Source organism: Triticum aestivum, chromosome 2A (assembly GCF_018294505.1).
Source record: "Triticum aestivum cultivar Chinese Spring chromosome 2A, IWGSC CS RefSeq v2.1, whole genome shotgun sequence".
NCBI classification, from domain to species: Eukaryota; Viridiplantae; Streptophyta; class Magnoliopsida; order Poales; family Poaceae; genus Triticum; species Triticum aestivum.
In genome coordinates this window covers 47,789,766-47,861,854 of record NC_057797.1, presented here as the reverse complement: position 1 = coordinate 47,861,854, position 72,089 = coordinate 47,789,766, and the positions used below count along the sequence as shown (strand labels likewise).

The 72,089-nt window shown below is 45.3% G+C and overlaps 3 protein-coding genes across 3 annotated transcripts; 1 reads left to right on the top strand and 2 right to left on the bottom strand.

Moving 5' to 3' along the window:
* The first annotated feature begins 1,503 nt into the window (after positions 1–1,503).
* On the top strand, positions 1,504–2,294 carry LOC123184637 (zinc finger protein 36-like). The gene has a single exon (XM_044596728.1). It carries the CDS (start codon positions 1,557–1,559, stop codon positions 2,145–2,147), a length of 591 nt encoding a protein of 196 aa, XP_044452663.1. The 5' UTR covers positions 1,504–1,556; the 3' UTR covers positions 2,148–2,294.
* Positions 2,295–28,027: 25,733 nt separating this feature from the next.
* Positions 28,028–37,056, bottom strand: LOC123191467 (leucine-rich repeat receptor-like protein kinase PEPR2). Its single transcript, XM_044604193.1, has 3 exons — positions 34,933–37,056; positions 28,664–29,979; positions 28,028–28,547 (listed from the first exon to the last, which is right to left on the bottom strand). The coding sequence occupies exons 1-3, from the start codon at positions 36,690–36,692 to the stop codon at positions 28,186–28,188; spliced, it is 3,438 nt and encodes a 1,145-aa protein (XP_044460128.1). The 5' UTR covers positions 36,693–37,056; the 3' UTR covers positions 28,028–28,185.
* Positions 37,057–44,868: 7,812 nt separating this feature from the next.
* LOC123187372 (26S proteasome regulatory subunit 4 homolog) lies at positions 44,869–48,542 on the bottom strand. The gene is made up of 5 exons (XM_044599222.1): positions 47,927–48,542; positions 46,449–46,694; positions 45,864–46,250; positions 45,639–45,779; positions 44,869–45,166 (listed from the first exon to the last, which is right to left on the bottom strand). The coding sequence occupies exons 1-5, from the start codon at positions 48,416–48,418 to the stop codon at positions 45,083–45,085; spliced, it is 1,350 nt and encodes a 449-aa protein (XP_044455157.1). The 5' UTR covers positions 48,419–48,542; the 3' UTR covers positions 44,869–45,082.
* Positions 48,543–72,089: the final 23,547 nt, after the last annotated feature.

Genomic DNA, 72,089 nt, shown 5'->3' with positions numbered 1-72,089 from the left:
TCTACATTTTCATTATCAAGTATTTATTGTTGGCATTTTTTGGTTTATTAAATAATCAATTGTTCCCATTATCCTTGAATAAACATGACCTAGCCCTTTTTAACACAGTACAGATGCAAGGGCTCATATACACGCGCATACACTCACCCCTATGAACACACACACGCACACCCTACCCCTAGGGGCATCTCTGAAAGACTGAGCCGACATAACATCTTGAAATTTACGAAGTCATTAATCCAAGAATAAATGCGAGCACCAGGATTCGAACACGGGTGGGCTGGGATCTGGGAATACCACGGTCCCTCTAACCATCCAACTGCAGGTTGGTTCGCATGACCTAGCCCATTTATGCATACATTAAGCCAAAAAGGATATGAATGCACATTATTGTTCTGCAAGAGATCATTTTGACTCGAATGCACACTACCGATCTGCAAGAAGAGATGATTTTGACGCGAATGGAATAATCACAGCGAATCAATCACAATGGAAGACAAATGTATGTAGAAAGTGATTATGCACACACGGAAAGTCCTTACTGGTCAAAGATTATTTATTTGTTCGTACATGACCAGTAATTAGTTATAACGGTACCAATCATCACAGTGAGCATTCCTCCTCTTTTTCTGCAAATATTGATTCTCGAGACAGAAGGACAACAAATTCACTTGTTTTTGTTGTTGATTGATGCCTACAAACTTTTGCTTTTATTTTCAAAATCCTGGTCAATCCAATCTAAATCAAGGAGGAAAACAAGAAAGACATTTTTAGCTCTCAAATTGACGGTTCGTTTGGTTGGGGACAACACAGACTTCTTCTTTTTTTTTAACAGAACTGCCCATCTGAACTTCTCTTTATTCAAGAGGAACACGTCCAACCTATCCGCGGCGACAATCAGAAATTCATCATGGATACTACTCCCTCCGTCCCAAAATATAAGAACGTTTTTTACATTAGCATAGTATCAAAAATGTTCTTATATTTTAGGACAGAGGTAGTACATCATACTCCCTCCGTTCCAAAATAGATGACTCAACTTTGTACTAAGTTTAGTATAACGTTGGGTCATCTATTTTGGAACGGAGGGAGTAGGTCATAGGTGCATGAATCAACAGCTAAAGCAAAGGCATTTTTATTTTCAGCACATTGGAGAGCCGCAACATTGGCCTTCCTCCGCCCGTAAATGAGTTTGAAACCCTGAAATTCAACGGTTCATGAATTGAATTGCACAGTAGATTCCATCCACTCGTGAATGAAGATAATAAAATACTGATATCCTTTCACGCACGCGCGCGCGCACGTGCGGAGAACTGGAAACCACTCCTCATGCATGCACGTACCCTTCCGCCCGCCCTCGTGCTCCTTTGAACCAACCAAACTCCTCTATCATCACCTTCTTAGATCCTTCGAATATGCATATAGAACGCACACTTGCACGCACCCAGGAGCATATATATAACACGCAGAGCTCCATCAGGACTCAGTAAACCAGATTCCTAATCCACTACATCAATCAGCTAGCGTTAGCCTCAGCTTGCACGCACGCCACGGCCATGATGAAGATGACGCACGACGACTACGTCCACCTCTGCCTCATGGCGCTCGCCTCCGTGGCGACCGGCGGCGGCCAAGCGGAAGCAGCGAAGGGGCAATGGTTACAGACTCTACCGGCGACAACAGCAGCGGCCTGCGAGCTCCGGTTCCGGTGCTCCGTCTGCGGCAAGGCGTTCCCGTCCCACCAGGCGCTCGGCGGGCACAAGGCCAGCCACAGGAAACGGGCGGCGCTCGTGCTGCCGCTACAAAGCGTGTCGCCGGCGGAGGAGACGGTGGCATCGTCGACGTCATCTGGCGTCGGCGGGCACAGGTGCTCCGTGTGCCACCGGAGCTTTGCGACGGGGCAGGCGCTCGGCGGGCACAAGCGGTGCCACTACTGGGACGGGCTGTCGGTGTCGCTGACGGCGTCGGCGTCGGGTTCCGGGTCATCCGCGAGGGATTTCGACCTCAACCTGACGCCGGTGACGGAGAAGGCCGCCGCCGGCATGCGAAGGTGGGGAGAGGAGGAAGAGGTGCAGAGCCCCTTGCCGTTCAAGAAGCGGCGGCTGTCAAGTCCTTCCTTGGAGCTTAATTTAATACTCCTTGATTAATTGTGCTATACCTGTCAGTCCCACCGTTCATTCTTGTTTATTTCCACTTTTGCTTTTGAGCCTATTGTTTATTTCCACTTGAGAGCTCCTGATTCATTTGTGACTTTTGGTCAACTGCTAACACATTTGATGCAATAAATTTGGCATAGGATGGTTGTTCAATAGACAAAACAGTGGCATGTGATGAGAGAGGATTTTCTACCATGCACGGGACCTTCCGTGCATGCATCCATCGCATTATTTATTATTGTGTGGGACCTTTTCTATAGTGTTTTTTCTCACCCAACATAGTACATTCACATGCTATTATGTACTGACTAAGTTTCATTCAAATAAAGAGATGCCTAATGCATGTCGAAATAAAAGTTTGATTTACATTTTTTTCCATAATTGTGTTTTTTCTGACAAGGTCTTTAAAACAAGACCAATATTTAATATATTTTCAGAAATTATTTTTTTGACAACTAAATCACAATGCTTCAAACTTTTTCCATACAAATTTATTAATTCCATGTGAAAAAATAATAATGCTTCATTGTGTTTTGCAAAAAAAAAATCTAATTGTTTTACTATGGCTCCCCATGTTCCGTTGCATTTCATAATGTTACATTGTGTGCTCGTGTGTATCAAACTGATTCTTAGTAATCTAAAAGTTAGTAAATATTAATAGATTTTATTGCAAAAAAACTTTGAACTTATCTAGAGTTTTAAAAAATATAGCATATTTATGTGTACTTTTATAGTGCTTCACCATGTTTCAGAATTTTAATTTTAAAATTTATTGAAATATATTCAAAAGTGGTCTCGTTTGAAAGGTCTCGTCGTCAAAAACACAAATATGAAAACGGATCATAAATTGTTCTTTTGGTTCAAAAGATAAAATAGATTTAAACTTGTGAATAAAATGAAAAAGCATGGGTGGAACAGAGTGCTTGCATGTGGTGAGAGAAAGATCGAACAAACTGCGAGCAGTATAAATGCATTGTGTCGGATCTCCAAGCAAAAATCAACGGCGCATGCATGCACGGTACCTCCCGTGCATGGGAGATTAGCTTTTCTCGGCATGTGATCCTTTATCGGAAATAGCATAAATGAGAGTATATATATATCCCAGTGATTCTTTCTGACTTTATGTAAGTTTGAGCAATGAAATGTGATCCTTAATCAGACAGCTTATTACCAATGCAACGAGGAGTTTCCTTCAACTCTAGTATCTTTGACGATCAGAGAAGCACTATTAAAGTAAAGATTCAACTCTAGTTAAGGTTAATTTCAAAAAACTTATGACGAAATCAAGTAAGCTTATCTCTCTTATGTTCTGCTCATGAAAGATTTCCCTGAACATTATGTCCAATGGATTAAGCATAATGTCCAGGGTGGTAATGTAACAATCATGGTCAATGGTCAATCAAGGCCCTATTTTAAAACACAGACATGATTGAGGTAGGGGGACGCCTTCTCACCTAATAGGTAAAACATAGTTGTAGACGTCTGTTACAGAAGCTAGTTCATAGACCAAATGATAGTGGTTTAATTAGTGGTGTAAGTGCCATGGATGTAGGGCTTAGCATGCTCCAATATGTTCATAACACAGTCTTTTGAATGGAAGCGGATTCAATTCATAAAGTGCAAACAATTTAAAAGATATCCTCTATTTATTAGAGAATTTGCCTTCTCTAAAGATTAATTTTAATAAAAGTGAATGTGATGCTTTGGAGAAGTTGGATCTGATTTAGACGTTTATATAGACACAATTTAACATGTTTGTTAGAGTTCTTCCTGTGAACCTTGGCATTCCCTCATTAAGCTAAATTAAGAAATGATGATTGGAATAAAGTAGAAGGTTCGGCAGGAACTTGGCAAGGCAAAATGATGTCCTATGGTGTCGTGGAATTGTCACGGCAGATGTCCTCTTGCAAGGACTTAGTCATGGAGCCATCGCAACTAGAAAGTTTAAAGGGGTTAATCGGGACAAGGGACACAGGAGATTATACTAGTTCGACCCCTTATGATGAAGGTAAGGCCTACGTCTAGTTGGGTTGGTATTGCTTGAGGTTTCGATGACCAAGGAGCAAGATATGCTATGCCCGGTTCTCGATGAGTTGTTTCTTGCCCTAAGCCGCCGGCGGGTCGTCCCCTTATATACACGGGTTGACGCCCTGCGGCCTACAGAGTCCCGGCCGGCTCATAGACAGTGTCCGGCTCGGTGACTAGTTAATTCTACCTTATGATACAAGTCACGCTATCATGGCGGTTTACCACCATGGGCCTTAAGTCGCCTATGGGCCTTAGACCCTTTATTGAACCGTCATCTTCATGCTTGGTCTTGGGCTTCTTCTGATGAGTCCCTCTTTGCGTAACCCGGCCCCTCCTGGGCGGCTTACACAAATAGTTATATCCCCAACATTAGGCCCCAGATTGATTTGAACCGGTTCATGTCAATCTTAAAATATTTGAAGAAATAAGTCTTCAGTCTTCTTCCTGTGCAAAGGTTTTAACCCGCCATGACGTCATCTTCTGGATCTGCGTTAACCCGCCGTGACATCATCTTCAATTAAATTTATATTTTATTCTGTCATATCCTCCAACGGATCTTTGCTTTTACTGACCCCTCCGAAAACCAAGGCGTCGGGGCCGCTGGATAATGATGTCTTGGTCTCCTTGTTTCTCGCACCGTCTCAGTCGGCCCTTCCTTATAAATAGGCTCGACTTGGGTCTTCTTCATCCCCCCCTCTTGGTCGTCTTCCTTCGCTCGCTATTTCCCTGTTGCTCGAGCTCCGCCGCCACCGCCGCCGAGCTTCTCTTCTTCACCAACTCCGGCCGCTGCATCAACCTGAGCCCGACCAGAAACACGACGACGGACCTCCGCAGCCAGTCTGCATCTGTGAGTTCCCTTTATTCTCTGTTTTAGATCTGCATCGAGGTTTCTTCAAGTTCATCGGCGTTCGTCTCCGACTGAGCCAAACCCTTGATAGTTTCCACCTCCAATGCCCTCTTTGATCTTCAGACAATATAGAACTACTGCGATGGCTATTTCGCACCCGTTTCCAAATGCAAATAGATCCCTTTCCGTTGCTCAGAAGCTTCACTTGAGCCTATGAACTTTATCTGTGCTAGATCTAGGGCTAGAAATTTTCTTTTTAGAACGACCATTTGATCCAAAATAATAGTCGCAACTTGTGAAACCTTTTTGTCCTATACTTAGTCAAAAACTGCATCTGTTCCATCTGTTTAGCCATGGTAGACTATGTAGCCGGTTTAAGACAACCCGGTTGTCAGTCTTGTTTGTTTCTGGCAACTTTACATAATTTGACTGCTTCTGAGATCCGTTGCGGCTTAAATGTAAAAAAATAGCATTAGCCATATGTCATTAGGCCCCATCTTAAGCCGCTATTTTGAATAGACTTAAAAATACTTTCCTTCTGGGTTAAAATTGAACCGGAGCTTCTTATTTGTCATAGGTTTCCACTTACGCCATGGCACCTAAGGCTCCCAAGGCTCCTGTGACCTATAATTGGGTCCAATCCATTGTCACAGAAAGCAAACTATCTGAATTTGTGAAGTCTGGCCACCTGCCCAAGAAGGAGGTCATGTTTTATCGTGCTCCTGACCCGTCCGAGGAGAAACCTCAACCCAAAGAGGGGGAGGTGATTGTTTTTATGGATCATATGAGCCGGGGCTTGCTCCACCCGGTTCAAAATTCTACAGAGATGTTTTGCATTTCTTTGACCTCAGACCTCAAGACATTGGACCCAACTCTGTGTCAAATATTTGCAACTTCCAAGTTTTCTGCGAAGTGTACCTGGGAGAAGAGCCCAACCTGCTTTTGTTCAGAGGGTTGTTCTATTTGAACCGGCAGAACGAACGTGCCAATGGGCCCAGTCTGGAACTCGATGGTATCTCAATTCAGCGATGGAGAGACTGCCTCTTTCCTTATGCCGAACTGCCCAGCCACCCAAAGGACTGGAACAAGGCGTGGTTTTATTGCCAGGACACTTCTCCGGCTGGTGAGAACCCTCTGCCCGGCTTCCGCGCTCTGCGCCTTGAATCCAATCACCCGCTGCCGGATAAATTAACCGATGTTGAATGTCTATCACTTGCCCCTACCATCAAGAAGATCAAAGCCCTCTTAGGCAATGGCTTGAGCGGCATTGATTTAGTGCGAGTCTGGATCTCCTGGCGGGTGATCCCGTTAAGCCGCCGCCCAGGCTTAATGTGCTCTTACTCTGGCGAGAAGGATGACCCGCCGCGCCATAGTTTGGATGACTTACCAGATGATATGGTTGAAGTTATGACCCAGACTTTGTTGAAAGAGGGCACGGTGACTAGTAATGCCTTTGCTTACTTCCCTTCTGCAAGAAGAACCTGGCCCCTGCAGTGAGTCATCAACCTCAGTAAATACTCTTTACTGTGGTATACCTTGCTTTTACTCATAACCCTTTATCATTTTTCACAGGCCAATGACAACTTCTGGAAGGTCAAGTATGACCATGAGGCGGCCAAACAAGCCAGAGCGGCCAAGAGAGCCGAAAGAAAAGCCGCCAAAACAGGAACATCAAGGAAGAGGAAGCCGAGTGCTTCAGATATGTTAAGACTTGAAGATTCTGATGACGATGAAGAAGAGGTAACTTTTAACCCCTTGACTCTTTTATCATCACTTCACTGACATTAACTCCTTTCAGGAAGACACGGGAAACAGCCAAGTCGTCGAGGAAGAGGTAACTATAATCTCCTCCGACTCCAAGCCCTTGCCGCGGCAGAAAATTCGAAGAGTGACCCGGAAAGTAAGATTTTCACATCCTTTGGCTTACCAAGATCCTCAATTTTTTTGAAGCAACAGCTATATGAAAGCCGGAGGCAGACCCAGACCAGCAAGGATGCAGAGCTCTCCTCCGGCTTACCTGACATAATCAGGAAGCGTCGGAATGAGGTTATCTCCAATTTACGTTCCGTTTTACCTTTGGCGGGTTTAATTCGTCAACCTCTCAATTCCTCTGACCCCAATTATCAGGATACCTCTCCTTCCTCCGGTGAGTCTATGCAATCCAACATGCCGGCTTTCAAAACCGCCCCCGGGTAATGTAAATTTACTTGTCTTATGCTTTACCTTACTCATGCTTTTGTACTTACTCTTCTACGTTGCCCACAGCGTGCAAGTGAAGCCCAGAAAGAAAGCGAAGAAGAATAAGCCGGCCCAAGACCCTGTCGTGACTGAACCGGAGCTTGGCACAGCTGCTCCTGACACTTCCACTCATCAGGCGCCGACTGAACCAGTTTATGACATTCCAGCGCCGACCACTGATCCGCCCGCTGAAGAAACTCTCGGCGGTTTTGATAAACTGGAAATTCCTGACCCGGCCAAGACAATTGATCCGGACGTTGAAATTCTCAAGACTCAGTTTGTTGAGCCGGGTCAGCCCACTGTTCTTGCCAAGTGCTCTGCCAAGGAGGAGCTTTTGGAGCGCCGAAAGGCAAAGTTAGACATGACTGACTACACTCACTTGAGTATTGGGGAGATCATCTCTGGTTACATCAGTCAAGTACATAGCAGTCGTGACCTGAAAATTTACATGGTGAAGCAGATACACCAAAAATCTGAGGTATGACTTTTCCTTAATCATACTTACTGTACCAGCCCTCAAGTCTATTGCTTATAAGTAAAATATGCTATAGACTTTAGAAAACTGCCTAGCACTGCTTGTCCGGCTTAGAAAGAAGATATTTAACCCGGCTGTAGTAGGATACCTTGAACTTGCGATACACATTAGCCCCCAAGTGTCAAGTATTTTTGCTTGCAAAAGTGCTTGGGACTTAATTTCCATGACCCGGCATAGTAAGTTAGAATTCTTCAGCACACATTAGCCCCCAAGTGTCAAGTACCTTTGCTTGTAAAGTGCTTGGGACTTAATGTTATCTTACAATGACTCTGACTATAACCCGGCATCAATGCAGGCCACCATAAGTCAATTTGAGTCGGAGATTGCTGACCTGAAGAGCCGCCTGGCAGCTCAAGAACTTGAAATTCAAAAGGCCAACTCCAAGTTTGAATTCAGCGTCTCTGAACAAGAGAAGTTGAAGAAGAACTTTGAGTCGGAGAAGAAAACCTGGGCTGATGAAAAGGCTTCTCTGGTGACCCGGGTCGAGACAGCAGAGGCATCGCTTGCAGAAGCAACGGCCGAGCTGTCCGGCTTAAAACGCCAAATCTCTCAAATGGTCTCAGCAATCTTTGGTAAGTTTACTCATACAAACTTTAAATATTGCAAACATTCTTTCAATGATCACTTCAATTATTACCTCCGGCTCACCTTATGTTTAATAGTGCAGGCCCCAAGAGCACAAACCTCAAGCAGAACATGTTGATCAAGCTGAAGGCGGTTTATACTCTGGTGGAACAGCTCTACACCGGGTCACAACGTGCTTTGGCCATTGTAGCTTTATCAAATGACGTTCCTCACCTCCTGCAAGACGTACTAAAGCGGCTTGCTGTGTTACCTCAGCGCGTCCAAGAACTAAGGCGGGCTTCCGCAAGAGCCGGGGCCATAGCCACGTTGAGCCGAGCTAAAGCATGGATTCCCGAACTAGACCCGGCCGACCTCACTCTTGGATACCCGAGTCTGAAGGAGGATGGAACCTTGTTTGATGAACAGGATTTCACCGCCTGTGTCAAAGATATACGCCCTGTGGCTACTCTTATCGGGAATGATACTGATCTTACCAAGTATCAGCCGGGTTATGACAGCGAGAATCGGAGAATCCCAACACCTCTCTATGATGACGTCAGCCTGATCCCTCCAATCCGTAAGCATAGCTTTGCCCCTGAAGTCGACCCAGCCGGTTCAATAGATGAAGAAGCTGAGTTTGAAGCTTTGAATGGCATTGACTGGGCATCGTCCACCTTCCAGGACAGGGCAGTCGACCGAGAGGCGGAGAAGGATAACCCGGAATCTTCAAGCCAACCAAAGGAGTGAACCGCCAGGCGCCATATGTTTATGTCTTTGTGAAAACAATGCTTCATTATTCAGACTCGGGGAGTCTTGTAATAGGGTAGAAAAACCTCTCGACTTTTGCCATGCCTTCGCACATGTTTATGGTGCTCAATACTTTCTTAAGCGCGCCATCGCTATACACTTCCAGCTTATATTGATCTTCTTTTCCTTTATGTTAAACAAAAAAATTGCTTGCCTTGTCCTGCATATAAAAACAAAATAGAATTCCCTTGGCGACTTATCGCATCGGGGGTCACATAAGGTACTGATAACCCAGAGTGTGAACCAAAACATCATACAAAGGCCGGGTTATGACTACATCTGTTAAACGTAATCACAACAACATACCTGTGATTCTTGTGGTGATCTCTCCAGCTTATAGACCCAACCCATGAGGGTAAATTTTAACTCTTGAAAGTTAGCACATATAATGTTCCCCTGGCACATAACAACCTGAGGCAACCAATATTAAACCGGTGGAACAAAATCCACTCCATAGTACTTTTAAGAGGGCCTCAAGATAGTCAAATAGTTACACTGACAAAGTATGATGAATAATAGACAAAATTTAAAGGTTTCTGATTCGAATACGATCAGTGAAACGTTCCAAAGGGGTTAAGCTAAGATTCGGATACGATCATATAGCCCCCAGTGGCTTTGGCGATGCCGATCAAGTGGGTATTGACAGCTATGTTCTCTTTGGTTCGAATATGACCTATGTTTGAACAGGAAGCCCCCAAGTGACCATAAGAGTTGTTTAATGACGCTGATTCGAATACGATCCACGTCAGACCCAAAGGGGTTAAGCTATGATTCAGATATGATCAGGAAGCCCCCAAGTGGGTTTGGCAGTATGCCGATCAAGAGGGTATCGACAGCTATGTTCTCTTCGGTTCGAATACGACCTATGTTTGAACAGGAAGCCCCCAAGTGATCATGGCTAGATTCAGATATGATCACAAGCCGGACCAAAGGGAAAGCCAGATTCAGATATGATCCGCTCCCTGTTGGTTGTTTCCACCACATAATAAGGAAGGCATGTAAACTTTGAGGGTGAAAAGGACAGAGGTCCTGCTTTATTGCTTTATATAATATATACATCGTCAAAATATATATACATCTTGAGAGCCGGTGGCTCAAGTATAGTAAGGCCGAAGATGAGCGATATTCCACGGCCGGCGGGTCTCCTCCTCCGACTTACGTGAGTCTTTGTGCTCTCGAACATCGATAAGGTAGTATGACCCGTTGTTCATATTCTTGCTGACCACAAAGGGTTCTTCCCAAGGAGGGGACAACTTGTGCATATCAGATTGATCCTGGATGAGCCGGAGCACTAAGTCGCCTTCCTGAAAGGTTCTGCTTCTAACCCGGCGGCTGTGATAGCGGCGCAGGTCTTGCTGGTAAATCGCCAAGCGGGCTATTGCCAAGTCTCGCTCCTCATCCAATAAGTCAAGTGCATCCTGATGAGCTTTTTCATTATCAGCCTCAACGTAAGCCGCCACGCGGGGTGAGTCATGCCGGATGTCACTTGGCAGGACCACCTCAGCTCCGTACACCATGAAGAAAGGTGTGTAACATGTAGATCTGTTAGGCGTAGTACTGATGCTCCAAAGTACAGAAGGTAACTCCTCCACCCAACAACCCGGCGTCCGCTGTAAGGGGACCAAGAGCCGGAGTTTGATACCCTTTAAGATCTCATGATTAGCTCTTTCTACTTGACCATTGGATTGAGGATGAGCAACAGCCGAAACGTCAAGCCGGATATGTTCTCGGTGACAGAACTCTTCCATGGCACCTTTGGAGAGATTAGTGCCATTATCAGTTATGATGCTGTGTGGAAAACCAAAATGAAAGATCACCTTTTTCATGAACTGAACCGCCGTGGCTGCATCACACTTACTGACCGGCTCTGCCTCAACCCACTTTGTAAACTTGTCTACTGCCACCAGAAGGTGCGTCTTTTTATCCTTAGACCTTTTGAAAGGCCCGACCATATCAAGCCTCCAGACTACGAACGACCAAGTAATTGGAATCATCCTCAGCTCTTGAGCTGGCACATGAGCTCGTCGTGAGAATTTCTGACATCCGTCACATTTACTGACTAGATCCTCCGCATCAGCATGAGCCGTCAGCCAATAGAAACCATGACGGAAAGCCTTGGCCACAAGAGATTTTGAACCGGCATGATGACCGCAATCCCCTTAATGGATTTCACGAAGTATCTCCTGACCCTCCGCAGGCGACACACAACGTTGAAATGCCCCAGTGACACTGCCATGATGTAACTCACCATGAAAAATTGTCATGGACTTGGACCGCCGGGTGATTTGTCTTGCCAAGGTCTCATCCTCAGGTAACTCTCCCCGGGTCATATAGGCCAAATATGGCACTGTCCAATCCGGGATGACGTGAAGAGCCGCCACCAGCTGTGCCTCCGGGTCTGGCACCGCTAGGTCTTCCTCTGTGGGTAATTTGACAGAAGGATTATGCAAAACATCAAGAAAGGTGTTAGGCGGCACCGGCTTACGCTGAGATCCTAGCCGGCTTAAGGCATCAGCCGCCTCATTCTTCCTTCGATCAATGTGCTCCACTTGATAACCTTTGAAGTGCCCAGCCACAGCATCAACTTCACGACGGTAAGCCGCCATAAGGGGATCCTTGGAGTCCCACTTGCCTGACACCTATTGAGCCACAAGGTCTGAGTCCCCCAAGCACCTTACCTGGCTTAAATTCATCTCTTTGGCCATCCGGAGACCATGGAGTAAGGCCTCGTACTCAGCTGCATTGTTAGTACAAGGAAACATAAGCCGGAGCACATAACAAAATTTTTCACCTCGAGGGGAAGTTAAAACAACTCCAGCCCCCGAGCCTTCTAGTTGCCTGGACCCATCAAAGTGAATAGTCCAATATGTGTTATCTGACTTCTCCTCAGGTGCCTGCAACTTTGTCCAATCATTGATAAAATCCACCAAGGCTTGAGACTTAATAGCAGTCCATGGCATGTACTTCAAACCATGAGGCCCAAGCTCAATGGCCCACTTGGCGACTCGTCCTGTGGCCTCTCTATTCTGGATGATGTCTCCCAAGGGAGCAGAACTTACCACAGTGATAGGGTGACCTTGGAAGTATTGCTTCAGCTTCCGGCTTGCCATAAACACCCCGTAAACAAGCTTCTGCCAATGCGGATACCTTTGTTTAGACTCGATGAGCACCTCACTGATGTAGTAAACCGGCCGTTGAACCGGATGCTCCTTGCCAGCCTCCTTGCGCTCCACCACGATCGCAACACTGACGGCTCGTAAGTTAGCAGCCACATATAACAGCAATGGCTCTCTATCAATGGGAGCCGCAAGGACAGGCAGCTCAGATAACTGCCTCTTTAAATCCTCAAAGGCAGTATTAGCAGCGTCACTCCAGACAAAAGTGTCTGTCTTCTTCATCATCTGATATAGCGGTAGGGCCTTCTCACCTAACCGGCTTATGAACCGGCTTAAAGCGGCAACACGACCCGCCAGTCGCTGAACTTCATTGATGCACGCCAGCTTGGCCAAAGAGGTGATTGCCTTGATCTTCTCCGAATTAGCTTCAATGCCCCTGTTTGAGACCAGAAATCCCAAAAGCTTGCCTGCAGGTACACCAAATACACACTTGGTCGGGTTAAGTATCATCTTATAAACCTGGAGATTGTCAAAGGTTTCTTTCAAATCAGATATCAAGGTTTCCTTCTCTCTGGATTTCACCACTATGTCATCCACATAAGCATGAACATTGCGCCCAATCTGATCATGGAGACAGTTCTGTACACACCGCTGGTAAGTTGCCTGGGCACTCTTGAGCCCAAATGGCATAGATACATAGCAGAAGGCTCCAAACGGAGTGATGAAAGCCATCTTCTCCTGGTCCTTAACTGCCATCTTGATCTGATGATAACCAGAGTAAGCATCAAAAAAGCTCAAACGCTCGCAACCCGCTGTAGCATCAATGATTTGATCAATACGGGGGAGAGCAAAGGGATTAGCCGGACAAGCCTTATTTAAGTTCGTGTAATCCACACACATCCGCCAGGTGCCGTTCTTCTTGAGCACGAGCACCGGGTTAGCCAACCACTCCGGGTGAAAAACTTCAACAATGAACCCAGCCGCTAAGAGTCGGGCGACCTCCTCTCCAATTGCTTTCCGTCTCTCCTCGTTGAAACACCGAAGAAACTGCCTGGCCGGCTTATACTTCGGATCAATATTGAGAGTGTGCTCAGCGAGTTCTCTCGGTACACCCGGCATGTCAGAAGGTTTCCATGCAAAGATGTCCCGGTTCTCACGGATGAACTCGATGAGCGCGCTTTCCTATTTAGGATCCAAATTGGCACTGATGCTAAACTGCTTAGATGAGTCGCCTGGAGTAAAATCATTAAGCTTGGTCTCAGCAGCTGACTTAAACTTCATCGCCGGGTCATGTTCCGTGGTTGGCTTCTTGAGGGAGGTCATATCCGCCGGGTCAATGTTATCTTGATAAAATTTCAGTTCCTCTGCTGCACAGACAGACTCGGCATAAGCCGCGTCGCGTTCTTCGCATTCCAGGGCTACCTTTCGACTCTCATGCATAGTGATGGTGCCCTTGTGACCCAGCATCTTGAGCTGCAAATAAACGTAACACGGCCGCGCCATGAACTTGGCATAAGCCGGCCGCCCAAATAGAGCATGATATGGACTCTTGATTTTGACCACCTCAAAAGTTAACTTCTCAGCCCTAGAATCGTACTCATCTCCAAAGGCCACCTCCAGTTCAATCTTACCGACAGGGTATGCCGACTTACCAGGCACCACTCCATGGAAAATGGTGTTGGATGTCTTTAAATTTTTGTCAGTCAAACCCATATGCCGAAAGGTCTCGTAATAGAGGATGTCGATGCTGCTGCCTCCATCCATGAGTACTTTAGTGAATTTATATCCACCGACCTGAGGTGCCACTACCAAGGCTAACTGACCCGGATTATCAACCCGGGGAGGGTGATCCTCTCTACTCCACACAATAGGCTGCTCTGACCACCTCAAATAACGGGGAACCGCTAGCTCAACAGAGTTCACGGCCCTTTTATGAATCTTCTGGTCACGTTTGCATAAGCTAGTAGTGAACATGTGATACTGTCCACTGTTCAGCTGCTTCGGATGGCTCTGGTAACCCGACTGCTGCTGCTGCTGACCTCCCTGACCAGACTGCTGCTGATTATATCCACCTTGATTTCCCTGAAAGCCAGAATTTGAACCGCCACCCGGGCCATGAAAACCGCCGGCTCCTGAGCCGCCGCCTGACCCATGATTGCCATCAAACGTGTTAGAATTCTTGAATGCCTTCATGATTGCGCAATCCTTCCATAAATGGGTGGCTGGTCGTTCCCGGGTGCCGTGTCTCGGGCAGGGCTCATTGAGTAACTACTCAAGAGATGGACCTGACCCGCCAGACCGAGGAGGCGGCCTCCCCTTGCGTCTCTGATTGTTACCCTATGCATTAGCATTAGCCACAAACTCTGGGTTGCCATCAGCCTTACGCTTATTGCCTCCTTGATTTGCAGGGTTATGCTGCTGACCCTTTCCATTGCTGTTCTTCTTTCCCTTCCCCGTCTTTTCCTCATCAAACGCGGGATCCTTGGTACTATCAGAATCGGCATACTTGACTAGAGCCGCCATCAGCTGACCCATATCATTACAATCACGCTTGAGCCGTTCCAGCTTCTGCCTTAGTGGTTCAAATCGGCAATTCTTCTCTAGCATGAGGACTGCAGAGCCGGCATCCATCTTATCAGATGAATGTATTATCTCCTTGACCCGGCGCACCCAATGAGTGGTAGACTCGCCCTCTTCTTGCTTACAATTAGTTAAGTCCACAATTGACATAGATTGCTTGCAAGTATCCTTGAAATTCTAAATGAACCGGGCCTTTAACTCCGCCCATGAGCTAATAGAATTGGGTGGTAAATCTTTCAGCCATGTCCGGGCCATTCCATCCAACATCATGGTGAAGTATTTAGCCATTGCTGCATCACTGACTTCCAATAGCTCCATGGCCATCTCATAGCTTTCAATCCATGTTCCAGGCTGTAAGTCGGCCGTATAATTTGGCACCTTTCGAGGCCCTTTGAAGTCCTTGGGTAAACGCACATTGCGTAAAGCCGGCACCAGACATGGAACGCCGCTGGTTCTGGTAGCTACTCCCGTCTCAAAAGAAGTCGTCGGATAATCCGGAAAGGCCCGATGAGCCGCTGGCTGAGCCGCTAGCTGAGCCGCCCGCTCATCCTCCTGACGTATCCGGTCCTGCACCAGGTTATAACCGTCGGGCTGGTTACGGCGCTGAGCGTTGCTTGACAAAGCTTCTGACTCCATGTGCCTGCTGTAACTCGGGCTCCGGTTTGGACGAGACGGAGCTAACCAGGGCGGATGAGTTGAATGAATCCTGTCTCGGCTGTAGGAATAGGTCTCTTGCTGAGCCAGAGCCGTCTGGACAAGTTCTCTGATCCTCCGGGTCTCCACCACCGTCGGATCATCACCGTCCACTGGGAGAGCCGCCAAATGCGCCGTTGCCGCGATTAAGTTCTCCATGGGGTTCGAAAAGTGACCCGGTGGTATTGGTACATAGCAGGGCGGGGCCATATTCCCATGAGGAGGTGCCATCTCCCGAGGCTGAGCCGGTCCTCCCGCTCCGGCTGTCATGAACTGATTTGCTTCAGGCGGGTTACTAGGACCGGCACCGGGTGTAGCAAAAAGGTTCCGAGGGTCATAAACCATGGGCAAACGGGATTGAGTTTTCTCGTGCCTCCTTCTCATCACCTCATTAGATGCGTTCAGGCTCATCATAAGCTGGAAAGCCTCTGACTGGAGCTGCTGCGCCCGTGCATCCAAAGCCGCCCGTTCTGTGGCCAATCTGGTGTCCTCAGCTGCTAAGGCCTCCTTGGCCCGAGCTATCTCCTCACGAACCTGTGCCACCTCTGTATTTTGCTCATCTTGATTCGCAGGGATAACTATGGCGGTTAACAGGGTCGTAAGCTTATCCATGAGATCCATCAGCACCTGAGCCGGCGGGCGCACGGGGCCTCCTGCCCCAGCTGCTCCTGACCCGGACGTTATTGCTGCTACGGCTGTAGAATTTTGGCCGGGTTGAGTACCAGCCATGAAGACTCCTGCCCAGTTTGGCGACTCAGAGCGGTCCGGTATACTGCTACCATCGAAACAGCCCCTAAGCCCGCCGTCTTGCAATGGGTACAATGAATCTGTCGAACCGGCGGACGAATCACCATCGAGAGGACGGCCGTCTCACCACCATCTATAGATCCTTCAGAAAGTTCCCCTCCGTGGATGCAACCCACGAAGGGTTGAGCCCAGGCGGGTCTCGCGCGCTGAGCCGTCTCGACGAAGTCGGTGCAGTTGTCCGGCTCAGGGCCCGGCTCACCAATCCGGCCGATGAAGACATGGACTCCGCCGAAGGGGACCCGGTATCCGTACTCAATTGAGCCGGCGTCGAGGCCCCAGCCTTCGTCTGTTGGGGAACGTTGCAGAAAACAAAAATTTTCCTACTCGTTTCACCAAGATCATCTAGGAGTTCATCTAGCAACGAGTGATTAGATGCATCTACATACCTTTGTAGATCGCGAGCGGAAGCGTTCAAAGGAACGGTGATGATGTAGTCGTACTCGACGTGATCCAAATCACCGATGACCAGCGCCGAACGGACGGCACCTCCGCGTTCAACACACGTACGGAACAGCCACGTCTCCTCTTCTTGATCCAGCAAGGGAGGGAGGAGAGGTTGAGGGAGATGGCACCAGCAGCAGCACGACGGCGTGGTGTTGATGGAGCTGCAGTACTCCGGCAGAGCTTCGCTAAGCACTATGGAGGTGGAGGAGGTGTTGGGGAGGGAGAAGGAGGCAACCAAAGGCCGAGGCGTTCAGGTATGAAGTCCCTCCTCTCCCCCACTATATATAGGGGTGCCAAGGGGGGGTGGCCGGCCCTAGGAGATCCAATCTCCTAGGGGGTGCGGCGGCCAAGGGGGGTTTCCCTCCCCCCAAGGCACCTAGGAGGTGCCTTACCCTCCTAGGACTCTTGCCCCCTTGAACCCTAGGCGCATGGGCCTATGTGGGGCTGGTGCCCTTGGCCCATTAGGCCAAGGCGCACCCCCTTGCAGCCCATGTGGCCCCCCGGGGCAGGTGGACCCACCCGGTGGACCCCCGGGACCCTTCCGGTGGTCCCGGTACAATACCGATAACCCGAAACTTGTCCCGATGCCCGAAACAGGACTTCCCATATATAAATCTTTACCTCCGGACCATTGCGGAACTCCTCGTGACGTCCGAGATCTCATCCGGGACTCCGAACAACATTCGGGTTACTGCATATACATATCCCTACAACCCTAGCGTAACCGAACCTTAAGTGTGTAGACCCTACGGGTTCGGGAGACAAGCAGACATGACCGAGACGACTCTCCGGTCAATAACCAACAGCGGGATCTGGATACCCATGTTGGCTCCCACATGCTCCACGATGATCTCATCGGATGAACCACGATGTCGAGGATTCTATCAACCCCGTACGCTATTCCCTTTGTCTATCGATATGTTACTTGCCCGAGATTCGATCGTCGGTATCCCAATACCTCGTTCAATCTCGTTACCGGCAAGTCACTTTACTCGTACCGTAATGCATGATCCCGTGACCAGACACTTGGTCACTCTGAGCTCATTATGATGATGCATTACCGAGTGGGCCCAGTGATACCTCTCCGTCATACGGAGTGACAAATCCCAGTCTTGATCCATGTCACCCAACAGACACTTTCGGAGATACCCGTAGTCTACCTTTATAGTCACCCAGTTACGTTGTGACGTTTGGCATACCCAAAGCACTCCTACAGTATCCGGGAGTTACACGATCTCATGGTCTAAGGAAAAGATACTTTGACATTGCAAAACTCTAGCAAACGAACTATACGATCTTGTGCTATGTTTAGGATTGGGTCTCGTCCATCACATCATTCTCCCAATGATGTGATCTCGTTATCAATGACATCCAGTGTCCATAGTCAGGAAACCATGACTATCTGTTGATCAACGAGCTAGTCAACTAGAGGCTCACTAGGGACATGTTGGTGTCTGTTATTCACACATGCATTATGATTTCCGGATAACACAATTATAGCATGAATAAAGACAATTATCATGAACAAGGAAATATAATAATAATGCTTTTATTATTGCCTCTAGGGCATATTTCCAACATCGTCGTCAATGTAGATCTTGCCGCGACGACTCTTGGTCATCCGGCCCATGGTGTATCCCTTGAGCCCTTCGAAGTTGCCCTTCAAAAACTCAAATCCACCGTGCGCTGGCCCCATGGTGGGCGCCAACTGTCGTGGAATTGTCACGACAGATGTCCTCTTGCAAGGACTTAGTCGTGGAGCCATCGCAACTAGAAAGCTTAAAGGGGTTAATCGGGACAAGGGACACAGGAGATTTATACTAGTTCGGCCCCTTATGGTGAAGGTAAGGCCTACGTCTAGTTGGGTTGGTATTGCTTGAGGTTTCGATGACCAGGGAGCAAGATATGCTATGCCCGGTTCTCGATGAGTTGTTTCTTGCCCTAAGCCGCCGGCAGGTCGTCCCCTTATATACAGGTTGACGCCCTGCGGCCTACAGAGTCCCGGCCAGCTCATAGACAGTGTTCGGCTCGGTGACTAGTTAATTCTACCTTATGATACAAGTCATGCTATCATGGAGGTTTACCACCATGGGCCTTAGACCCTTTATTGAACCGCCATCTTCATGCTTGGTCTTGGGCTTCTTCTTCTGATGAGTCCCTCTTTGCGTAACCCGGCCCCTCCTAGGCGACTTACACAAATAGTTATATCCCCAACATATGGTGCCAAATTAATTTTGTTACGATCTTGTCTCGGTAATATTCCATAGGGATTTTTATAATACTCCTTGATTAATTGTGCTAGACTTGTCTGTCCCACCGTTCATTCTTGTTTATTTCCACTTTTGTTTTTGAGCCAATTGTTTATTTCCACTTGAGAGCTCCTTTTGTGATTACCTCTTGATTTGTACAGTATCTCCTGATTCATTTGTGACTTTTGGTCAACTGCTAACACATTTGATGCAATAAATTTGGCATAGGATAGGATGGTTGTTCAATAGACAAAACAGTGGCATCTACTTATCGGAAGTAGCATACATGAGAGTATATATCCCAGTGTTTCTTTCCGACTTTATGTAAGTTTGAGCAATGAAATGTGATCCTTAATCAGAAAGCTTATTACCAACGAGGAGTTTCCTTCAACTCTAGTATCTTTGATGATCAAAGAAGCACAATAGAAGTACAACTCTAGTTAAGGTTAATTACAAAAAACTTATGAAAAATCAAGTGAGATTATCTCTCTTATGCTCTGCTCGTTAAAGATTTCCCTGAACATTGAGGTCTTTTACGGTGATTGGCGTAATACTGGGAGTACTTGCCCCTCTGATTTTTATTAGCCGTCCGATCTGGTGGGGGATTAAAAATGAATAAATCTAATTAGTTTAATCCGAGAAGGGCATAATGGTCTAGGGTAAAATATTGTAGTTTCAACCGATCACGTCCACGACCAGAACCACGTCTAGTCGATCCAGGAGGTCAAGTCCTCGTTCTCGTCCCCTTCCTTCTGTCGGACGAGCCCAGCGAGAGGAACCAATCCACCGTCGTCGGTGTCGGCCTCGTCCCCCTCCTCGTCCCCTTCACTATAAAAGATGTGCCCGGCGGAAAGAAGAAGAATAAGGCATGACATCTGTGGCAGCAGTGTCGGTGGCGGCGCTATAGGAACCCCCCCCCCCCACCACCACCACCACCGATCCCATCGCTTCCGGACTTGCATCCTAATGTATGAATCACCCGAATCTCAACTTACTTTGATTCGTAGCCTGCACTTCCTACTTATATTTGTTTAGTCATCATCGATTTAGGTTTCCCTAGTGCATGCAATTCAATTTAGAATTTTTCATCATCCATGGTCACTTCACTAGTTTATGGGGGACCCAGTTTATGGACGTTGATGATCGCTTGCCATAACATGTACAAGGAGCAAAGTTTAAAATTCCACGCAATAATTCGTAGGTTTTGCATGCATTTTTGTTTGTCGTTTCAGATTTTTATTCATCTGAATGGCGATGCAGGAAAACATGGCGGATGTAAGTCATGAGTCAATGTTGGAGTACTATCATATTGCCAACAAGATGTTTAATAGTGAGGATGAAGGTTATAAATTCTATAACAAATATGGTCTTGAGAAAGGTTTTAGTGTCCAGAGAAGCTATGCCAAGTGGGATGGATCCAACTGCCATATAATTTTAAGGAAATTTGTGTGTAGTCGTGAAGGGGTTCGTGAAGAGAAGGACATGAAGAGGAAGATGGAAGATAGAAAGAGGAGGCCATGGAGTATAACTCGTGTAGGGTGTAAAGCTAAATTGGTGATTGCAAGACAGGAGGAAACATGTCAGTGGTTTGAGAAGGATTTCATCGATGAAGACGACCATCCTCTAGCCCCACGGGATCTGTCGTGTCTTTTGCGTTCACATGGAAGAATTAGCGATGAGCAAAAAGCGGACATTGCAAACATGGAAAAATCAGGGACCCGGAAACACCATATTATGGACATTTTGTGCATGCAATACGGTGGATATGATGAGGTTGGATGCACGAAGAGGGACATTTACAATTTCTGCCATGCTAACAAGCAGGAATCAATTGCTTCCGGAGAGGCTCAAACGGTGATCAATCACATGGTGGTGAGGCGAGAGCTAGATTCAGATTTTTTTTCTTCAGGTACTTGGTTGATGGAGCTGGCCATCTGAAGGGACTGTTCTTGTGTGATAGTCAATCCCGACTTGACTATGAGGTTTTCGGAGACGTTATTATTTCCTATAGCACACACAGAACCAATAAGTACAATCTGCCATTTGTGTCGTTTGTCGGGTTGAATCATCACCGCAGCACTGTTATTTTTGCATGTGGTATCATTTCACATAAAACAAGCCAGGCATACGAGTGGACGTTATGGACCTTTTCTGATGTTATGGGACAGAAGTATCCTATATCTGTGATCACGGATGGGGACCTTGCAGTGCAGAGAGCTAGCAATCAGGGTGGTGTGGCCTGACTCAAACCATAGGCTCTGTATATGGCACATTCAGCAGAACATTGTATGCCATCTGCATGATGACGCGGTAAAGGAGGAATTCAGATCTTTCATATATAATACATCTTCCATTGAAGAGCATGAGAGAAAATGGTTACAATTCTTACAATGGAATAAAGTAACAAGTGAGGACTCCTGACTGCATCAGATGTATAAGACGAGAAAATTGTGGTGTGCTCCATATCTTGAGGGGCGTTGTTTCCTAGGATTGAGCAGCAATCAGCGGAGTGAGAGTTTAAACTCAGTGCTACATACGCATCTTGAGGCTAAGATGATGTTGTTTCAAATGCTAGAGCACTATGAGCGTTGCCTTGCGTCGCAATGCTTGAACGAGGCTCTCCAAGACATTGAGGCCTTGCAGTCCGTTCCGTTCATAGAGGAAAATGCTTCAAGTCTTGAGAAACATGCCGCAAAAGTTTACACTCCTGCTGTGTTTAAGTTGGTCTTATGGAGCATAAATGTTGTAAGAAAATGTGAGATCAGAGAGGTACTTGATGAAGTATAAGTTACCACATACATTGTGTCTAAAAAGGAAAAAATAGATAAAAATATCAAAGTGCGCATGGAGTCGAAGGAAGGTCTGCTTTGCAGGATCAGTTGTTCTTGCCGCAAATTGGAATGCGCAGGCACACCATGTTCCCACATATTTTACATATTAGTAATTTTACAAGAAGAAACACTGCTCAGGTGTTGTGTTCCCACTAGGTGGACAATGAGTGCAAAATGTGCATTCACACCGACCAGAAAGAGCGAGATGTATGAATACTCTACAACCCTGCAAAGGTACTGTAAGTTAAGGAATTTTAGCCATGCAACATGTTTCAAGGCATGCCACTCTGATGAGGCATTTCAACATCTAAAAAGGGTTTTGGAAGGACAAGATGTTTGCAAGGGATCAACAATTGAACAAGCTGCTCAGGGTATAACAGCATTAGGTTTGGCCCGTTGATGCCACAATCGGCTAACGTTGATGGTGAAGGTTTCGATAAGGTTCTGGATCCCGTGCATGTGCTAGGCCGAGGTGCTCCGAAGAAAAGGCTATAGGCAAAGATGAAGAAGACAAGATCACATGGTAGATGTGGCTATTGTCATGTGGCAGATGGTCACAATCGACGGACTCGCACCAAATTGTTAGAGGTACCTAATATGTCGTAATTTATTGTTTGCATGTGTCCAAATATATTCCATGGCATTAATTATATCCTTCTGTGTAGGATCTCGAACCAGAACTATGGGAAAGTATCTAGTGCTCCCAGGCTTGGGGTGCTCCCGGTGCTCCAAATGTCCGAAAAACATTTTTAAAATGTTTAAAAAATTCTGAATAAAAATGCATCACATCGAAGGAACATTGATGTCTCTTGTCACAAAATTTCAAATCAAAATTCGAAACATTGCTCGAGATACAAAAATGACAAATTTTTGTACATAACATAAGTTGGACTTTAGTTTTGGCCCATTATCACATTGATGTCAAATTTGTCATTTTTGTATCTCGAGCAATGTTTCGAATTTTGATTTGAAATTTTGTGACAAGAGACATCGATGTTCCGTCGATGTGCTGCATTTTTTCAGAATTTTTGAACATTTTAAAAAATGTTTTTCGCATCGGAGCACCGGGAGCACCCTAGGCCTGGGAGCACTAGATACTTTCCCCAGATGGCTACAACATTGTGCGCACGATCAAACAACAAGTACGTCGATGATCAACCTGATGTTGGCATGTGCATTGTTGCTATGTATAGTACCGTGTGACCTTGTCTCTAAAATACACTTCATTCTGTCAGTTAGTCAGTGATTTCATCATAACTATTTGTATGTATGACTCAGCTATTTGGTGGTCCACTCCCTTGTAACAGTATGAGTTTGGGATATTTGGTTTGCATTTTCTATGTGAGTTTGGGATATTTGGTTTGCATTTTCTATGTGACTTTTTGATGTGCAACCTCAAGAATCACGGTTTCTTCATGGCTAGTGTGTAGCTTGTTTATTTTGCACGAGAAAATTTGGAAATAGATGTACTGGAGGAATTATATTTTGCTCCCGAAGACAAAATATAGGCTGATAAATCCGAAAAAATACATCAGTCATACATGCTCTCCAATTGAAGAATACAGATGACGAATCATACTCATCCTGTATATCCTCCACGTAGAGTGCAAGGAAGACCCACGCTTGTAATAATCAAATAGATGAAGGTATTTAAGCAGGTGCAGGACTTACTCAGGGGGCGAGGTGGGACTAAAATGTTAAGACGTGATCCTGGCACGAGATCGCCGCGACGTGGGCTAGCCCGCGCTGAATTCCTTGGATGGGTCGGGCTTTGGAGAGGAGGCAGGGCCGACGTGGGAAACCTACATGCAAGCATGGCGTCGGTAATCACGCCTGCACGAACGAACTCCACACCCCTCAGGCGGATCGTGCGGGGATATCGGACTGGGGCCTGACAGGCGTACACGTGAGGGCCCGCACCAATTAATTCGGCCGGCCTGTCTCCAGGTGACGACGCGCGCGCGTGCAACGGCCCTTCCTCGTGTGCTTTGGCGGGGATCCGCCTGCGAGGTGGAAGAGTTGTTATAAAATTTTCATTCGAAATACAAGTGACCAACGACATTGGAAATCTACTTTACAAGCGCCAACACATGCTTTAACACATGCGTTGAATGACACTTGGGACTTGCACTTTTGCACCTCCAAAAAACATTCATGGTAATACATGAAAATACTATACGGGTATGCAAAATTGTAGACACAAACAGAAGTGATATTCATATAAAATAGTGACTTGATAAGTTGCAAGAAGCATACCAAGCAAATCGATCAATAAAAAGACAGTACCATATGCTTAATAAATGAACATGGTAGTGATACTCCATGCACATCTAATAAATTTATAAGATGCATATACTGAAATAAATATCAATCTCAGTTTTCCTACAGATAGCTTGTGTAATGCTACACTGAAATAAATATCATCATGGTGCCAAATGGCAATTACTTCAGACCCTGTTAGGCATTCAATAACATCAAGTTTACTCTGCGCCTGCTTATTTTTGCTTTTCACATTTCGCAAGGCCCTCAACGTGACCGTTGGCTCCCAACTCAGCCGATCCAACACATCACTCATACATACAAGGTTATATCCATACATTTAATATCTTAGTATTGAATAAAAATTCGAATTAATGTCAATTGACTCTTACGACTTAGATATGAAATAGACACTCCCATTATTTATAATAAACTTTTATACTTACTTATAACTCATTTTTATAATATCACAATCATAGTTGATATACTTTTGTAGGTAATTTGTGATATTAACTAGATGTTAATTATGCTAAATATTAATAACGGTCTTGTTTAACAAAGATGTTGTGTGCTAAATTTGAAATGTGTTTGTAATGGAAGTTACGTTATTTTTGTTTTCTTTCGCTACATTAAGCCCTAAAAGATATTTAAAAATAATCTTCATAAATGTGAGAAAAATATAAACACACAAATATTTTCTTTTGCAGATTTATTTCTTATACTTACATGGACATAGTGTATATATCTATTTATGCATCTTCAAGTATCCTGGTAGAGATCTCTGAAGCACATGGTCTATCTTGATATTGGTTTATAGTTTATATAAATAAGAAAATTCTAGAGCATATAATTATTTACAAGGAGCTTGCCACCAAATCATTAGCATATTGAATTATCCTTTCTGGATGAAATGTGTCTCACATGTCCCAAAATCCAATGATACATACATATGCTTCATTTCATAACAAAGATAGCCTTCATATATAATATAACATGTAGCGATTAATCGTCTCTTGACCGTTAAAATTAGTTTACATCTCATATCAATGATGCCGCCTTTCCTATCTTTCTCTGATCAACACACGCACGTATCGTGCACACACTAACAAACACACATGCACGCGTGTGGAGAGACACATACCAACGGATGCATGCAAACACGCATGTCCTTGCACACTCGCAAACACACACAGATTCTTAATACGCCCTTCGTTCCAAAATAATTGAATGTCAAACTTCATTAAGTATATATAGAAATATATCAACATATATAAAACCAAATTTATCTCATTAGATTCATTATGACATATATTTTCATATTATATATTTGATATCGTAGATATCTGCAGGTTATTCTAGGAAATTGCTTGATATTTAAAATATGACTTAGAAAAATCCTAGAACTTAAATTATTTTAGAATGGAGGGAGTAAATAATTGATCAGACCAAGCCTTTGTGTGTGGACTGTGGGCTGCTCCAGCCAGCCGATAGGGTTGTTCCAGACAAGAGAGAGAAAAGAGAAAGAACAACCGGAACAAAACCGAGTCAGCTGCTGCTGCCTTGAGGGGGAAAATCGACTGAAACAAAACAGTTTTTTCAGGCACCTGACCATTAGCAAAACTGGCAAATATAATTACCGTGATTTATTTTTTTAAACACTCATGCGCTCATATATACGCCATGATTCAATTAGAAACTCTAATATTTAGTTCTTCTGATCACTCCTTGATCTTCGTATCTTCTTTCCTGTCAAAAATGCAGTTTCTTACTCAGCAGGATATATTCGGAGATCGCGCTCTACGATCATTCCTTGGTTCGTGCTGCCGGCAACGTGTGAGTCAACCACGTTTGGAATACCGAGAGACACGCTAGCACGTTCCTATATAGCTGGATTAATTAGTGGCGCAACGCCAGTACGGAGTAGTGGTAACATTATGGTCATATATATATGCCGATCCATAACACACATAGCTGTAAACTGCTGCATTTTGTAAAGGATTAATCAACTATATCATCCACGCCGATCACTGCTCGAGCCCTCCGCCTGCTTCCCTATATAAAGCAACGGCCGATCGACGGCACAAACACCGCTCACAGCAGGAGACACATTAGCCGGCCGGCCTCCGAGTTCATTGCCACCTAGAAATAGAATCAAAGCAAGCTCATCGTCCGTCCAGCAGCCTGTACGTGATCGGTCCATGGCTTCCGTGGCTCGGAACACCATGCTGCTGCTCGTCCTGGTCGGCGCCTTCCTGCAGCTGGGCTCCGTCGAGCCCGCCGGCAGGATGCTGGCCGGCAAGGTCGCAGGTGGGGGCGGCGGGGGCGCGGCCCGCATCCTTTTAGGCATCGTCGACGTCCACAACAACGTCAACGTCCAGGTCGCCAACGTCAACGTGCACGAAGTCGAAGCCGAGGCCGGCAAGCTCCACCCATGAACCTTCCCCAATGGCAGCTGCCTGCAGATGCATGCGAGTTTGTCATTGTTCCTTCATGCACGCATGCATGTGTCAATGCTTCGTGTGTTTTGGACGGAGAGCTCTCTTTGCCAAGTAGAAGTAGCAGCTAGCTCATGTCTAATTTGTATCCCAGTTTCGCTATGTTGTGGATGCCGCCTGAATTAATTAAAGTGTACTCCCTCTGTAAAGAAATATAAGAGTGTTTAGATCACTAAATTAGTAATCTAAACATTTTTATATTTCTTTACGGAGGGAGTACTTTGTTACTTGCATTAGTTCTGTTGATATTCTCCGAAAACAGAAGAAGATCTTGTTGATATTGATGATTATAGTAGTATTTATACAATAATACAAGGAAAAACGGACGATTTTTTTCTACTGACGGGATTGTTGTGATCGTGAAGGCACGCCAGCGGAGACGGGAAGAGCATGTCCCAACCCAAAAAATAAAGCAAAATTTGACCCAAAATACAAAGAGACTAGTAAATCAGGACGGAGGTACTACCGCTGTATCTCTACTAATTAATACCGTGATAACTAACAATAATTACTACCCGCTAAAGGAAAACCATCCACCAAATTGTTCCATGCCCACAATGACCGCTACCTCACACCATGGGCGCACATGGTGATCTGTACGAGGCCACATTGACGTCCTCCGTGCGCGCCAAGCCTCCTCACGCCATGATACCTCTCCGACGTATTTATAATTTTTATATCAACTATATATGCTTTTGGTGCAAGTTTATATCACCAAGATCCATGTTGTGTGCATGTTTTTTTAATCATTTTTCTTTCTACTTAATGGTAATACCAATGCCATTAATTCATTCTTTCTTCAAAAACTTTATTATTTTGATAATTTTTTATTTTAATTTTATTTTTGTTCTTCTTTAAGGGTGATACAATGCATTTATTCTTTGAGGTGACAACATGTGCCCTCTTGATGTTTTTGAGGGGAGCATGTGCCTTCTTGATGTTTTGTTTTTATCAGGTTGGTGGGCTGTAAGCTGCTTCAGCCCAATTAGTGTTTTTTCTTTCCGATGGAGCCCAATCGGTGTTTTGGGGCACCATATTGTCTGTGAGCAAATGCATGAGTTGGGCTGTGTGAGGGACATCGAGCAAATCAGAATTTCGGTCAGTCAATTCAGCCGTATATGGTTGTTTTTTGAAAATTCGCCTGGCCCATATTCTAAATTATGTTCAGGGTGACTAGGAAAGACAAGCAGTTCGAAGAGTTACAAGCAGGATAAGCACGGTTGTTCTGATCCTGAGCTCGGGTGAACAATAAAATCAAAAAAAATGTGAATTATTTTGTGTGAACCACCAAAAAACAACCAGTAAATCATCAGCCGTATATGATTATAATTGATCGAGTTATCAAACATCAGTGCTCGTAATCACCACCAAAAGAAAGCTCAGTAATCATCGTAGGGCGACGACGCTCCACCACGGGTTTCTCCTCTCTGCTGGTCAGTGGTGAACAGAAGTAGAGAGCAAAACCACACTCCATTGGGAGTACTTGCACTTAGGTCCGGTTTGCAGCTCCGCGGAATGCTACAACGGTTCACTGTCTCACTTGTGATGATGCTCTGAAATGATGATACTCTCGTCTATCCTCATCAAGATGTTCACCACCTCCCGCATCGACGGCCTGGACTGGCAAGCCGTCTGCGTGCACGAGACGGCCAGATCCAACAGGTCCAGCGCCTTGGCCTGCTCATGTTCAGGCCAGTACATGATCTCCTCGTCCAGGCAGCTCATGATGCTCCCATAGTCCGCCTGCACCGTCAGGTTGGACCTCATCCAGGTCACCATGTCGACGCCGTCCCCGAACGCGGGATCAACGGGCATCTTCCTGGTCAGGAGCTCGAGGAGCACCACCCCGTAGCTGTACACATCGCTCTTCTCGGTCAGCCTCGTCGAGTAGCCTTGCTCTGAACACAAATGGCAACACATGTTGTTAACTCTGAAGTTTTACATAAACATTTCACAGAAACATAAAATGCTTCATTGTCAACAAATGTGTATGCAGAATATTTGTCAAATTTACCTGGAGCAATGTAGCCGAGGGTGCCAACGACGACCGACACCGTCGCGTCCGCATCCTCATCACCGACGATTTTCCCCATGCTAAAGTCTGTAATCTTCGGCACCAACTCAGCATCCATCAAAATATTACTCGACTTGACATCCCTGTGGACAATCATGGGCACACAGTCATGGTGAAGATATGAGAGGCCTTCCGCGGCACCGAGGGCGATGATATGCCTGGCCGTCCAGTCTAGAGCCACCTGGGGCGTCCTCTCATGCAGCAGCTCGAACAGAGTCCCCTCCGGCATGTACTCGTAGAGGATCATGCCAACATTTCTTCGAATGCAGTACCCGGCCATCCTGACGATGTTCCGGTGCCTCACCGTGTTGAGTATCTTCATCTCAATGGGGAATCCGCACCGTGACAGATCAACCGTCTTGACCGCCCACTGCTTCCCGACGGCAAACTGCGTCTTGTATACTGTGCCGTGCCGGCCTTTGCCGATGACGTACTTCTCGCTCAAGTTGTCGGTGGCCCGGAGGATGTCTTCATAGGTCAGATCCTCTGGCAGCTCCTCTGTTGAGTCGAGGTTGCGCACCGAGCCATTTTTCGCCGATAGGCGCTTCGACCTCTTCACAATGAAATGGATAGCACACAATGCTGCAACCATGACTGTGAATGTTGACAGTAACAATGCCACAATAACTTGTGTGTTCCTCCTTCGGGTTTTGCGAGACTGGTCTCTTGAGCAAGGTGCATTGCCAGGATGTGTGCACAACTGAGCGTTCCCGCGAAAAGCGTCGGGGGACTCGTCGGCGAGCTTAGCCCAGTTGCCAGCAGGGAGCTGGCCAGAGAGCTCATTGAATGAAACATTCACCGCAGAGAGTGAGATCATGTTGGAAAGCTGTGATGGAATCGGACCGGATAACGAGTTTGCCGACAAGTCGAGCACCTCCAAGCTCCGAAGGTTGCCGAGGCTACTTGGAATCTGGCCCCTTAGTCTGTTGTTGCTAAGGTCCAGATTTCTTGAGATGTACTGAAGGTTGCCTAAGCTAACAGGGATGGTTCCTTCCAAAGAGTTGCCACCAAGGTCCAGCTCAAGAAGGCCCTGTGTTGCAGTGAAGGAGTCGGGGATTGTTCCTGTGAGCTTGTTGCCACCGAGCAGAAGATGTTGCAGGCTATCGAGTGTTGCAACCTCTGCTGGTATGCTTCCATTCAGATGGTTACCTCCAAGGTCCAAATAGAAGAGCCTCTTGCAGTTCTTAAGCTCTGGCGGTATCGGTCCGGTGAGCCGGTTCAACGACAATCGCAGAGTCCCGATCATGCTTAGAGCATCGTGTTAGAATATAGAGTTGTAATCTCAACCTCCTTCCTTCTCTTGTATTCTACCCAAACTCTTTCTGTCATAACCTTGTACGTCAAGCCAGGCTTCGGCCACGCATCAATATAAACTACCACGCGGCTCCCTCGATGGAGTAGGAACGCTTCATATCTTTCATGGTAATCAGAGCCACCTCTTCTCATACATCTAGCCACAATCCAAAACCCTAGAAACCACACATCATCGTCTCCATGGCTTCCTCCGCCGGCGTCTCCCTCAACCTTGGATCGCCGCCGTCTGAGAAGCTCGCAAGAGGTAACTTCATCCTCTGGAAGACGCAGGTCCTCCCAGCCCTGCGAGGCGCGCAGGTGACGGGGCTCCTGGACAACACCGATGCCGCTCCACCCAAGATGGTGGAGATCACGAAGGCAGACAAGACCACGGCCCTAGAGCCGAATCCCCTATACGGACCCTGGATCGCCAAAGATCAGCAGGTTCTATCATACCTTCTCAATTCCATGTCTCCAGAAATTCTTGCACAAGTTGTTGGGAAAGATTCCACCTTTGAGCTCTGGACGACGGTGACAAATCTCTTCGCCTCACAATCTCAGTCTCGGATTACTAATCTGAGAATCGCCATCACCAATACCAAGAAGGGCTCGATGTCAAGCTCGGCGTATATGGCGAAGATGAAAAGTCTTGGGGATGAACTAGCTGCTGCAGGTCGTCCCGTATCTGATCCGGAGATGGTGGACTATATTCTGGCCGGACTGGACCGCGACTACGACCCCGTGGTGGCGGCGATCGGCGCTGTCAAAAACATCATCACAGCCGACGATCTTTTTGCCCAGATTGCTGCCTTAGATCAAAGGATGGAGATGCTAGGCGACTCATCTTCAGGCGGGTTCTATTCATCCGCTAATGCGGTCTACAGAGGCCGTGGCCAGTCCCGTGGCAGATCTCGCGGGCGTGGAGGAAGAGGCCGTGGCCGTGGTGATCGTGGTGACCGCGGTGACCGACAGTCGTCTTCCTCCAATGGAGGCGGCAGATTCAGAGGCCGTCCTCGACAGCAACAGCAACAGCAGGCTCGTGAGCAACAGCATGACTATCCAGAATGTCAGATATGCTACAGACACCATCCAGGAGGTGCACGAGTTTGCTGGTGGCGTTATGAAGAAAACGACCAGGAAGAAAAGCAAGCACATGCAGCCTCCTATGGCGTGGACACCAACTGGTACGCCGACAGTGCAGCAACAAACCACATCACAGGTGAACTTGACAAGTTGATGATGCGGGAGAAGTACAATGGAGGCGACCAAATTCGCACGGCAAGCGGTTCTGGTATGGATATCACACACATTGGCAGTTCAATTGTTAAAACCCCGTGAAAAATTTACACTTGACCAATGTCTTGCATGTTCCTCAAACCTCTAAAAATCTTGTTTCCGTTCATCGATTCACTCTTGATAACAATGTTCTTATTGAGTTATATCCTTATTTTTTCTTGGTTAAGGACTTGAAAACAAGGAGAGTCATTCTTAGAGGACGGTGCGTGGGAGGACTCTACCCACTCATATCATCATCATCATCATCATCTTCATGGTCCAATAAACAAGCAAATATTGTCACCAAGCTATCTACATCAAGGTGGCATAGTCGTTTAGGTCATCCATCTTCAGTCATAGTTAGATATGTTCTTAGCAAAAATAAACTCTCTTATGAGCCTAGTAGTGAGTTAGTTTGTGATCCGTGTCAACAAGCAAAAAGTCATCAATTACCTTACCCAATTTCTACTACTGTGTCTACTGCCCCTTTACAACTTATCTTTTCAGATGTATGGGGGCCAGCTCCTATTTCAGTTGGTAGATTTTCCTATTATGTAAGTTTTATTGATGACTATAGTAAATTTACTTGGATCTATCTGTTAAAAAAGCGATCTGATGTATTCCAAGTTTTCCTCAATTTCCAAAATCTTGTTGAACGCAAACTGAACTCTAAAATCATTGCTATGCAAAGTGACTGGGGTGGTGAGTATGAAAAACTAAATTCTTTCTTTCAAAAGCTTGGCATATCACACCATGTATCTTGTCCTCATGCTCACCAACAAAATGGATCAGCTGAAAGAAAGCACCGTCACATAGTTGATATGGGGCTTGCCTTGTTAGCAAATGCTTCCATGCCGCTTAAATTTTGGGATGAAGCATTCTTAACTGCTACATATCTCATCAACTTGCTTCCAAGTAAAGTTATCAAATTTGAAACACCCATTACACGACTTCTTGGTGTCACACCCAACTATACATCTCTTCGTATTTTTGGTTGTGCCTGTTGGCCCAATCTTAGGCCTTACAACACACGCAAACTCGCTTTCCGCTCAAAACGGTGTGTCTTTTTAGGCTATAGCCCCATGCATAAAGGGGTTAAGTGCCTTGATGTTCCTACTGGTCGGGTGTATATATCCAGAGATGTTGTATTTGATGAGTCCGTGTTTCCCTTTGCATCCCTTCATCCTAATGCTGGTGCACTTCTCCGCAAAGAAATTCTTCTTCTTCCTTCACATCTTCGGTCTTTTGATCATGGGGGCGACAACAATTGTACTAACCAATGTGATGATATTCCTGCTGGTACTAGTCTTTCTCTTATGCCTGTGCAGGTCCCTGGAGAAAACGGTGCTCAAAATGACCAAGATCTCAAAAATATGGCTGGTTTTGATCCTATATTTCATGCTGAGGAAGGAGACGAAGCTGGCACAGATGACGAAGAAGATCTGGCGGCGCCTGCCACCCCTGCACACGCGCAGATCTCGGATCACGCGACCGCATCCGCCTCGGATCAAGCCCCTGATGGCTCCAGTCCTGGATCCAGGGCGGGCCACTCCCGTGCTGCCGCGTCAGCTTCAGGCGGGACCAGCAGCGGGGCCGAATCCCCCTCGCCCCGCGCGCCAGCGTCAGACGGGACCAGCGGCGGGACCAGATCCTCTCCGCATCACGCGCGCCTCCAGTCGCGGTCGGGTGGCAGATCCTCTGCGCCAGTGCCTGCAGGAGGGGCAGCCACACCAGAAGCCACAGGATCCCCTGCGCATATGACGACAAATCAGTCCACTGCATCAGCAGATTCTCCTGGATCTTCTGTGGCAAGTATACCAGCGGTGCAGCGAGAGGTTTCTTCACGTGTTATGACCCGGCTACAGAAAGGTATACGGAATCCTAAAATTAGGAAAGATGGAACTATACCATATGGAATGTTGTGTATTTCAGGAGAACCAACATCGTTGAAGAATGCACTTGATGATCCTAAATGGAAAAAGGCAATGGATGAGGAGTATTATGCGCTCATGAGGAATAAGACTTGGCATCTTGTACCAAATCAGAGAGGTAAAAATATTATTGATTGCAAATGGGTGTATAGAATTAAGAAGAAGGCAGATGGCTCCATTGACAGATATAAGGCACATCTAGTTGCAAAGGGCTTTAAGCAACGTTATGGCATTGACTATGAGGACACATTTAGTCCCGTTGTGAAAGCTGCAACTATCAGACTTGTGTTAGCCATTGCTGTATCCAGAGGATGGAGTTTAAGGCAGCTAGATGTACAGAATGCGTTTCTGCACGGTGTTCTGGAAGAGGAAGTGTTTATGAGACAACCACCTGGGTATGAGAGTAAGAAATTTCCACAGTATGTCTGCAAGCTTGATAAAGCACTCTATGGTCTAAAGCAAGCACCCAGAGCATGGTATTCCAGATTGAGCTCACAGTTAAAATATCTTGGCTTTGTTTCTTCCAAGGCTGACACATCCTTGTTTATTTATAACAAGGCAGGAGTAGTCATTTTTGTGCTTATATATGTTGATGATATCATAGTTGCAAGTTCTTCACAAAATGCTACTAATGCTCTTTTGCATGATTTGAGCTCAGAGTTTGCCTTGAAGGACCTAGGTGATTTGCATTTCTTCTTGGGTATTGAAGTCAAGAAAACTCAAGATGGTATTGTGTTAAATCAGGAAAAATATATTCTTGAGCTTCTGTCTCGCATGGGGATGAAAAATTGCAAGCCAATGTCTACACCTTTATCCTCCTCAGAAAGTCTCTCAGCATATGAGGGTGAGCCACTTCAAGAGGAGGAGAGTACAAGGTATAGGAGTACTGTGGGAGCACTACAATATTTAACTCTCACACGTCCAGATATCTCATTTGCTGTCAACAAGGTTTGTCAATATCTTCATGCACCTACTTCTGCACATTGGTCAGCTGTCAAGAGGATTGTGAGATATGTGAAACATACTATGGGAATAGGACTTCATTTCAAACGGTCTAATTCTTCTCTTGTGAGTGCATTCTCTGATGCTGACTGGGCAGGATGTAGTGATGACAGAAGATCAACTGGAGGTTTTGCAGTGTTCTTTGGATCTAATCTTATCTTCTGGAGTGCTAGAAAGCAAGCTACTGTGTCACGCTCAAGTACAGAAGCTGAATACAAGTCTTTGGCTAATGCAACTGCTGAGATCATTTGGGTTGAATCACTTCTTGAGGAATTGGGAATCAAGAAGAATCGTATCTCATGTTTATGGTGTGATAATTTGGGAGCAACATATCTGTCTGCAAATCCAGTGTTCCATGCCAGGACAAAGCACATAGAAATTGATTTTCACTTTGTACGAGAAAGGGTTGCGGCAAGGAAACTTGAGATTCGATTTATTCCTTCTAAGGATCAAGTGGCTGACGGTTTTACAAAAGCACTACCAGCAAGACCATTTGAAGAATTCAAGAGTAATCTTAACTTAGGTTAGTTGAGATTAAGGGAGGGTGTTAGAATATAGAGTTGTAATCTCAACCTCCTTCCTTCTCTTGTATTCTACCCAAACTCTTTCTGTCATAACCTTGTACGTCAAGCCAGGCTTCGGCCACGCATCAATATAAATTACCACGCGGCTCCCCCGATGGAGTAGGAACGCTTCATATCTTTCACACCGAGCTCGTGCGGTATCAGGCCGGCGAAGTTGTTGCCGGACAGATCAAGCATGGTGAGGTTGCGCCATGAGCCGAGCACACTTGGTATCCTCCCATCAAACCGGTTGCCACTCAGGTCCACAAATGACCACCCGGTGTTCGTGCCCAAATCTTGCAAGCTCCCACTCAACTTGTTGTCGTTGAATCTGACCCTCCAGAGAGACTGACATTTCGCTATCTCCCCGGGAATGCCCCCACTGAACTGGTTGTGTCCGACGACAAGCACGGCGAGCCGGCCGCCGGTGCAGAGACCGGCCGGGATCGCGCCGCGGAAGCGGTTGCCGGTCAGGTCGACACGAACGAGCCCATGGGTCGTGTTCAGCCCCAGCGCTCCCGGGACCTCGCCGGTGAAGTTGTTGAACGCCAGGATGAGCTCTCTGAGCTTCCTCGACTGCGTGATCCCGGCAGGAACCTCTCCGCTCAGGCTGTTGTTGTAGAGCTGCAGCTCCTCCATGTCCGGCATTTGCCACAGCGCCGGAGGCACCGTCCCATGGAGCGTGTTCTTGAACAGGGCCAGCTTCCGCAGACGGCCGAGCTCGCTGAAATCCGGCGGGATCGTCCCGGAGAGGCTGTTGTTCTGCAGCTGGAGCTCCACCAGCTCCCGGCACTTCCCGATTTCTCGCGGGATTGTTCCGGCCATGCCGTTGTCGGCCATGGAGAACCTCTGTAGCCGGCTCAGGTTACCGACGAACCGCGGGATCGAGCCGTTGAACCAGTTGCCCTTCAGATACAGCATCGTCAAGGACTTGCATCTCCCGATTGCCTCCGGAACAGGTCCGGTCATCCCGTTTTTGGTGACCGCCAGGCTTTCCAGGTCGGCGAGCTCGCCGATGCTCGCCGGCAGCTCCCCGACGAAGCTGTTGTCGTCGAGGAACAGCTGCTGCAGCCTTGGCAGGGACGCGAAGAAATCCGGCACCGTGCCGCCGATCTTGTTGTAGGATAGGATTATGTCGGTGAGGTTGCCGCAGTTGGCGAGGCTTCCGGGGAGCTCACCGGTGATGCCGCCGTTGCTGTCGACGGCGAGGTAGGTGAGCCGGCAACGGGCCGGGAACTCGGGCAACGGCCCGGTGAGGCCGTTGGTGCTCAGGTTCAGCACCCGGATCCCCGGGAGAGAAGCCAGCAGCTCCGGCGGGATGGCGCCCGCGAGGGAGTTGTTGCTGAGGTCAAGGTGCTCGAGGACGGATGCGTCGGCGCCGGCGGCAGGCACAGCCGGGATCTCCCCGGCGAGCGCGTTGCCGCCGAGGTCGACCTTCCGGAGCTGGCGCGAGGAGAGCAGCTCCGGAGGCACGGGCCCCGTGAGGCGGTTGCGTGCCAGGAGGAGGGTGGCCACGCCGGAACACGCGGCGAGCGCGGCCGGGACGGGGCCGGCGAAGCCGTTCCTGCTGAGGTCGAGCGAGGAGAGGGCCGTCGGGAGCGCGCAGAGGCGCGGCGCGGACGCGGACAGCGCGCCCGCCAGGCCCAGCCCGGAGAGGTTCAGCGCGGCGACGGCCCCCGCGGCGGTGCACGTGACGCCACGGAACGCGCAGTGCTGGGTGGCCGCCGAGCTGGTGTTGGTGCTGCTCTGCCAGGAGGGCAGGAGGATCCGCTGGGAGGCCTCGGGCAGGGAGGCGAGGAAGGAGAGGAGGACGGCCGTCGGCGACGGCGGCGTGGCGGAGGTGGCGGGTGGTAAGATGAGGAGGAGGAGGAGGTGCAGGAGCAGGAGCAAGAAGATGCGCGACATGGGGTGGGAGAAGGTGGTACTAGGAGAGTCTCTGATTGGCGCGTGGTGCGCCGTTCCCCGGCGATCTCAAGGCGGCGACGGTGAACCGGAGAACTGGAATCCGATCACCGGTGCACACCTGCGCGCACAGAAGAAGCCGACGGGATGCGAATGCGATGCCCGCTCGTCATGGACTGTATTTTCGCCATTGTCAGCCATATCCGAGTGGAGCAGAGCAGGTGACGCTGCCCGCACGGCCGCACCGCGGCGTCGGGGATGACGGGTCATATTCCGAGCCCGGATGCTAGGGGACGAGGAGAGAGGTTGGGCCGAGCGTGCAGGTGGAGGGGAGTGCGCTTTATTCGGGAGAATTTCTGCTTTTTCATCTCAGATCAGACAGGCACTGTGTGGGTGTGGGATTCCTTGTCGCCACTAGATTTGTACTAGTGGGATTCGGCAGGCGCCCGTCGCGTCACTGTTTGATTCTCGCTTCCCCGTGCTCCACCATCATTTTTTTGCCTATGATTCTAAACCAAGGCCAAAATGACGGTTTTGGCCTCAAAATTTAGCGCGATTTTGACTCATCTTTGAAAATAAATTTGGATTTGACTTTTTTTCTACCGCCATACACGTTAAAGGTGGGTTATAATGGGCTACCGCCATGATCGACGGCGGTAGGCTCTTGATCCATACTCCGTCGCCGAAATGAGACCCGGGCTACCGCCACAGCCGTTGGCGGCAGGTCACCTAGGCGAATTCTGAGATACTCCCTCCGTACTAAAATAGATGACTCAACTTTGTACTAACTTTAGTACAAAGTTAGTACAAAGTTGGGTCATCTATTTTGGAACGGAGGGAGTATAAAGCATACGTCTTGCTATGTAGTATGATTGAACCATTGTGGAGGTGTGGTGGCTAGTGTTCTTTAGGTAGGTCGAGCAATTTCTTTCTTTTTTTTCTTTCTTTCTTTCTTTTGTTTTTGCCCAACTAAAAAAACATTTTATCTAATTAATATTTGATTTGGATTATTGTTAAAAAAACATTTTGCTTACTTATCTATAACTACTTAAAAAAATTCTGGAATGATATAAAGCGTACGCATTGCTACGTATGATTGAACCATTGTGGAGGTGTGTAGTAGCTAGCGTGTCCAATGTTCTTCAGGTGGGTCAAGCAATTGTTTTTCTTTCTTTTGTTTTTGCTCAACTAAAAAGACATTTTGTCTAATTAATATTGGATGCAGATTATTGTTTAAATAACATTCTTTTACTTATCTATAACTATTTTTTAAAATTCCTAGAAATATATAAACATATATGATGCCTAGGGTAAAATGAGGTACTCTCGTGTATATTTAACCCATGTATATTTTGGTATAAACATGTATGATGCCCTAGGGTAAAATGAGGTACCCCCGTGTATACTTTGGTTGGAACGGAGGGGGTAACAGATATTGGAGTGAACACAATCAGATAAAGCATACACCTTGCCGTGTACACTACTATTGAAGCATTCCGGTGCTAGCTTGTTAAACAATCTCATTTTATTTATGCATTAACTAAAACATATTTTAAAATATAAAAGATAAAAGATGTTATATTGGATAAATTTACAACCAAAATATGCATGCAAAAGGCGCTTTTGAAAGCAACAAAGTTAGAAGCTCCCCTTCTCAGTAGTTCCACAATTCAGTCTGTAGATAGTGGAAGAACCCATAATACAAACAAAAGAAAAAGAATCAGAAATGGACCTTAATTTGAAAGAGGGAAGGGGCTCAAAGTAATACGATGTGCATGATTCGTGTTTAGCATATCTACTTAGTATTTCAGATTACAAGAGATATTCTTATCCAATTAGAAAATGCAGCCATCTACCCATGTAAGATGATCCACTTGTTATCTTCTAGACATGACCGTATGCTTCAATTTTTTTGAAACCCGCACTATTATTGTTCTACTGAAATATGTAAAGAACAACATTGATATGCTGAAGTTTTGTCAAGTTGTGTGCTCTCCAATATCTACTAACACATTTTACCCTAGGCATCATATATATCTTTCTATGAATTGTTAAAAATAGTTATGTACTCCCTCCATCCTATACTATAAGATGTTATTTCAACCAATGTGTACTCATATATTGTTTGTAATAACATCCTACATATATTTTTAACAATAATCCATATCCAATATTAATTGGAAAAAACATTCTTTTTAATTGAAAAAATAAACAAATAAATGGTTATGCCAAGATTTGAACTCAAGATCTACCAAAAGAACTCTGCACACACTAGTCACAACACCTCCACTGTACTAGTACATCGCAAGGCGTTCTTTATACCTTCAAATTCGCCTACGTAACCTACCACCTTCGACTATTGATGATGATTTAGGATTTATTGAGATGATTTTGATGTTATTTGGTTCAAATGTATATGAAATTGTGGAGCGGTTGTTGTGTGGTTGCCCTACTTTACATCACCTATTGGAGCACGTGTGCCCTATTTTACATCATCTCTTCGAGTTAAAGGTTTTTGATGATGTAAACATTCACTTTCGTGATGTGAATTTTACTCGAAGCACAATTTGGTGATGTATTTTACATCATTATTGGAGATGCTCCATCTTCTCTGTTTGGGTCGTCTTCTAATCGGAGCTTTTCTTCTGCTATCACCGTGGTGGGTGTACATTGTGAAGCTATCTGGGCGTGGACTCGGCTCCTTGATGTCCTTTGGTTGTTGTGATGTAGCCTTGGATGTGTCTCATTGTTGTCATGTAGCCTCGGATGTGTGTGGCTCTTCGTCCGGGTGTGGAATCGGTTACTCGTTGCCCTTCGACTGCTCCAATAGCATTGAAGCATCATGAATGGTCTTGGTTGATTGGAACTCTTCCTCTACAATGGTGGTCTTCCTCGTGCAACCTCTCGTTCGTGTTATCTGATGTGATCTATTTCTTACCACCCTTGTTTTCCTCTATAATTTCTTGACTCTAGGGTTTCCTGTTCTTAATGAATGAAAGCAGTGTTGCTACATATCGTTAAAAAATTATGATGCATCAGACAAAAGAGATCAACTAAACTTGACTAAAGTGAACTACGACCCAAACTAAACACTTGACATTCCATGATGGAAATTGTTCCAGTTGATTGCTTCTTTAGGATTACTCAAGTTAGAGCACATGGCTTCCAATTCCAAGAACAAAGTACATCACCATAACCTAGTAAAAACATCATCTGTGATTGGTCCCTGTAAATTAAGTAAAAATATAAGTTCTTTTTCACATTACCATATCCCGATTGTAAAGAAACTATATATATGAGGAATATTACCATCAACAATTGAGTGTAGCTAAAATTGGCATTGTAATCAGCACTACATGCCCCTTTGTCCTCAGAAACACTATCATCTATGATATGTGCTTGTACTTGTGCACCAGCACTACATGCCCCTTCACCAACCTCTTGCATTTTGTAGGAAAAGAAATCCGGTGAGTTCTCATAAATAATGGAAACAATTATACCATTGGAAACGCAATTGTTATTTAGCTACATACCACTGAAATATGTGTTGATTGAACATGTGCACCATCATTACATGCCTCTTCCCCAACATGTGATGTAGCTTTGTTTTGTCTCTTTTTCCTAGCCTTGTGCTTCTTATCCAACCAATTTCTTTTGCGTTTTGAAGTTTTTGTTTGAACCTCCTTTTTCTTTAGGCACGCAGTACTCAACAAGTCATTTGGATTTGGTGGACTAGCATCTGCAGAGACTATACATGCATCCCTAGAAGTGTTTGTGCATCCATTGATTATGTCTTTAACTTGCTTACCAAGGATGTCAAGTGTGTTGTCTACTAACATGATTACTTCTGGAAAGTTAGTCGCTCGATGTGCTAAATTGTGGAATTTGTGAGACACAAATCTGTAGCTAAGCATTGCAGCCATATTTGGATTTTCCATTACATTTCTTCCCATGTTATCTTTTATAGTTCCACTCCTTGCTTCCCGCATCCATCGCTTTAGCACATATTGTGGTGGTAGTGACTTGATATTCATCAAATCAAGAACCTTAAGAGCATGGGCACACAATATCCCAATTCTATCAAATTGCTGGTAGCTACACACAACTGTTTCCTTCAAAGGAACACCAGTAACTTTATACTCCTCCTCGTAGGTGAAATCTCCTACTAGATATTCATTATTACCATCCAAAGCCTTTGTGCAAGCTGCCAATGATCTTTCAAATTCACCTTGAAAAGCTTCAAATATAACATGTGTATATAGCTTGCTAGCTTGCACTAACATTGGTGGTGGTCTCCTCATACATAGTTTAGGCAACTTCTTCCTAGAATCAAATTCCGAGTTCAGCTCATTATTCCTTTTTCCTTGCACCACCCTTTCAAAATGCTTAAAGAAAGTATGATATCAAAATCAGATTTGAAATGGATTTTCAAGTCATTGTTCAAACTCTCACCCAATTGTGTACTTCTCATTCCTAATGTGAAGACATCCTTCATACTCCCTCCATTCCTTTATGTAAGGTGTATTTGTTTTTGATAAAATTTCACAATATAAGGTACATTTCTTCTAATTCCTCGCAATTCCGTTGTTAGCCCTTCAAAAAAAAGGAGAGTATCTCTCCCCTGATTGCATGCATCTCTTCTTGTAAAGAGGAAAAAGGAAAGTATCTCTCTTCTGATTGTGTTTATCTCTTACTTTCCTTGCCTAATGATTTAGTTGCCTCTAATCAATGATTTGCCAAGGTTAATTTCGTCCTAACATGTGTATAGTTTGTGCCTTGGTCACCGTGCCGGAAATAATACACCTTACATAAAGGAATGGAGGGAGTATAACACTGAGCCCATTTTTCTTTCACCTTGTATATACTATCCAACCAAGTTTGTTTGCTCACCTTTTCTCTCATGAGGTCAAATTTTTGTTCAAACTAGATCACGTCTTCATACTCAAACATGCACGCGCTAAAATCTGATAGAATACTTGGCTCTTCATTCTTCTCTCTTTTCTTTCCTTCATTCTTCTTGTTTTCTTCCCTTCATTCTTCTTTTGTTTCTGACCTTCATTATTATCTTCATTCTCCCCTTCAATCTTCTCATCATTGTTCTCCTCGTTCTTCTCCTCATGTAGATGTTTGATAGCATTTTGCATACTATGAAAAGTGCATAATCCATGCCATGTTTCTGGAAACACTTCTCTAGCTGCATTTCCCATTGCAGTATCTTGGTATGTAAAGAATGTTTTAGGATGTTTTAGTATATCCTGAGAAGAAGAGAGGAACTCGAAAGCATTGCTACCATATTGTTTGAAGATGACACTAGAAAGGCCGGATATGATATTATGTACCCAGTAGTAACTACTCCCTCCGTTCCTAAATATTTGTCTTTCTAGACATTTCAAATGGTTACAACATACGGATGTATGTAGACATATTTTTGAGTGTAGATTCACTCATTTTGCTTTGTATGTAGTCATTTGTTGAAATGTCTAGAAAGACAAATATTTAGAAACGGATGGAGTAGTAATTAAAATTTTATTTTTTTGGGCTGGGGGCGATGGCTCCCTCTGAGAATGTATCCTATGCACCCAGTGAATTGGTGCACCAGACACTTCTACGACGTTTGATGATGAAGGAAGGGGCACTACATCGTCTGGTTTTACAAGCTTTGGTTCCCTCCTTGGAGCATTCCACGCATTATTCTTATTACCAAATAAAAAATCACTCGTTCCTCTTTTAGCATTGCCGTGCGAAGAAGTGTGGTGTGAGGCGACCAGGTGGTAAAGCGGGGATGTCCTTGCAGGCGTGCGTGTGGTGTTGCATTCGGTTGTTGTAGTGGGCTTTGGTACGAACGATGGAATAGCGGTGCGCTCTATAAATAAATAACGATTTTGCTCCATGCATGTGTAGTTTAGTAAGTTGCTGTTCATTAGAATTGATTTTTCTTCCGCATGATTTGTTTGCTGATTGGTGCGAATGAGATATGCTTGCAGCATAGTACTCCCTCCGTCCGAAAATAGTTGTCATTAAAATAGATAAAAATGATGTATCTAAAATTAACATACGTCTAGATGCATCCTCTTTTATTCATTTTTTATAACAAGTATTTCCGGACGAAGGGAGTACGTCCGGTACGTGGGCATCGTTCCTTGTTCCCACCTGGCCATAAGAGCAACTCCAATGGGGTGACCCATTTCGTCCGCGGCCGTCTGCTTGGGTCGATGCGGATAAAAAGGGCGGCCCAACGGGCCGACCCAAACGGACACACGTCCGCTTTTGTCCACCTGCCGAGCTATTCCCGGCCCATTTTTGAGCCTGATTTACGTCGGCGCGGACACAACACGGACGCGCGTGCGCTCGCCCTTTTTTCCTCACCGGGCCCGCTGGTCGGTGGCACATTGGATTCACACCCTTGCCCGCCTGCTACATCGCCGACGCCGCCGGTCATTTTTTTCAGATAAAAATGGATACATAGATAATTCTAGCGTACATAGATAAAAAGAAAAGACCACTACTCGTCGATTCTGACTCCGACTCGGTAATGTCCTCCTCTGACGTCTGAATGTAGGCATCAGCATACGCCTCGTCTTCAAAGTCCCAACCCGCCGTTTCCCGTAGCTTCAGTTTCAATTGAGCTGCCTGCTTCTGCGAACGCTTGTCCTCCCGATAGGCGGCTCGCTCCCTCCTCCTCGCGTCCCTCTCCAACCTTCTTTGCTTGTAGAACTGGCGCTCGTCGACGATGTCCTGCGGGAAGCCTCCGCGCCACACCACCAAGGCTTCCACGTCCTTCTCCGCGATGGCGAGGCGACGTTGCCGCCTCCGGTGGACACGACGATCCTCGTCGGTGAAAAGCCGCGAGAGAGGCGCCAGATCCTGCGCTCGCTGGCTCGACACGTTGGGAAAATTCATATCTGGTCGAGGCCTCAGGAGGCACCATGCCGCCGCGTCGTGCGCGCGGGCCGCCTCCTCTACGGTGTCGAAGGTGCCGAGGATGAGACATTTCTCGCGAAACCAGATCTCGGAGGAGAAGGCGCCGGAGCGGCGCTTGCGGACTCCGCGAAAATCCGAAGCGTCCAGGCGGCGGATCGACATGGTGGCGTAGAGGCGGTGAGAGTGGGCGGCGAGCAGAGGCGGTGAGAGTGGGCGGCGAGCAGAGGCGGCGAGAGTGGGCGGCGAGCAGAGGCGGCGAGAGTGGGCGGTGGACAGAGTATGGAGGGAGCGCCTTCTTTATAACGAGCGCCGGCCGCGGCACGCGCGTGAACCTTTCCCACGCGCTGGAGCGCCAAAACCAGCGCGTGCTAGGCCGCTTTCCTCCGCGCGCTGGAGCGCCAAAACCAGCGCGTGCTAGGCCGCTTTCCCACGCGCGCTGGTGCACCAAAACCAGGGCGACGACATGATCTAAAACGCGCGCGGTCATGAAATGGGTCGGCCCGTTGGGCGCACTGCCGACCCAAAACTAAAAAAAGGACGGACGGTCGATTCAAACGGACAAAAAGCGGACAAAAACGTCGTTCGTTTGGGTCGACCTGTTGGAGTTGCTCTAATCGACGCGTGCAAGTGGTTTCCCTGCGCGCGGTTGAGTTCAATTTCCAATGGCGGGCACAAGATAGACTTGCAGCGACAAAACATAGACCACGGCCAAGACCTTGCAATTTGGGTGGGGCCAGGGAAGAGTAGCGGAACAAGACCCATTCGGGATGTCCTGTGCCTCTACGAGATAGGTACAGTGTGCATACCTCGGTTTTACTAATACATAATGCTATGTCTGAATATGCGTTTTAGGCTGGCCATAGTGGGGGTAACATAATCAGAAACATGCACTTGGGACTAGCAAATATGCTTATGTGGCACACAATTAAAGAAGGGCGGGGGTTAGTAAACATAGTCATCTCGTTTCATCACGAAAACCTTCTTGCAAAGATATTTCATGCTCAAGTTGAAGAGGCATACTGTATAGTCCTTGCATATGTAGTTTGAAATGATTTTTCCAAAGGACATATAAAATTAGTTACCCATATGAGATTTCCTATACTTTATTTGTATGCAATCCAAGTTCGATTATCCAGCAATAACCATGGCGCAACATAACATAGCTACTCGGTTGCAGCTTATATTTGCTCAAACATCAATGCTACCTGGAATGAATTTGAGAGAAGCACCATAATGCCACGGTTTTAATGACTGGCCATTGCGATTTAAGCTTATGATTCAATACTTCGGACGAAAGGAGTCCACAGATCGTAGTACAACAAACTATTCAATTATCCAACCATTCAGGCGAAGAAAATGTTACAAACAAATTTGCGCCTATATTCTCCAAACCAGGGAAACATATCCCACGATACCAAATATATTATCACTACACAATATCATTCTGGTAGTGAAGACCGGTGCACAATTCATCACATGTAAAGCCCCTCCGGCACGCCTTCCTTCTTCTTGAACATGACCTTCTCCTTTGCCTTCTTGAAGTCGGCGTGCGTCACCTAGGAAAATCAGGAAACAGCAGATCAAGTACATGGACATATAGCATGTTCCAGCATTAATTTCGACGTATAAATGGCACAAGACGTATACCAAAACTTAATACCCCTGAACATGATAGACTGGTACCGGACAGACATTAGTACATAGAACAGAAATGTTCTGAGCAATGAATTGTGGAAAACAAGTTGGTTGCTAAATAAATGGTGCTGGTTGGCTTCCTCCAATAGTATAGCCAATAATCTGAAGTTCTACTGCCTAACTGCCAGTTTATAGGAGTACATGCATAACAAAAAGTGATATTGCTCGTGCAACAAAAACTATATGCTTATCTATCATCCACATGCAAAACCATAATTCCATGGTAAAGATGCCAGTTTACCAAATGAAACTAGCTAGAAATAGAGGTATACTTCAGTGAACTCCCCAAACAATGTAAACTATTTGAACTAGCGATATAAAGTCCATCATTACCTTCATCCTACGCTCTCTCAAAGCAAGCAAGCCAGATTCGGTGCATATTGCTTTGATGTCAGCACCAGAAAACTCATCCTTAGTCATGACAAACTCTTCCAGGTTCACATCATCTGACAATGTCATCTTCGCCGTGTGTATCTGCAAGATTTGTGATGTTCATAAGAACCAAACAAGAATGCATTCTGTAATGTTAAGATCAACATAGACTGATTAAAAAGGTACCTGGAAGATGCGCCGCCTAGTCTTAATGTCTGGAAGAGGGAATTCTATCTTTCGGTCTATTCGGCCAGGGCGAAGCAAGGCTGGATCAAGACTTTCAATGCGATTTGTAGCTAGAATAACTTTAACATCTCCACGCGAATCAAAACCATCTAGCTGGTTCAGCAGCTCCAACATAGTTCTCTGAATCTCACGCTCCCCTCCTGAATGAGCGTCATACCTCTTTGTTCCAACTGCATCGATCTCGTCGATGAAGACTATCGAGGGGGAAAGCTCGTCCGCCACTCTAAATAGTTCTCTAACTAGTTTTGGACCATCGCCAAGGTACTTCTGAATAAGTTCACTTCCAACGACACGTAAGAAAGTTGCAGATGTGGAGTTAGCAACAGCCTGCAATAACAATTTCAAGTAACCACAGGTCATACATCAGCACTCAAGTATATGTTATTTGAAAAGGTATATAATGCAAAATAAAGTGAAAATTCAGACAAATATTAAAGCCTGGAATGAATTAAGGAGGACTGAAGCCTGAAATTCTCCTCAAAGAAATATAAGCAATAGATGTCCAGAGCGAAGGCCAAGACTGACCTTGGCAAGTAGAGTTTTCCCTGTTCCAGGTTCTCCATATAATATGACCCCCTTGGGTGGCCTTATTCCAATGTCTTCATATAGCTCAGGGTGGGTCAGCGGAAGCTCAACCGCCTCCTTTATTTCTTGAATCTGAGCATCTAACCCTCCAATGTCTGCATATGATTCTAGTGGAGCTTTCTCAACTTTCATCACAGATACCATAGGGTCAACTTCGTCTTGCAGAATTCCAACCACAGAAAGAACCTGGAAAATTGTATCTTGTGAGCCATCATAACAAATATTTACAGGCTGCATGAAAGTTATGTGCAATGGACAGTATCTATGGAAAGAGTAGGAAAGTTCCCTGAGCCCCTATGAAGGAAATCACAACAGTTTTATGTTTTGTGATGAAAATAAACAAATACTACACCTGTTTCATGGCTACTCAGATATTGAACACAATATCGAGCCTAAGAGGTAAGAACTAAAGTAACATTTATTTATTTTTTGAATTAAGGGGTAACCCCAGCTTTCATTGCTGGAAGCTGATAATACAGGTTAATACAAGTAATCCGTTGAAGCAAAAGCCCCAACAACACAACACAGAATCAAGAACATCCTCCTAACAACAGAAAAAACTCTCCTCAAAGCTGAAAACACAGCTAAAACAAAACCAGAGAACACAAAACAGAGTCATAATCTCTTGAACGCAACATCTATTTTATAGACTGCCGACCAGCTATCCTGAGGACCATTGGTGCCCAGCCTTTCCTTCTACTGAATATATCAGTAACATAGTAATTACATAATATAAGGATTGTAATGCTTTTATGTCTACCAAAATTATTGTGCACCTGCACATGCATTGACAAAAATGAGTTTCAGAACTACACATCACATGGCCATTGTTAGTGGTCACTTGTTATGATGAGTTTCCCCTAGGATTTTGACTTGTTATGGCTGATGAGTTACCCCTAAGATCCAAACCAAAGCAAACTAGCTTTGGAATTCATCAAACATAAAAGGTGAATTAAAGCCTTGCAAAACTACACGATACAGCTAGTTGTCTAGATTTCAGGAGTGGACCTTTAAATAATAAGTCTAATGAATTGCAGAAACCCGCTGACTGCAGTGCTCTACTACATAAGAAAAGCTTCACAACGCAAACTAGGCAATCCTCAGCGTCGTACCAATCCTTTATGAGACTCTCGTTTTAAGGTTCATTCAGTTCACTTGCGCACATATTTGAGCAATTCAGATTAGAATGAAAATTTCACCAGATTCCTTCAATTCTAATCTCTCTGCGACTTCAGACTACACGCAGATCCTGAATTCACTGAGGGACCTATAAGATCCTAGACTGAACAGGCTTGAATTGACTTGTTATGGTTAACGAATTCCCCCCTAAGATCCGAACCCTAGCCTCACCAGGTACGCAGATCGAGAGAGCAAACTCAAACGGGGACGGATCCGAGCCACGGGGAGCGGCAGCGTACCTTGTTGTGCATGAGGATGGAGCATCCTGGCTCGAGCTGGTCCTTGTCGACGAAGGAGAGTATGCTGACGTAGTACTCGGGGCCGACGGAGGAGGAGACGATGGCGTGGCTCTCGTCGATGATCTCCTCGAGGGAGCCGACGCTCATGGGGGTGCCGCGGAGGTCGTCGACCTTGGAGCGGTCCTCCTCCGTCTTCTCCTCGGTGGGGCGGAGGCGCTCCTGCGCGGCGACGAACTCCTCCTCCATGAGGAGGTAGTCCTTGACGCGGTCGAGCTTGAGGAGGCGGAGGCGGCACTTGGAGAGCGGCGCGACGCCGGGGAGGCGGGCGGCCGCCTCGGGCCCCTTCTGGCGGCGCTGCTTGCGGCCGACCCGGGACGGCGCGGCGGGCGGCTCGAACTTCTTGTCCTTCTTGTCGCCGTCGCCGCCCGGCTTGCCGCGGTCGCCCGGCGCGCCGCCCTGCTTGCCCATGCCGCCCGGCGTGCCCTGCCCCATGGTCGCCGGCGAGGGTTTCGGGGATTTCGGGTGTGGATCTGTTTGGATGCGGCGCGGAGGAGTTCCTTGTGCCGGATCGGACCCTATACTTCCCCCTTTTCTGTCTGTCTGGCTTCAATCGACTTTCTCTGCAAGCAAGGATCGGGCTATATGGCCACTCTGTGGCGCGGTGTGTGTTCGATTCGGTGGAGGCGTGAGACCACGAGTCCACCACGGTTTGCTCCCCTCGGAAAGGAAACAGAAAACGAGTCCACCACGGCGCAAATCCGATTTATTTACCAAAACCAATGTAAATTTGAACTGTGATTTCCTTAATTCAGCAGATATATCTTGGCCTCCTTTGAAGTTTATTGCGACGTTTTTTTCCTAGGAAATGTCACGAAACGACACAAATATTATGTGATCATAACAACTAGACAATACCCCGCGCGTTCCCGCGAAATTGGTTGGATATATAGTTTCAAGGTAATAACACCCAGTGGTGCTTAAACTTGCCACGGGTGTTCACTTTGGTGCCTGAACTTAAAAAATACACTAAATTGGTTCTGAAATTTGGCGGCATGGTTCAAATCACATACATATGTGTATGCTTTTGTTGACTAGGCATGCCGGCGTGGCAGGGGGGTGAACTCAGTTGGTGAACTCAGGGTGATAGGGCATGACTAGACATCACGGCGTGACTATATTCTCTTGAGTTGGGCCGTAAAATCCCACAAGAAGGTTGGTGAACTCAGTTGTTTGTCGATTTGATTGATTCACGACCGAGATCCCGTAATACTGGACTCTGGTTAGCTCGAATTTTGAGTGCTTGCACAACCTCAAGTTGCTTACCACATGTTCGATGTATTGTCTCAAGAGCTAGATGTGACTACATGCACATCTCTTAGTGTTATCGTGAGCCAACTGAGCAGGACAGTTACGACGGAGATGCTTCATCTGGTATTGATGCATATGGTGTCAAAAACAGTATCACCACGGATGTGTTTGGTTACTCTCATGGATTTTTCGTTATTTTGCGTTTGTGGCCAACCTGGGACAGACTAAGCTAATGTAGGGGAAAAACCATGTTCCGCATATCGTTGGGTACCATGCATTGCACCAGCGAGCACTTTCATGCCTGTCGTTTGGTTACCATGCAGTTCGGGTCTAAGGTTGTGAGCGTGCAAAACATGGCATTTGGTTGTGCACCGCTGTGATGTGCTGACCTCTTCTCACTACACATTGCACTATTTGGTGACCTTACCACACACTACGCACTGCACTATAGAACATCGCACCACATATGTACTCCCTCCGTTCGCAATTACTTGTCTCGGAAATGGATGTATCTAGAACTAAAATACATCTAGATACATTCATTTTTGCGACAAGTAATTCCGAACGGAGGGAGTAGTACGAATTAAACATGCTTGCAATCAAATGGTAGTTCAACCTAGATACGGACAAATAACATTATAGATTAAGAGTCATATGGCTCAACAGGAGAAAGTTCATCAATGCCGAGATAGGGGGAGTCTATCCGAAAATCCATTTCTGCACCTGAGCTCATCTGCACCCACGCCGACGAAAAAAATCAAAACAAATACTAGAAAAATTCAAAAAATTTCATTTTTTGCAAGGTAGAAATTTGATGCGTGAGATCCGCTCCAATTTTCAAGCCATTTGGATATCTGACGAGCTCTCAGCAAAAAAGACAAATTGGGGGTCTGTAAAAATGTTTACTGTTCATGTACTATTTTGGCCTGATTTGTCTTTTTTTTGCCGAGAGTTGCTCATATGTCCAAATGGGTTCAAATTTGGAGCGGGCCTCAGGCATCAAATTGTCTACCGCACAAAAAAATTGGAACTTTTTGAATTTGATTTGAATTTTTTACGATTTTTTTCTAACCGGGTGCAGATGAGCCTGGTCACCGAAACGCCCCACTCGAGTCCATCCTCTGTTATTGCTTCTTCGTACTCTTTTGATGTTGTTGTTGTTGTTTTTGTTGTTGTTGTTGTTGTTGTTGTTGTTGTTGTTGTTGCTTCTTCATCATCATCATCATCTTCTTCTTCTTCTGCTGCTGCTTCTTCCTCTCCTGACGTCGTTGTCGTTGCCGTTGTCGTTGTTGTTTAGATCCTTGTGGTTCCTTTGTTTAGATCTTGTGGTTCCTCTGTTTTGCTCACATTGCATCAATACATTCCAACCTTTTGCTCTTCCAAGCTTCATTGTCATGTGCCTCCACACCATGACCGGAGTCATCATCATTGGCCGTCAAATCTTCCTCCTCCGGCACCAACTCATCATAACCCCATTGAAGGATCCACTTATGCGGAATGCAACATGCTAGAACAAGCCTAACTTTAGTGGGGTAAGGGTGGAATGGCTTCTGATCTAGGATCTTAAATCAATTCTTCAGAGCTCCAAATGCCCTCCCAACCATGACTCTAAGGCTGGAGTGTCTGAGATTGAACAATTCTTGCGCAGTCCTAGGATAGTTCCTAGAAAGAGAACTCTTTCAGATGGTACCTGATTTTCATGAAGGGTGGAAGAACACCAGGCCGACATGCATAGTCAACATCTCCTATGTATAACTTGCAATCGGGGATACTGATGCCATCAGGCATTGCCATGCTGTTAGCAAGAATGTTAGCATCATGAACTCATCCTTCCCAACCAGTCAACACATATGTGAACTTTAGATCGAAGTCAAGAGCAACAAGCCTGGCTTGTGTAATGCTTTCTACCCATGTATGCTGCAGCTTGTGTCCTTGGCACTCTATCAGTGATGTGAGTACCATCTATATATGGTGCCAATACAATCCTGTGATGGCATGAAGACGTATTATTATGGTTGATGACAACATTGCAAGCATGTTATGGCATGAAATACGAGTAATGCTCACCTTAAAATACTGATACCATCTTGGGCTAGTGTGAATCTTGCGCGAAGTTTTCCGGATTGGTGCCTTGATTATCTCTCCTCTGACCTCCGTAATATCATACAAGACTTGCTTGAAATGTCGGGAAATTGTTTCACTAGATCTCTTGTATGTGTTGTGAATAATCATGAACCTCTGATTATGACCAATGACGTGAAGGAACATGGCAACTTGCTCTTCCACAGTGGTGTGGATGCTATCTTCAAGTAGCCCCTTGCTCCTAAGGGTATTCACAAGCATGGAAAATGATGCTCTTCACATTCGAAGCATGTTCACAACCTCTACGTCGTTGTTGTTGTAGATGTAGTTCAGATTGGTGTTCTTCTTCAAATAGTGGACCATACATAACGACAAGCTTTTCACTACGATGTGACTGATCTCTGGTAAATGAATGCGAGGAAGAGGGCACAACTGTCATGGCTGCACGCGTGGATGAGGTCAGCGAAGCGCCCCCACACATGGAAGAGGCCGCGGCAGCTGCGGTACGCGCTTGCGGCATCTGGGCTTATGAATTATAGACACACATCAATGTTTGATGTACAATCTAAAAAAAGTTTTAGCTCCTAATTTGACCTACACTAATAGAAACAAAAAAGAGAAATCGGATGTGAATAATGTCAAAATACTGTTCACCCAAAGCTCCACTATTCACATTAGAATTTTTCTTTTTTAATTCTCTAACTGTACATCAATTTTTGAGCTGTTTCTTTCCAGGGTTATAGACACACCCCGTAGATATGTTGTCAAATAATTTCAGAACTTCTTGAAATGTCTAAATATAAATTTTTGTAATTGATCTCACCTAATGTGAGATCATATACTAGCCTCCCCCGTCCAAGCTTTCAATGATATAAGTTGGAGGTTTGATCTTAGTTACCTATGTATCATCCTAAAGTATGCTCAAATAAGAATCATTTATTCTTCGTTTTATCGACCCTCTTAGGAGAGTTAATTGATGAGTAAAATACCAATTTTAGGCAATATTTCCTGCAGCAACACACGGGGGATCATCTAGTTATTGCTGAGATGAAGGGCCGCTGGAGAATAGGGTATTTAATCCTTTTAAGATTTCTCGTGAACAAAATGGAGTTGCACGCTTCTTAGTGGATTATGGTCGTCGTGGGGATAGCACCGCATGTTGGCTTAACCAATCCCCCGCTTTATTGCTGAATTGGCATGAACGATTGTAGCTTATCAATATTTTTTTTTGTTTTGAGAGGTCTGTGCTCCGTTTACTGCTCTGTTGTCATGCTTGGACCAATGCTATTTGGCGCACGGGTCACTGGTTAGCGACCACGCGCGCACCCCTAGCTCCCCGCGCCTACATTTTTGAGCCAGCCCAATTAGCTTTTTCCTGGTTCTTGGGAAGGTTCTAGAACCTTCCCATACCATGTTTTCTCTTTTTTGTGTTTTTTTTATTTTCACTTTTTTCATTTTCGTTCAGTCCTTTCTTTTTTTCTTTTTTAGTTTCCTTTTTTTCAAACATATTTTTCCAAATTTGTGAACAGTTTCAAAATAATCAACTTTTCAAATTCATGAACATTTTTATGTACCCGTGAACATCTTTCAAATTCGAGGAATTTTATACAAATTCGTGAAAAAATTCTAAAATTGTTAACATATATTAAATTTGCGATTTTTTATCAAATTCATGCTCTTTTGTAAATTATACGATTTTTTTTAATTCAAGAACAATTTTTCAAACTCATTCACATTATTTATTTATTTATTAAATCCCAACCATATTTGAAGTGTAGAACTGTTTTTAAACCTCAAACAATTTTATATAGAAGAAAAAACAGAAAATAGAAAAATTAACGAAAAGAAAACAGGGAACCGCGCCCTTATGGGCCGGCCAAAAGCACGCGCGCGAAATATGGGAGCTCCTGTTTGGTGCCTTAAGCGCCTGAACAGGTTCCTGGCGCCCGCTGCAGCGCCTTGTTGGGCTAGTCCACGACAAGAAAGGCAGCGAACAAGAAATCGTCAGAAAGGCGCGAAAACGTGGCTGTTTTGGCTTTTTGAGTATATGAATCGACATGATTTAGCGAGAGTGCTTATTACAATGTGGGCTATTTGGTGGGCAAGAAGAAGGGCTATACATGATAATGAATTCCAGAGTCCTCTATCTACTATGTGCTTCATCAACCGTTACCCTGGAGGACCTGGACATAGCTACTGCTAGGAGGGCAACGCTCAATGCAAAACCCCCTCAGTAGCGTGTTCATCCCTGGATTGCTCCGGGAGAAGATGTAGTGAAGATAAATGTGGATGGTGCAGTCTCAAGATCTGGTAAGGCGGGGGCAGCGACTGCTATATGCAGAGACAAGCACGACAACTACATGGGGGCATCAGCAGTTACTTTTGATGGCCTAGTGGATGCGGCAAGTCTTGAAGCCCATGCGTGCAGCGAGGCACTTGCTCTGGCAAGGGATCTTCATATCTCACACGTGATAATAGCATCTGATTGCATGCAGGTGGTGTCCGACATCAACGGAAGGACATTTTCATCTTATGCACTAGTCATAGATGAAGTTAAGGCATCGATGAATGATTTTGTAAAAATTAGCTTTCACTACGAGCGTAGGGAAGCAAACCTAGAAGCTCACGCCATTGCAAAGGCAGCTTCAGCTTTCCCTCCCGGTCGCCGGTTGTGGCTAGGGATTCTTCCAGACATTGCTTGTATTGCTTCGACACTGAACGTTGAAAAAAAATCCCTGGTTCACCTTAGAAAAACGTGGCTGCTTTAGGAATCGAACTCGCATCGCTCGCGAAGGCAAGGCTTCTTCAAGCTTAGCCGACTACCACAGGGATTGGACACTTGTGATTTTAATTGCGCTAACTATGCATGAAGTAGTATGGCCACACTATTTATTTATCATTTATTTTTATTTACTTTTTTAAAATCATGAATTTTAAAAATTTCATCGATTTTGAGACAAAATTTCACAAACTTAAAAAAAGATCATCGAGTTTGAGAAACAGTTCATCATTTTTGAAGAAAAGTTCACCGATTTTGGAAAAAATATGAAAAAAGTTTAAAAGTTCATCATTTTGAAAAAAACAGTTCATCGTTCTTTTAAAAAGTTCATTGGTTTTGAAAAAAAATATCGTTTTTGACAAAAAGTTCATCGAGTTTGAAAAAATAGTTCATCAATTTGGAAAAAAGTTCACAAATTTAAAGGAGAAATTCATCATTCTTGGAAAAAAGTTCATTGAATTTTAAAAAAGTCCATCGGATTTGGAAAAAGCTCATCGAATTGGAAAAAAGTTTATCAAATGTGAAAAAAATCGTTGAATTAGGAAAAAGCTCGTTAATTTTAAAAAAACGTGGATGTATTTGAAAAAAAAATCATGGGACGAGGAATAAGGAAAAATAAAACAAAAAACGAAAACAGAAATAAATGGAAAACAAAAAACAGAAAAAATGAAAGAAGAGATGATAAGGTACAAAGGTGATTGAGTTTATCGCAACAATTTCCCATGGCGGCGTGGTTGCCAGAGTGCGCTGTGAACCAAGAAATCCTTGTTTCGATTCTCAACTCTCGCTGAATTTTTGCGCTCTGATGAATACGCGACCGAAATGGGCCGAGCCGAGTTCAGACGAAAAATAGGGTTCGCCTCTCATCGAGCTCAATTCAGACGTCCCAGTGTTGGGCTTTTCGTTTGGGCCATAAAAGAGGTGCACACTTTTGGTCGATGAAGTTGTCGGTAACAAAAAAAAACGTAGTACTAAAGTTTTAGTACTTTGTTAGTGCCACCGTTCAAAAAGGAAAGACGTGGTTTAGTGCCACATTGCTTACGGAGAATCGACAGAAGGTGTTTATATGCACGGCTCGTGACTTGGTGTTCACCAGGCAGCAAGCCTGGTAAGCTATTAAAAAAGCATCATGGATAATTGGCGTATCTGTAAGCTTGCTGGCAGTTCTCAGGGTATGATGAGCCCGATAGAATAGGTTTAGGCAGCCCAGCTGCTCTCGGGCCTCGTCAACCCTGATCGCACAAAACTGCTTGACCTGCTAAATAGCACTCCGTCATGGAGTGCCTAAGCTTTTTTTTTCTTAAATATATATTTCGAATGCTAGAAGATGTATACATACATGACTCAGATCAGTTTTTGAGGGGCAAAATTCGTGCAAATATAGCCGGATTTCATACAAACTCGATCGAATTTAATACAAATTAGATGCAAACGGTTACATTTTGGAAATATTTAAATTTAAAAACTAAAACTATGTGTACGTACGGTCGCACGGAGCTACACTCCCACGACACGGATACACTACACTAGTCTATGGTCAGCTGCGGCGGATCCCTTCGTCACCGGACTGCCGGGAGTCCCTGAGGCATATTCTTCCCCCGTATCGATCCTATGTCTGGTTGCGCCGCTCATCGGAGTGTGGCGAAGAGGGTGCTTCCATGGATGCCCAAGCCACGACACGAATACACTACACTAGTCTATGGTCAGCCGCGGCGGATCCCTTCGTCACCAGACTGCCGAGAGTCCCTGAGGCATATTCTTCCCCCGTATCCCCTATGTCTGGTTGCGCCGCTCATCGAAGTGTGGCGAAGAGGGTGCTTCAGCCGAAGGGGAAGGGTGCTTCCGTGGATGCCCAAGCCAAGGTGGTCTAAGGTAAAGTAGAAACCAGTCATGTCACCAGCTGTACAAGCCGGAGACGCGCCGGCAGTGGCCTTCCTGGGACCCAAGCGGCAGCGGCCTTCCGTGTTCTACTTTCCCTCGAAGTTGCCAGCGGACATGGAGCAGATGTGCTGGCCACCGACTCGTCGATCTCCTTCGCGCACCCGCCTTTTTTCTCTGTCTGCATGGCGCGGCTACACGCGCATGGGCGGTAGATGGCGCGGTCGTACACACTGGAGGGGCGGTACGACACAGCGTCGTCCATGGTCGTGCTGCCGTGCTCCACTCCTTGCCGTCCTGGAGAAACTCGCCACTCCTCCGCGAGCTGGCTTGGAGCAGCGAGTTGCTGAACCACGCGCCGGATTTGGGCGGCAAATTGCTCCGTCAGCCTAGGGGGAAGGTGGAGCAGCGAGCTGCCTCGCTCGTATCCGCCGGGCTCGGCGGGTCAGCATGCTGGCTTGTATGCCAGAGAACTGCTCTTCCTGCCCGTCGGATGCCATCAAAATATTGAAGGAAATGGTGAAGGAGAAGATAGGGGGAGCGACGGAGGGGTGTGCTTTTTGCCCGATGCCTACCATCGTTTAAATGGGGCGCAGATGGGAGGAGCTCGGCTAGCATTGCATAGTGTCGGTCCGCTCATGAACGGACGTGTAGCCGGAGTAGATTTTTTGGCTTACACGCAGGGTTATGGGGGCGTATAAATGCGGCGAGGAGGCGTGTTCAGCCAGGCGTGCAGCGGGCAGCGCCATCGGCCGACACGCCGCTTTGGTGGCGGAGGCAGTGAGAGGTCGCGTCTGCCCTGAGCCGTCTTTAATGCGGAGCAGCACACTCTACAGCAGCATGAATGCGGGTATCAGGCGGGAGCGTGCATGAGAGGGGGAGGGTTTTTTTGGTGGGCCAAGGCGGTCAGAAGCGGGCTTGGGAGCGGTCCAGCCTCCCGCAAACCTCCCTCACTTTTGTCTCCGGTATGCGGGAGAAATCGCATCCGGACCGCTCCACGGACCGATACAGGTTAATGTTGAATGACTTCCGTGGTCTGGATAATCCGGTCTGAACTATTGCGGGAGGTTTACGGGTCCGCTTTTGAAGACACTGCTTAACCTTACTCACTGTTTGGTAAGGACGTTGACACTTTACGCACTATTTGCCACACTGATAATAGCTAACAACGAACAAAAAGGAAATTATGATATTTTCAGGAACGTCTTGATGAGAACATATTGACACCATAAGACTGTTGGTTCGAGAAGATTTAGAAAAGTCAACAATATTTTAAATGATATATTAACACTAATTAGCTATTATGTTTTTTCGCCAACACTGAAAATCATGACACGGTTTTTGACAACATTTCTGGATACAAGAATGGATCATTTTATCTTGAAAGGGAAATCAAAATATTAGAGATTTTGCTACTCTAATGAAATGAAGTAGACGGTGTTTTAGCGCCACTACACCCAATGGATAGCAACATCTGTCAATAATTCATTCTATTTGTGAATACATGTGTCAAAGTATGATATGCCTGTGGCTCTTTGGCTACGTTTCAATGAACATTACATATTTACCTCCTAGCTTTCTTCCTTGTTGCCCACTGCCCACTGGCCACTGCTAAACTAGGCTCTACTTATCATAGTAAAAATCTCTTGCAAATAAAGAAAAATCACAGTAAAAATCAACGGAGATAGTAAGAGTGACGACAAACACACTTGCAAATTTGCAACATCAGGACATCTTCAACACGGACCTCGGACCGCACACGTCTGGATCGCACAGTCTAGACGTGTTTTGCCATCCAACGAGGTCATATATCCATCCGTTGGCCAGTGTAGACGTCATTTTTTCCATAAACCGGAGGGATGAGGGGTTTGAGGGAATCCAGACCGCTGCCATCCATGCCTCCGATAAACTTGGCCCACCCAAAACACTCTCCCTTGCCCATAGCAGTCAGCACTGCTCCAAAATGTCGGCGCCGCATTCATGCCTGCCCAAAGAGGACACGACCTCTCTGGAGCCGGCATTGAAGCGGCGTGCCGACCGAGAGCGCCGCCCACTACATGCGCCTTCTCTCCACATTGAAGCGACATTCGCCCTCCCTGCCTTCCTCCATTAAACCGGCGCGTCAGCCGAGAAACCTATTCCAATGCCCCGAGCAGCATGGCATCTGCCCGCTATTTAAACATGGACATGCTCTGGGCAAAAGCTACACCACACCTCCGCTCTCCATCTCCTCTATGCACCAAATCCGCCATGGCCTCGAGCTCTGAAGCCCCATGAGACGACATCATAGGCGAGCAAAAGAAGGAGCTCTCCGGTATTGCCGCCGGATGGCTGGCCCATCAAGCTAGCCGGATACATGATGGCTCTCCAGCAAGCTCTTCGGATGGCTGCGACGCTGACAAACCAACGAAGGACAAGCCGACGCCACCCCCATCACTAGTTCAGGCCGGCATCACCATGGGCGAGGCGCGAGAGGACGATAAGGGCACCGTGGTGGACAAGCAGTGGCACACAGAGGAGCAAGTCGATGGCACACTCATCAGGGTGGACGTGGACGTGCATGAGCAGGAGGCTTTGCTCCTGTCCTACCGGCTGACGCATGTTTACGATGGCATGGACGATGCGGCTAGCTCCAGATCGGTCGTGCCCCGCTGCCATGATGACGAAGTCGGCACGACCGTGGGTGCCACTGGCAGCGAGGATGAGTAGACCAAAGGAGGCCACCGCCGCTCGGGTCCCAGGAAGGCCACCACCACCGTTGCGTCAGGCCTCACAGCCGGTGACTTGCCCAGTTTGAGGAGGCGTAGTCCACTGTCATCGTCTTCCACCGTTCTAAAACCAACTGCCGATCTGGGCTTCACAGAGGCGGATGTTATTCTTCCCCCACTAGTGTAGAACCGGGCAATAGCACCGGTTCGTAAGGCCCTTTAGTGCCGGTTTAGTAACCGGCACTAAAGTGTGGGCACTAAAGGCCCCCCCTTTAGTACCGGTTCAGCACGAATCGGTGCTAAAGGGAAACCACGTGGCACGAGCCAGCTCCGGGGGCCGGGAGCCCTTTAGTACCGGTTGGTAACACCAACCGGTACTAAATGTTTGTGGGTTTTTGTTTTATTTTTTATTTTTCAATTAAATTTGTGTTATCAATTTAATTTAGGATTGTTTTACGTTATAATGAGTTGTAGTCGTCATCATCATCATCATCATCATCATCGCATATTAATAAATAAATAAACTCTAGCTAACTAAAAATCATCGTAGTCGTCTAATTACCACTATTTAATCATCATAGTCATTACCGCTAGCTATCTAATCATCACCAACACTGGCTAGCTTAAAGAGGAAACATTCACTTTGTGACAGAAGCAACGATATCATCGAGTTCAACATAATCATCACCAATATCGAAGTTTAGGACACGGACATGAGACAAGTACTAATTAAGAGCATGAACTAGTAGCTACTCCTGCTGCTCCCTCTCAGGTAGAATAGCATAGAACATGTATAGCTCTCCTGATTCATCATACTGGAGCATGCAGATGAATCTGTCTCCTAATCTTGGGTTGCGCTTCTCCTTGCTGCCCCCTAGTACTTCTCTGCGATCGTTAACAATTTGATTGTATATATACATGACTCAGATCAGTTTTTGAGGGAATTGACGACGTTTCAGCATAGTGCCTCCATTCTTATTCGAAACTAATTTCTTTTCACATGGTGACTGGGCAAAGAATACATGTTTATATGTAGATGAGGAAACCAATTTACAATGATTTAACCACGGTGCAATAACGATCTTGCACACCACCGTATCTAGGGGCCTTGAGAATTTTCATGCTATTTGCCACCAAGTATGTCACGGAAAAAATGCACGACAAACCGCAAAATGTACGGCAATATGGTAACTGCATTATTGTAAGAACACAACATGTGCATTTGTTTCAAAAGTATAAATTGTTTTCTCAGCGCAGATAATACATCATTTTTTCCCGCGTAGATTGTTCTAGGGTGATGAGTTGAGCAAACAGAATTAGTAGATCAATAACTAATTGTCATGTTTAAAAATGTTGATCATAGACACAGTACTAACCTTAGAGCATCTCCAGCGCATCCCCAACAGACCCTCCCATGCGATTTTTTCGCGCCGGCGCCCAAAAATCGGCCCAGTCGCGCCCCAAGAACCCGTTTTCACCGGTTTGGGCTGAAACTAGCGCCGGCGGACCCAGGCCGAACCCGACGCACGCTGGGGGGCGCCCGGGGGCGAGCTATTTTGGCACGAAAGAGCTGCGGGCCCGCCAAGTCAGTGACACTTGCCTTGTCGCCCTCAGAACGCCTCGGTTTCCCGCGGGAAATCATTGGCAAGGCTGTGGTGTGTTTGTTGGGATCGATGAACTTCGAGATCCATATGATGGTCTCTTAGAGATCCATATGATGTAACTCTTTTGCGGTGTGTTTGTTGGGATCGATGAACTTCGAGTTTGTGATCAGATCTATGTTTTTATATCCATGAAAGTATTTGAGTTTCTTTGATCTCTTTTATGTGTGATCTCTTATAGCCTCGTATTTCTTCTTCGATATTTGGGTTTTGTCTGGCCAACTCGATTTATTTATCTTAGAATGGGAAGAGGTGCCCGGTAGTGGGTTCAATCTTGCGGTGCTTGATCCCAGTGACAAAAAGGGAACCAACACGTATGTATCGTTGCTACTAAGGATAAAAAGATGAGATCTATATCTACCTCCATATAGATAAACGTATATTGTCTACATCATGTCATCGTTCTTATTGCATTACTATGTTTTTCCATGAACTTGATACACTAGATGCATGCTGGATAGTGATAACCCACAAATATAGGGGATCACAACAGTTTTCGAGGGTAGAGTATTCAACCCAAATTTATTGATTCGACACAAGGGGAGCCAAAGAATTTTCTCAAGTATTAACAGTTGAGCTGTCAATTCAACCGCACCTGAAAGACTTAATATCTGCAGCAAAGTATTTAGTAGCAAAGTAATATGGAAGTAACGGTAACGGTGGCAAAAGTAATGGTATTGGTTTTGTAGTGATTGTAATAGTAGCAATGGAAAAATAACTAAGCAAAGACATATGTGAAAAGCTCATAGGCATTGGATTAGTGATGGATAATTATGTCAGATGTAATTCCTTATGCAACAATTATAACATAGGGTGACACAGAACTAGCTCCAGTTCATCAATGTAATGCAGGCATGTATTCCGAATGTAGTCATACGTGCTTATGGAAAAGAACCTGCATGACATCTTTTGTCCTACCCTCCCATGGCAGCAGGGTCCTATTGGAAACTAAGGGATATTAAGCCTCCTTTTAATAGAGTACCAGACCAAAGTATTAACTCCTCAAACTACGGTCATCACCGGTAAGTATCTCGATTATTGTCACTTCAGGGTTAACGAATCATAACACATAATATGTGACTATTGACTTGCAAGATAGGATCAAGAACTCACCTATATTCATGAAAACATAATAGGTTCAGATCTGAAATCATGGCACTCGGACCCTAGTGACAAGCATTAAGCATAGCAAAGTCATATCAACATCAATCTCAGAACATAATGGATACTAGGGATCAAATCCTAACAAAACTAACTCGAATACATGATAAATCTCATCCAACCCATCACCGTCCAGCAAGCCTATGATGGAATTACTCACGCACGGCAGTGAGCATCATGAAATTGGTGATGGAGGAAGGTTGATGATGACGATGGCGACAGATTCCCCTCTCCGGAGCCCCGAACGGACTCCAGATCAGCCCTCGATCCCGAGAGAGATTAGGGCTTGGCGGCGGCTCTGTATCGCAAAACGCGATGAATCCTTCTCTCTGATTTTTTTCTCCCCGAACGTGAATATATAGAGTTGGAGTTGAGGTCGGTGGAGCACCAGGGGGCCCACGAGGCAGGGGGGCGCGCCCCCACCCTCGTGGATAGGGTGTGCCCCCCTGGCCTTGATTCTTTCGCCAGTATTTTTTATATGTTCCAAAAATATTCTCCGTTGATTTTCAGGTCATTCCGAGAACTTTTATTTCTGCACAAAAATAACACCATGGCAATTCTGCTGAAAACAGCGTCAGTCCGGGTTAGTTCCATTCAAATCATGCAAGTTAGAGTCCAAAACAAGGGAAAAAGTGTTTGGAAAAGTAGATACGATGGAGACGTATCAACTCCCCCAAGCTTAAACCCTTGCTTGTCCTCAAGCAATTCAGTTGATAAACTGAAAGTGATAAAGAAAAACTTTTACAAACTTTGTTTGCTCTTGTTGTTGTAAATATGTAAAGCCAGCATTCAAGTTTTCATTAAAGATTATGAACTAACCATATTCACAATAACATTTAGATGTCATGTTTACTCATATCAATGACATAATCAACTAGCGAGCAATAATAGTAAATCTCGGATGACAACACTTTCTCAAAACAATCATAATATGATATAACAAGATGGTATCTCGCTAGCCCTTTCTGAGACCGCAAAACATAAATGCAGAGCACCTCTAAAGATCAAGGACCGACTAAACATTGTAATTCATGGTAAAAAAGATCCAGTCATAGTCATACTCAATGTAAACTAATAGTAATGCCTGCAAATGATAGCGGTGCTCTCCAACTGGTGCTTTTGAATAAGAGGATGATGACTCAACATAAAAGTAAATAGACAGGCCCTTCGCAGAGGGAAGCTGGGATTTGTAGAGGTGCCAGAGCTCGATTTTGGAAACAGAGATGAATAATATTTTGAGTGGTATACTTCCATTGTCAACATAACAACTGAGAGATCTCGATATCTTCCATGCTACACACATTATAGGCGGTTCCCAAGCAGAATGGTAAAGTTTACACTCCCCCTACCACCAACAAACATCAATCCATGTCTTGTCCGAAACAACGGTGCCTCTAACTAACAGCAAATCCTGGGGGAGTTTTGTTTGCAATTATTTTGATTTGATTTGAGCATGGGACTGGGCATCCCGGTTACTAGCCATTTTCTCGTGAGTGAGGAGTGCTACGTCTTGAGCTTGTGTTGGTTTTCCCCGAAGAGGAAGGGATGATGTAGCAGAGTTGCGTAAGTATTTCCCTCAGTTTTTGAGAACCAAGGTATCAATCCAGTAGGAGCCCACACTCAAGTCCCTCGTACCTGCACAAAGCGATAGCTACTCGCAACCAACGCGATTAGGGGTTGTCAAGCCCTTCACAGTCACTTACGAGAGTGAGATCTGATAGATATAATATTTTTGGTATTTTTGGTATAAAGATGCAAAGTAAAAAGTAAAAGGAAGTAAAAAAGCAAAACAAGATTAAAGTGATGGAGATTGATATAATGAGAATAGACCCGGGGGCCATAGGTTTCACTAGTGGCTTCTCTCAAGAGCATAAGTATTCTACGGTGCGTGAACAAATTACTGTTGAGCAATTGACAGAATTGAGCACAGTTATGAGAATATCTAGGCATGATCATGTATATAGGCATAACGTCTGTGACAAGTAGATCGAAACGATTCTGCATCTACTACTATTACTCCACTCATCGACCGCTATCTAGCATGCATCTAGAGTATTAAGTTAAAAACAGAGTAACGCCTTAAGCAAGATGACATGATGTAGAGAGATAAATTCATGCAATATGAAATAAACCCCATCTTGTTATCCTTGATGGCAACGATACAATACGTGCCTTGCTGCCCCTTCTGTCACTGGGTAAGGACACCGCAAGATCGAACCCAAAGCTAAGCACTTCTCCCATGGCAAGAACTACCAATCTAGTTGGCCAAACCAAACGGATAATTCGAAGAGACTTGCAAAGATAACCAATCATACATAAAAGAATTCAGAGAAGATTCAAATATTATTCATAGATAGACTTGATCATAAACCCACAATTCATCGGTCTCAACAAACACACCGCAAAAAGAAGATTACATCGAATAGATCTCCACAAGAGAGGGGGAGAACTTTGTATTGAGATTCAAAGAGAGAGAAGAAGCCATCTAGCTACTAACTATGGACCCGAAGGTCTGAGGTAAACTACTCACACTTCATCGGAGGGGCTAGGATGATGTAGAAGCCCTCCGTGATGACGGCCCTCTTCCGGCGGAGCTCCGGAACAGGCCCCAAGATGGGATCTCGTGGATACAGAAAGTTGCGGCGGTGGAATTAGATTTTTTGCTCCTGTTCTGATCGTTTGGGGATACATGTGTATATATAGGAGGAAGAAGTACGCCGGAGGAGCAACGAGGGGCCCACGAGGTAGGGGGCGTGCCCTAGGGGGGTGCCCCCACCCTCGTGACCGCCTCTTTTGTTCCTTGGAGCAGGGCCCAAGTCTCCTGGATCACGTTCGGTGAGAAAATCACGTCCCCGAAGATTTTATTCCGTTTGGACTCCGTTTGATATTCCATTTATCCGAAACACTGAAATAGGCAAAAAACAGCAATTCTGGGCTGGGCCTCCGGTTAATAGGTTAGTCCCAAAAATAATATAAAAATGGAAAATAAAGCCCAATATAGTCCAAAACAGTAGATAATATATCATGGAGCAATCAAAAATTATAGATACGTTGGAGACATATCAAGGAGCGGAGTCCACTCCTCTTGAGAATAACCCGCCTAGCATGGAAGATATAGACAACCCTAGCTGACACATGAGCTATTCGAGCATACAAAACAGAATTTCATTTGAAGGTTTAGAGTTCGGCACATACAGATTTACTTGGAACAACAGGTAGATACCGCATATAGGAAGGTATGGTGGACTCATATGGAATAAATTTTGGGGTTTATGGAAGTGGATGCACAAGCAGTATTCCCGCTTAGTACAAGTGAAGGCTAGAAAGAGACTGGGAAGCGACCAGCTAGAGAGCGACATCAGTCATGAACATGCATTAAAATTAATCAACACTGAATGCAAGCATGAGTAGGATATAATTCACCATGAACATAAATATCGTGGAGGCTATGTTGATTTTGTTTCAACTACATGCGTGAACATGTGCCAAGTCAAGCCACTTGAATCGTTTAAAGGAGGATACCACCCTATCAAACCACATCACAACCATTTTAATAGCATGTTGGAACGCAAGGTAAAATATTATAAACTCCTAGCAAATTAAGCATGGTATGAGCAACTATAATATCTAATTGTCATTGCAAACATGTTTCATTCATAATATGCTGAATCAGGAATGATGAACTAATCATATTTACAAAAACAAGAGAGGCTGAGTTCATACCAGCTTCTCTCATCTCAATCAGTCCATCATATATCTTCATTATTGCCTTTCACTTGCACAACCGAACGGTGTGGATAATAATAATAGTACGCATGCATTGGACTAAGCTGGAATCTGCAAGCATTCAATTCAAGGGAGAAGACAAGGTAATATGGGCTCTTTGTTAGATCAACAATAATGCATATGAGAGCCACTCAACATTTTCATCATGGTCTTCTCCTCTCGACCCCCAAAGAACAAGAAAAGAAATAAAACTATTTACATGGGAAAGCTCCCAACAAGCAAAAGAAGAACGAAAAATATTTTTGGGGTTTCTTTTAATTATTACTACTACATGCATGGAAAGTAAACTAGCTAAAAGCTACAACTAATTTTGTTTCTGATTTTTCTTAAGGTTTTTCAAACACACAAGAAGAAAGCTTAAAACAGAAAATAAACTAGCATGGATGATACATTGAAAAAGTATGAGCACCGACAAATAGAATGAGTGTGTGAACATGAATGTAATGTCGGTGAGGAATACGTACTCCCCCAAGCTTAGGCTTTTGGCCTAAGTTGGTCTATGGCCACAGCTGGCCTGGGAGATATCCGAAGTTGTAACTGGGGTCGTACTGAGATGTAGCGGCTATTGCCTCATGGGCTGCAGCTTGGAGGTGAGCTGCCTCCGTCCTTCTCTCGCACTTGTTCGCCTCCTCCCTGGTTATAACATATCTCCTTTTTGTGTGAAAGTCAAAGAATTAGGAGTAGGGAGAGCAACATGGACGGTGCGCCGACTGTCAAATATTAGTCGGTACTGGAGGAACTGATCATTCCTCTCAACAAACTGATGACGAACCATAGTATTATAATCTAGATAAGCAGGAGGCAATTCAATATCATTCTCATGTATGGGTATCTCAAGAAAATTAGCTACATGAGTTGCATAAATTCCACCAAACAAGTCTCCACTTAAACTATTAAGATGCAACCTACGTGCAACAATAGCCCCCAAGTTATATTGTTTATCACCCAATACCGCACTCTTGAGGACACTAAGATCTAGAACGCACATGTGGCAAACCTCATCTTTACCGTTAATGCATCTACCCACAAAGAGAGCAAAATAATGTATGGCAGTAAAATGAATGCTCCCTATGATAGCTTGTGTGGTTTCTCTAGATTCCCCACAGTGATACTAGCAAGAAATTCTTTAAATTCAGATTTGCGAGGTTCACTAACATTACCCCACTGCGAGAGTTTACAAGCAGTATTAAAATCTTCTAAGTCCATGGTATAAGATTTATCATAAAGATCGAATAAAACGGTGTGAGAATTGCGCGAGGATGTAAATTTAAACCTTCTCACAAATGAATCAATTAGGTAGCGGTATTGCAGGCACTTATCTAACACAAAGCTCTCAAGATCAGTGTTACGCACATATGCGTCAAATTCGTCCTTGATGCCTGCCCAGACCATAAAATCTTCTGACGGCCATTCACAAGGCCGCACTTGAGCTTCTCTTGGTAGTTCATAGTCCGGCTCACGTATGGCGGGCCTTGGGCCTTGCTTCCTTGAGGAACCACCTTGGTACATTTTCCTAAACATATTTCTTCCTCTGAAAAATTTCTGAAAATTTTAGTAACTCAAAATAAAAGTGAACCAAACTCAACAAGATTGATAGCAACTACTCCTACAAGTGCCTAGAGGCCATATCATGCATTAAAACTACTTTTGACCACATAAATTTGACATGCAAGCTCAAGAACAGGGTCACCTAAGAAGCAAAAATTTGCAATAAATAAGGCACTAGAACAAAAACTAATTGGATCATTGGAGGAGTCACATACCGAAGAACAATCCCCCAAAGCATTTTTGTGAATGGAGCTTTGAGCTAGGAGATCGAAAATGGCAGCAAGATGAGCTAGAACTCGGGTTTGAGCTGGTGGATGATTTTTTTTTGGAGGAAAGAGAAGTGTGTGGGTGCAAGAATAAGTGGAGGGGCCCATGTGGGATCCACGAGGCAGGGGGGCGCGCCCTGGACCCTCGTGTCCAGGTGGTGTGGCCCCCAGGTGTGTTCCGAGTGCCAAATATTCTTAAATATTCTAGAAAAAATCATATTAAATTTTCAGGACATTTGGAGAACTTTTATTTTCGGGGTATTTTTTATTGCAAGGAAAATTTAGAAAACAGACAAAAAAAAATACTATTTTGCTTTATTTAATCTAAATAACAGAAAGTAAAAGAGGGTACAGAGAGTTGTGTTTTCTAACTTCATCCATCTCATGCTCATCAAAAGGAATCCACTAACAAGGTTGATCAAGTCTTAACAAAGTCTTTTCGAATAACATAAAACCGGAGAATTTTCGAATAGCACTAGGTTACCTCAATGGGGATATGCATGTCCCCAACAATAAGAATATCATATTTCTTCTTGACAGTAGGAAAAGGAAATTCAAAACCTCCAATAATAATTGTTGAAGTTTTTCCAATAGAATTGATACTGTGGACTTGAGGTTGTTTCCTTGGAAAGTGTACTGTATGCTCATTACCATTAACATGAAAAGTGACATTGCCTTTGTTGCAATAAATAACAGCCCCTGCAGTATTCAAAAAGGGTCTACCAAGGATAATCGACATACTATCGTCCTCGGGAATATCAAGAATAACAAAGTCCGTTAAAATAGTAATGTTTGCAACCACAACAGGCACATCCTCACAAATACCGACAGGTATAGCAGTTGATTTATCGGCCATTTGCAAAGATATTTCAGTAGGCATCAACTTATTCAATTCAAGTCTACGATATAAAGTGAGAGGCATAACACTAACACCAGCTCCAAGATTACATAAAGTAGTTTTAACATAGTTTCTTTTAATGGAGCATGGTATAGTTGGTACTCCTGGATGTCCAAGTTTCTTTGGTATTCCACCCTTAAAAGTATAATTAGCAAGCATGGTGGAAATTTCAGCTTTCAGTATCTTTTTTTATTTGTAACAATATCTTTCATGTACTTAGCATAAGGATTCATTTTAAGCATATCAGTCAAACACATACGCAAAAAGATAGGTCTAATCATATCAGCAAAGCGCTCAAAATCCTCATCATCCTTTTTCTTGGATGGTTTAGGAGGAAAAGGCATGGGTTTCTGAACCCATGGTTCTCTTTCTTTACCGTGCTTCCTAGCAACAAAATTTCTCTTATCATAACGTTGATTCTTTGATTGTGGGTTATCAAGATCAACAGCAGGTTCAATCTCTACATCATTGTTATTGCTAGGTTGAGCTTCAACATGAACATCATCATTAACATTATCGCCAGTTTCTTGTTCATTACCAGATTGTGTTTCGGCATCAGAAATAGAAATATCATTGGGATTCTCAGGTGTGTCAACAACAGGTTCACTAGAAGCATGCAAAGTCCTATCATTTTTCTTTTTCTTTTTATTAGAAGAACTAGGTGCATCAACATTAATTCTATGAGAATCTTGCTCAATTCTCTTGGGGTGGCCCTCAGGATACAAAGGTTCCTGAGTCATTTTACCACCTCTAGTCACAACTCTAACAGCATTATCATTTCTTATTATTTAATTCATTGAGCAAATCATTTTGAGCTTTAAGCACTTGTTCTACTTGAGTGGTAACCATAGAAGCATGTTTACTAATAAGGTTAAGTTCACCTTTAACTCTAGACATATAATCACTCAAGTATTCAATCATATAAGCATTACGTTTCAATTGTCTACCAACATAAGCATTGAAGTCTTCTTGTTTAACAATAAAAATATCAAACTCATCCAAGCATGGGCTAGCAGACTTATTACGAGGAATATCACCTTCATCAAATCTATAGAGAAATTTACCTTTACTACCTGTGTTGGGTTATCAAGACCATGTATTTCTTCAATAGGTGGTAAATTCTTAGCATCTTCAGCTTTAATACCTTTTTCTTTCATAGATTTCTTTGCCTCTTGCATATCTTTAGGACTGAGAAATAGAATACTCGTTTTCTTCGGAGTTGGCTTAGGAGTTGGTTCAGGAAGTGTCCAATCATTTTCATTACTCAACATATTATTCAATAGCAATTCAGATTGATCAACAGTTCTTTCCCTGAAAACACAACCAGCACAACTATCTAGGTGGTCTCTGGAAGCATCGGTTAGTCCATTATAAAAGATATCAAGTATTTTATTTTTCTTAAGAGGATGATCAGGCAAAGCATTAAGTAATTGGAGAAGCCTCCCCCAAGATTGTGGGAGACTCTCTTCTTCAATTTGCACAAATATATATATTTCCCTTAAGGCAGCTTGTTTCTTATGAGCGGGGAAATATTTAGGAGAGAAGTAAGAAATCATATCCTGGGGACTACGCACACAACCCAGGATCAAGAGAATTAAACCATGTTTTAGCATCACCCTTTAATGAGAACGGAAATAACTTAAGGATATAATAGTAGCGAGTTTCTCATCATTAGTGAATAGGGTGGCTATATCATTTAATTTAGTAAGATGTGCCACAACAGTTTCAGATTCATAGCCATAGAAAGGATCAGATTCAACCAAAGTAATTATCTCAGGATCTACAGAGAAATCATAATCCTTATCGGAAATACAGATAGGTGAAGTAGCAAAAGCAGGGTCATATTTCATTCTAGCATTCAAAGATTTTTCTTTAAGCTTAGCTAATAATTTCTTAAGATCATATCTATCATTGAAAGCTAAAAAGTCTCTAGCAGTTTCTTCATCCATAACATAACTGAGGGAGTCCTGGATTAGGGGGTCTCTGGACAGCCGAACTATATCCTTTGACCGGACTGTTGGACTATGAAGATACAAGATTGAAGACTTCGTCCCGTGTCCGGATGGGACTCTCCTTGGCGTGGAAGGCAAGCTAGGCAATACGGATATGTAGATCTCCTCCCTTGTAACCGACTCTGTGTAACCCTAGCCCCCTCCGATGTCTATATAAACTGGAGGATTTAGTCCGTAGGACAACACACAATCATACCATAGGCTATATTCTAGGGTTTAGCCTCTACGATCTCCTGGTAGATCAACTCTTGTAATACTCATATCATCAAGAACAATCAAGCAGGACGTAGGGTATTACCTCCATCAAGAGGGCCCGAACCTGGGTAAACATCGTGTCCCCTGCCTCCTATTACCATCCGCCTTAGACGCACAGTTCAGGACCCCCTACCCGAGATCCGCCGGTTTTGACACTGACATTGGTGCTTTCATTGAGAGTTCCACTGTGTCGTCAACGTAAGGCTTGATGGCTCTTTCGATCATCGGTAGCGATGCGGTCCAGGGTGAGGCTTTCCTCCCCGTACAGATCTTTGTATTCGGTGGCTTCGCACTGCGGGCTAATTCGCTTGGCCATCTGGAGCAGATCGAGAGCTATGCCCCTGGCCATCAGGTCAGATTTGGAAACTTAAACTACACCGCCGATATCCGCAGAGACTTGATCTTCGACGGATTCGAGCCTGTGTCAGGTGCGCTGCACAGTCGCGACGAGCACGACGTAACTCTACCGTCAGACAGTGTTCAAGAGATCGCATCTGCAACTACTCTGGCTTTCAATCCGGAGCAAATCGCGCCATCCAAGGACGGAGGGATAGACCCCGCCATGGAGGCTGCACTCTCAGCGGCGATGGAGCCAGATACTGATTTCACCCCTTACGAGAGCCGTGTCGCCGAACCACTAGACTCGTCTCCGGCCACAGACTTCGAGCCGCCTGCATCCGTGCCCATCGAATCCGACTAGGCGCCGATCATGGAGTTCACCTCTGTGGATATCTTTCGGCACTCGCCTTTCGGCGATGTGCTAAATTCGTTAAGGTCTCTCTCCTTGTCGGGAGAGTCTTGGCCGAACTATGTCCGGCTAGAATGGGATGCGGATGACAAAGAAATTCGCTGCCCACCCACCACCCACTTAGTAGCCACTGTCGACGATTTAACCGACATGCTCGACTTCAACTCCGAAGACATCGACGGTATGGACGGCGATGCAGGAGATGAACAGGAACCACCGCCCACAGGGCGCTGGACCGCCACCTCATCATATGATATATACATGGTGGACACTCCCAAAGAAGGCAATGACGACGAGACAGCGGAGGATGACCCCTCCAAGAAGCAACCCAAGCGCCGATGTCAGCGGCACCGCTCTAAGTCCCGCCACAGCAAAAGTAGTGATACCGGCACAGGAGATAATAAAACTCCAGATAGTGCCGAAGACAACCACAACCCCCTCCAGTACGATGTAGAGTGGGAGGATGAACAAGCTAGCCCTCCAGAGCAGGCGGTAGATGGAGAACCGAAGGAGGACAATTATATGCCTCTCTCCGAAGACGAGGTGAGCCTCGACGACAAGGAATTTATCGTGTCTGGGGATCCCGTCGAGCAGGAGCGCTTCAAGCACCGGCTTATGGCCATTAGCAAATAGCCTGAAGAAAAAGCAACAACAACTTCAAGCTGATCAAGACTTGCTAGCAGATAGATGGACCGAAGTCCTTGAGGCCGACGAATACGAACTCGAGCGCCCCTCCAAGAGTTACCCAAAACGCAGGTTGCTACCTCACCTAGAGGAGGAAGCATTGAAACCTCCATCACCAGTATACGATGCGGCTGACCGGCCACCGCGTGGCCGAGACAAAAAGGCGTTTCAGCCTGAAGTTCAGCCTGCACCCCGCCGCCACTCAATCAAAAATACCAAGGCCCGGGGCAACACACGGGACCTGCGAGACGTATTGGACAGTAGGGCAAAACTCACAAGGTCAATATACGGGTCACGGGCGCACGCGCCAACACGGGATGATGATCGTCGCGCCGGATACACCAAAGATAAATCCAGCCGGGCCGAATACAGCAGACAAGACTCACATG

What these genes read in the sequence shown, in the direction of transcription:
- LOC123184637 (XM_044596728.1), top strand. Translation starts at nt 1,557, where the DNA reads ATGATGAAGATGACGCACGACGACTACGTCCACCTCTGCCTCATGGCG.
- LOC123191467 (XM_044604193.1), bottom strand. Translation starts at nt 36,692, where the DNA reads ATGTCGCGCATCTTCTTGCTCCTGCTCCTGCACCTCCTCCTCCTCCTC. An exon ending in CTGATACCGCACGAGCTCGG is followed by an intron (nt 29,980 to 34,932) that starts TGTGAAAGATAT and finishes ATTCTAACACGA; the next exon opens with TGCTCTAAGCATGATCGGGA. An exon ending in CCTCGGCTACATTGCTCCAG is followed by an intron (nt 28,548 to 28,663) that starts GTAAATTTGACA and finishes ATTTGTGTTCAG; the next exon opens with AGCAAGGCTACTCGACGAGG.
- LOC123187372 (XM_044599222.1), bottom strand. Translation starts at nt 48,418, where the DNA reads ATGGGGCAGGGCACGCCGGGCGGCATGGGCAAGCAGGGCGGCGCGCCG. An exon ending in CCATCCTCATGCACAACAAG is followed by an intron (nt 46,695 to 47,926) that starts GTACGCTGCCGC and finishes ACAATTTTCCAG; the next exon opens with GTTCTTTCTGTGGTTGGAAT. An exon ending in CTAGGCGGCGCATCTTCCAG is followed by an intron (nt 45,780 to 45,863) that starts GTACCTTTTTAA and finishes CAAATCTTGCAG; the next exon opens with ATACACACGGCGAAGATGAC.